Source organism: Lotus japonicus, chromosome 3 (genome assembly GCF_012489685.1).
Source record: "Lotus japonicus ecotype B-129 chromosome 3, LjGifu_v1.2".
In the NCBI taxonomy this organism is placed as follows: Eukaryota; Viridiplantae; Streptophyta; class Magnoliopsida; order Fabales; family Fabaceae; genus Lotus; species Lotus japonicus.
The window spans coordinates 80522616-80594704 of NC_080043.1; the positions used below are offsets into that span (position 1 = coordinate 80522616).

Genomic DNA, 72089 nt, shown 5'->3' on the forward strand with positions numbered 1-72089 from the left:
ACCAAACACAATGTGAATAGAACAAACAAAAGATTTTTCTAATTGAAGTTTTGAACAGAGTCCAACAAACTACGAGTCTCATCTTGTATTCCCTCTTCATGCTTAATAGCATAGAGTATGGAGTATGATTATTTATTAGGACCATGGACATATACAATATCTCACAACAGACCCTAGGCTGCATTTACAAAAATGAAGAAAATCATACCATCAGATCAAAGTATTACCTTATGAGGAAGAAGAAAATTGTTTGAGGAGAGAAACAATGGAACGTTGTTAATGAGAATAGGGCAACGAAGCGACACAAAACAAGAGCGGTAGCGGCGCGGCAGGGACAGAGGCGGAGGCGCCTGCGGCGGAAGGGACAGAGGCGGCGACGGGGGCAAGGACGGCGAAGGCACGAGGTGCCGCAAGCTTTGAGAGAAGTAGCAGAGGTCGAGAGTCGAGAGAGGTAGCAGAGGTTGTGAAAGTGTGGAACTGGTAAGGGTTTGCAGTTACGGCTGCAATTTTACAAAATCAATAAGGAAAACAATACTTATATGTAAAAATCGAATAAACTGACCAAAAGCGTATTGCAGCCCAGTGGAAAGGACTCGTTCTATTCTGTGCGGTACCCCGGGTTCGAATCTCACAGGAAACATTTTTTGAACCCATTATTAAAGAAATCATCTAAAACTAATATTAATACTATAAATTGTAGAAATCTATCATATAAAGAATCGAGTCTAGTGGAAAGACTCTTATGATTTTTTAAGGGATACGGAACCTAAATTCAGGATTTAATATTTGCGTGACTATTTACAGCGGTTAGTCTGATAAACGCTGTAAATAGTGGTACCTATTTTTTTTATAGCGGTTCAGTATATTAACCGCTCTAAAAGCCTATTACCGCTCCGTGTTTTTGTTTTTACAGCGGCCTCTGAGTGAACCATTGTTAATAGGCAATGCTTTTACAGCGGTTCATTATTCAACCGCTATTAAAGCCAATAAACCGCTCCGTGTTTTTATTTTTACAGCGGCTGCCACGTGAACCGCTGTAATAAGGGCGCTTTAAAAACCCTTTTCTGGTGTAGTGTATTGATGCATGATTGTTTTGATAGTGTCCATGTATATCGTTGTCATAATTGTTGAATTATGCTGAGAATTTATGATTGTATAGACCGTGAACACAGAGTGCTTACAAGTATAAGCAAGTATGGTCCGACAAGAGGTCTGAACTACTAATGAGGATCGAGACTTTCCTGGAAGATTACATTAGATTTTGGAAAGGAAGAAAAGACGTCAAGTTTGAGAATAAAACTTCATAATGAAACTAAATTAAGTTATAACGTTTTTAAAATCCAAAGAGAATTTTTCAATAGAAGACTTAGGATTTTGAAATGAGTTTCGAAAACGGAAAATGACGACGTTCCGAGTCTTGGAAAAAAGTAGAGAACCTGAGTTGAGGACATCTGATGGGCCGTCATGACGGGATAAGTCACTAGGGTGCGGGAGGCATTCCTTGCTGCTGAAGCAAGTTTGTCAAGGACCAATGTTTACCTTAGGGTACCGTAGAGACAATGTTTACTATCTAGACACGTGTATCCTTGTGAGGATGTTCGTTGTTTGGCTAACCTTAGTGCGGTCGTGCATTCATTTGTCGGAAAAGTACCAAGAGTACTTTTGGGCATGGCGGGGGGGGGGGGGGATGGTCAACCGGGAGGGTTGGATCGACCTGTCATGTCAGGCATAGTAAAGGGAAATTGTCAATCGGGGGTTGGATCGATTTTGCTATGTCATTAGAGTAAGCGATACCCGAGCGGAAATGGTTAAACACAAGGCATGTGTTGGGACTGACTCAATGGTGCCCAGCCTAAGTGGCAATTTTGCTGCCTTTCCAGATGATCCTTTTGAGCATACTATACAGCTAACATAATGTGTTGTTGTTGTGCCAATTGTGGCTTCTGGTATGATACCATAACTAGAATGGATAACTTGCCATGATATATCTTGATATTGTTTATGTTTAGCAATGTTATTTATTATTAATATATGACGTCATGCTTAGTATAATACATTATGCTGGGAAGTTGACCCTTGCATGCCTTTTTGTATTGCTTGTGTTTGGGCGGACGATAAACTACCAGACAGTGACATGTGACGATGTGAGCAGATGCTACACTACATGAAGGGTGTCGTTACGTAACAATTGTTGCATATTCCTCACAATAAGTTACATTTTTTCACAGTATTACGATAAAGTACGAGAAATTGTTACCAAATGGAATATGTAATGTTGAAACATAAAACCGTCGGAAAATGTTGCGTAAAGTTAAGAAAATATTTTTTCGTGTATATACTACACTTTTAAATTGTTGAAAAAGTGAAAGATATATTGTAGTGTAAATTTAGTTGTATCTATAACGTGTAATAACTAAGACAAACTATAATTGACGTAAATTCAAGAGTTATGATTCATCTACGCCTCTCACATTTTTTCCATCTTTATTTTCTATTTATTTCTCTCGAATAATTATATATCCCCACCTCATTTTTTAGGTGTGGAGAGGTGGAAGAAGAGAGAAATATGAAAGAAAGGAAAAAGAAAATAAATATTTGATAGGTAACTTGATTGATAGACAATAATGATATATACACGCCTCACTTTCAAAACACTTCATTTCCACATATTTTTATTTCTATCTCTCTCCTCTTATCATTTATCACATCTCATACTTTATCTCTCATACTTTTCCTTTCCTTCCTATCTCTCTCTTCATTTCATCTCATTCCACCTCCAAGAGGTAGAGTTGTGTATGTATCATAACTCATCTCTCTTCTCTATCAATCAAATTATATATCACATTTTTACTTTCTTTCTCTCTTCTTTCTATCTCTCTCATTCTTCATCTCTTTTCACCTCATCATTTAGGTGTGAACAAAAGATTATTTAAAATTCAAATGTGGAATTGGCACCAATTATCATATGCCAAATCTCACCAAGGAAATAGGTGATCCAATTCATTTTGTTCAAGATATGAAAAGATGCCACGTTTTAAATGGCATATGATTCACATAGATTCTGCTGCTGGTAAAAGTAAATTTATAGTACATGTCGAACCAGGAGTAGGCGGAACAAATTAAAAAAGAAAATCTTTTGATTAAAACGTTCGCAAATCGTTTTATAAATGGAACTAATCGTGTATTGAATTCTTACAGCAGACAAATTCAAGAGCGAACATCATTAAGCTAATGAGGAATCCAGATAACAATGATGCAAAATGAAAAGAAAAGTAACCTTATTTTCTTGCACAATCTGATTATAACCTTTTGATTTGATTACACTTCGCACTAGCTACCTATACTAATCCCATGCCGTTAAGTTTTCCCTTTCATTCACGGAAGTATTCCATTCTCTAAGCACATACTCGTGTTTCTATTTGTTCATATCGTCCATTATTCTTTCTAACCTAATCATATGTATAACACTCTCACCGAACGACTTAATTTTTTCGTTGATGAAGTTTCACATCACAAAGACTTTGCATTCGGTAATAAATAGGTGATTGAAGCAGGATGATAAAATGGAAAATACATGTCCCAATATCTATGATCTCAAAGCATAAAGTTAATTTTATGTTGGTGAGCTAGTCAATTCTAATTCTAAAGGCAGTTTCTAGTTTACCCCAAGTTGCCACATTACTATGTCGGCAAGTTTATCGAGAACAATTTTAAAGTTGCTAGATTAACCTAATGATTACAAATATACAATCTTTTGGGGTATTTCTTTTCTATTAATTAATTAATTAATTACTTAGTTTAAAGCTATTGATTCTACTTGGGCTGTCAAGGGTGAACCAGCCCGAATCGGACCCGGCTAAACTGAGCCAATTTTCATAAAATCAGGCCGGTTGTCGAGTCACTCGGTTTAAAGAAACCGGTTTATGGTGGTTTGGTTCGGTTGGTTTCGGTTTGGGCTCAAAATCGACCAAAGTAGTTTAAAAAAAATAATAAACTACAACCCAGTTTGAGTGAGAAGAGAGAGGTATGGAAGAAAAAAAAACTGAAGTCGTTTTAAACATAAAACCTCACCAGCTTTCATCCAACATAAACAAGCCCTAGCCTCCAATACTCTTCCTTTCCCATCTTCAGCAAACCCTAGCTGCCACTCTCCATTAGTCTGCCCTGCCCAGTTCCCACCATGAGCGAACCCTAGCTGCCACCACCCCACCACCACCGCCACCATGTCTCTTCTCTTCCCCTCTCATAGATAACCTCTCAGCCATTCTCTTCTCTTCTCTTCTCTTCTCCTCGTTGTTGACATAGCCACCATTGATCTTCTCTTCTTCTCGTCACAATAGATCTCATGAGGCCGATGAAGGTATGAAAAACGGTAGAAAGGGGGGGTTTGAATAACGTTTTCAGTATAAAACTTCCACCTTAAAGATTTTGACAAATCTTTCGAGAACTTAAGTGCTAAAGATAAGAGATAGAAAAGCACACAAGGATTTTATCCTGGTTCACTTGATAAATCACTCAAGCTACTCCAGTCCACCCGTTAAGGTGATTTCTTCCTTCTTAGAATGAAGGCAATCCACTAATCAGGTAAGAGTTACAACTGCACTTGAAACCTACAAGTGACTAACAATTACACTGACTTAGCTCACACTAAGATTCACTCTCTTAGTCTTCTCTAGGATCCGATCAGCCTTGATCTCCTAAAGGAACTAAACAAACTGTTTATCAAAGAATTGTTTACAAGAAATTTGCTTCTAAAAAGCTAATAGTAAACTTAATGAATTTTAGATGAAAGAAAGCTTAGAAGAATTTAAGTTTATCTTGCGCGTATGTGAATGCTTCTAGCTGTTTCTTTCAGTCTTCAGCCTCTTTATATACTCCAAGGATTAGGGTTGAGCGTTGCATGGGAAATGCTACCGTTGGAGGGCAGTTCTGGAAAATCCAGCTTCTGTTGTGTCTGAGACTGTTAGGTAGGTCGTCAGGAAGGTACAGTTGCTTTTGTACTTGGATAGCGACGCGACCTTTAAACCTAGGAGACTTCTGATAAGGGGAATGCTTTCTATTGGAACTTGTGAAGCCGGTTGATCAGAGTCAGAGGGAAAGCACAGATCCTCTGACCATTGTATCTTCTGATTCTGAACTCAGAGGGAAGAACATGGCCTTCAGAGTTTCTTGCTTCTGGACATCAGAACTTCACTAATCAGCTTCTGGATCTTCAGAGTCTTCTACACCATCAGAACATCTGAACCTTCAGTGTTTCTTGGTTATCAGAACTTCTGGATCTTCAGAGCTTCTAGTGACTGAGTCCACATCAGAGTTTGTATAACTTCAGAACTTCTGAAGCTTTTCCACTGTTCATACTGAACATGGTGAATGCGAAAGCGTTGCTTGGGTCACTCTTTAAGCACAGTGCTTCTGATTTGTGTGAGATTGAATAGAGGTCAGAGCCTGTAAATAGCACACTCAGAAAAACACGTTAGAGTACCACAATTGTTCATATCAAAAGGTTAACTTGTAATCATCAAAACATAGAGTTGTACTACTAGATCAAAACTTTGATCTTACAGCCGAATCTGGAGTTATGCGACCCCTCCATCTATAGCAGCGTTCAAATCTGTCTCATGAAGGTCAAAGGTGCTTAATCTGCAAGTGTGAACCCTTCCATGCGATTTTTATGTTGATTTTCCTCTTCAATATGTTGAATTTAGGTCGCTTTGGCTTTATTTTGCTTATATTGTATTGTAATGCGAAATATTAATGAAAAATTCATGTGCTTCTTCTCTGTTCCCTCTGTTCTATACTCTCTTTTTTTTGTCCTCTCTACACTCGAAACCCGACAAGACCGAACACGAGAAATCCTACCATATTGGCTGGCGGTGGCGGTTCGAAACTTACAATATTGGCCTGAACCTGCCTGTTGGACACCCCTAGATTCTACGACATTGAGACTTATTTCTTGGAAATAAAAGTACTTATCTTTCAGGAGCTGCATGAGGGAGAAGGTTCGATCTGATATATTAAAAAAGGGGGTAAGGTATGAATGGCGGTGTGGTGATGGGCGGAAACATTTTTGTTATATGGACCTAATTAGATTTTTCTTTAAAATCATGAATTATGTAATGCTTAAAATCAAAATAATAATTTTCTCCCTTCGCCACCTCATTCATTCTCTTTTATCTCTATTCGCTTTCTATCATATCAAACAATTTATCAAATCTATTTCATTTCTCACATATTTGATATTTCTATCCACTCATCTTCTCTCTTCTCTACTATCTTCTCTATCTTTCATTTCTCTACCAAACTAAAGGGTATTGGTCTATTTGGTTGCAGTTTTAATTTTTTGTATTTAAAAACTGTTTTTAGAAATTATGTTTGACAATAGTTTTCAAGAAGAAAAAAAAAATTGTTCGACTAAAATGTTTTCTAAAATTACGTTTCTAATTTTTTTTTTCAGTTTTTAAAATAGAAAACAATTCTAAAAATTATAATCAAAATAATACACATTTAACTGCAAAAGACTAATGCCCGAATTTCATTTTTAACTGCAAAAGACTAATGCCTAAATTGTTTTTACGGTATACTGCAAAAGACTAATACTACTCACATTAGACTTTCTTGTATATCAAAATAGACCCTCTAATACACATTTGACCCTTGGCCATCATTGAAGAGTTTATTAAAATAAATCTCATGTCTCTCTTTAATATCTTGACCTATAATCAAAACTCTTTCATCAATTCTCATAGGATAGCTCAAGTGGTAGGAGCTGGGAGGACATATGAGTTGGGTAGGGAGGTACAGCGATCGATTCCTAGCGGGTGCAATTTATCTTTGTAATATACCAAAAAAAAAATTGGATTGAAACAGAAACCCTGTCTTATACCCATTCAGCTTTCAATCTACCCTCATAGTCCGCAATAATGACTAATGAGTCACAAGAATAGCTAAAGGGGAAACAAAGGGTAAATAGCCAACTTGGTCCCTGAATGTGTCCACCGCCTTCAACTTCGTCCCTAAACTTTCAAAATGACGCCCGTGGTCCTAAATGTGTCAAATCTCACTCATCAGTGGTCCTTAGGTTAAAAAAAGCTGACGTCGTTAACGGAAGTGTGACTTGAATTTATTTTTTTTGTCAAAGTTGAAGCTTATGTGGCATTTGACTGGTGAGAAAGTTTTAAAAACTTCAATTTAGTCCTTGAATCTGAAAAATATTCATTCTTTCCCCCCATCTTTCTCTACCTCTCCCCACCACCATCACCCTCTCTCCATCTCCATCTTCTTCATCCTTCTTTTTCTACTTTCCACCCTCATCTCCTCCCTCATGATATGTGGAGAATTTTTGTTTTTTCATTGACTCACTCACTGGAACATACCACATGATATGCACAGACAAAAGACAGTAGGCACAAAAAAAAGAATAAGAACGTCCTTGAGAGGAGAGGGAGAAAAGCAAAATGCAAAACTGAGGAGCTTCCATTGCATCTGAAAAACAGCAATGTTGTGACCGCAATAAGTTTTATTTTTTCTATCTTCACAGAGCATCCCTTTTCCTCCACTTCCACCTCCCATTTCTCAAGTCTTTGCTCTAAAACTTCCTTTATTTCTGTACTGCTATATCATCTTAAACCAAACCCCAATTTTCACAAGGTCACATGGATTCAAGAGTATTTACACCGAAGACTAAGATTAAATTTTGCAAATCTTTATTACCACCCAAATCTTGGGTGGGTTTGTGTGTGTGTGTGACGGTCAGATGTGGGTGGGTTTTTTGGTTTTGTGATTTTGGGTTGAACGATTTTGGTTTTTGGAAGGGAAAAAGAGTTGAGGTGAGGGAGAGCGTCAGAGAGCATGAGAGGGAGGGTGATGGTGGTGGTGAGAAGTAGAGGAAGATGGGGGATATAATATTTTTTTTTTTCAGATTCATGGACTAAATTGAAGCTTTTAAAACTTTCCCACCAGTCAAATGCCACACAAGCTTCAACTTTAACAAAAAAAAAAAAAATAGTCACATTTATGTTAACGACGTCAGCTTTTTTTAACCCAAGGACTGCTGATGAGGGAGATTTGGCACATCCAGGGGCCACGAGCGTCATTTTGAAAGTTTAGGGATGAAGTTGAAGGCGGTGGACACTTTCAGGGACCAAGTTGACTATTTTCCCGGGAAACAAAGAAAGCACGAAACACAAGAAGCATGCCCTTTTTTTCTTTAGCAGAATTTGATTTTTGGTCACTTCCTTTTTGCAGCCAAGAGAAAGTAAAAACATGTCTTTTTTTTATTAGCTTGATTAATATAGTTACTGTGAGTGATATGCTAGTAATAAACTACTCCCCCTATTACCCCCTATTAATTTTAAGAAAAAAATATTTTGTTTTTGGTATAATTTAACATTTGCTCCCTCCCTATCTTTTACCTATGTGCAATTTGCCTCCCACAGGTTTTAATAGAGCACATTTACTCCCTCATATTTCAATATGTGAAAATTAATCCCTTTCATTAGTGAGTACTTTAAAGGTTGACATGACTTGCTATTTGCACTCCTTGTTTCACGCACCCCTCTTATTAACAGATTAACTTAAAAAAATTGAAAATGTAAATGAATCACGTAGTTAAAACATTTCAACCCTAATCCCAAATTAGATTCGATCAACCAAAATTAGAAAGCTTCATCGTGTTCTTTGTACGATTACCCCCTTGAAGTATTTCGTGAATCTTTGAAGGCCAATGATCTATTCTTCAATGTGGTTCCCTTGCACGGTTCTTCGTGGAGATTCTCTTCAATTGCTGGTGGTCCCGGGCGTGGAGGTAGAGGACGACTAGGAGGAAGGGAATCATGTTCTAGCATTAAATTAGTTCTCATGTTGAATTTCAAAATTGTCCTTAACTACATCAAAAGATAAGTCTTTAGTAATGGAAAAAGTGGAAATTAAGTAGTAATATTATAACTAGTGTTACACATTTACATTTTCAAAGTTGAATAATGACAATATTGTAAAAAATAGATAATATAGTAAAAAGTTCAATATGATTTTTATAAAATGGATCAAGGTGAACCCCTCATTTAATTCTTATAGTAATGATCGGAGAGAGTAAAATATAAAAAAAATCACAAAAAAGTTTTCTTTTATCAGTAAAAGAACAAGTGCATTGAAAGTAAGTAAGGAGAGTACTTCAATCCCAATTACAAATGAGAAGCAAAAACTAGAAAAGAAGAAAAGAAAAAGGAAAAAACATGGATACCAGTGCACACACAAAAAAATATTCACAAAAAAAATAGAATTACACTTTCATTCAATATGCCACTCGTATGATAACAAAGAACTGGCACGCTACAAGAAAATTGCAGATTCATAAGCAACCTCGTGGTGGGTTCTAGTTACCACCGTCACTTATTGGCTCATTAAAATTCAATGTGGACGAGACTTTTAAAGGCAATATGGGACCAAGTGGTATGTTAAGAAACAACGAAGGGTTGGTACTGGACTACTTCTCTAAATCGTTGTGAATATGTTGGGCATATTTTTTTTAAAAATAAAAAGGTAATTTGATTAATAAAGAATCATTCATGTGAATAACACCCACATCAATATGTTTTGCATATAAGTGGGTGGTTCTAACAATATTAAGGCTCGTTTGGTATGTCGTATTAGACATGATTGTATAAGTTTATACAATACATTATGGACTTATCCATTGTTTGGTGCTAACATTGTATTGTATAAGCTTATCCATCAACCCACCCTTATACATCAAAATGATGTATTATTTCATCCATCATGTAGGTGATGAATAAAGCTGATAAGATTTGACGTATAAGCCACCATCACCATCACTCTCCGCTGCTTCCACCATTCGCGCCCTCCACCACCACTACCATGATTGCCATTATCATCCACCACCACCACTAACACCACCACCCTACGACCACCACAACTACCGCCCTCCACCACCACCGACACCACCACCACCACCTTATCACCACCACGACCACTGTCCTCCACCACCACCACCCTCCACCGGTGACACCACCATTATCCATCCTCCACCACCACCACCATCACCACCACCTTCCATCGTCGCCACCACCAACAGCACCACCACCAGCACCACCACCCTATTGCCACCAAAAAGACCATTCTCCACCACCACCACCACCGCCATACCACCACCAACATCCTACTGCTACCACAACCAATGTCCTCCTCCACGACCACTACCATCACAACCACTGCCCTACTGTCGCCACCACCACCACGTCGCCAACACCACCACGACCATCGTTGCAACCATCGACACCAACACCCCAACCACTGCGCTACTGCTGACACCACCACCGAAACCACCTTCAACATCCTACCGCCATCACCATCCTCCACCACCAGTACTGCTACCACTATATATACTCGCAACCACCACCCTCCACTATCACCACCTTCTCCACTACCACCACCACCACCACCACCGCCGCCACTCTCCACCACCACTATCACCACTAAATTATACAGGGAAATTATTATTCAGATCCCCTCCCCCCACATCTTTTCATGCCCCTCATAATGTGTGAATTGTAAAAGATGCCCTTAATGAAAAAACAAATCAAAATACCACTCCCTCCCTCCCCACCTTCTTTCTCTTGGTTTCTTCTAACCCCCCACCCCCCCAATATAAACTTCCAAACCCATACCCATTATAGAAACCTCCAAACCCATCAACCTCTCCTCAGCTCCCACCGCCGGCCAGCACCACAGACACATCGTCTTCATCGTCGCCGTTCGCCAACACTGACGTCTTCGTCGTCACCGTCCGTCGTCGTCTCCTCTCTGCTACTGTTCGCCGTCGTCTGTAAAGGTAACTGCTGCATTTCCCGATTCAGATTTGTCGTATCTTAAACGTGCGTTACAAACGCTCGTTACAAGTGCGTTTGTAACGCTCTTGTTGAGTGCGTCATAAACACTCTCATTAAGAGTGTCTCCAACGCAGTTTGTAACTGCGCATTGCCGTTGATTTTTTGTTTTTTTTTTGTATTGACGCACCATCAAACAACGTCTACGTCGCACGCTTATAGTGCGACGTGGACGCATGTTCATAGTGCGATTATTTACAGTTCAGAACCAGTAAGACGTTTGTGTATCTGTTCATTTCAGAATGAGTTTCCCTTAATCATATGAAGTAGATATGCCTGGAGAAAAGGAACCTAAAAACAAAGTGGAAGAAAGACAGTTAGCCAACGTAAATGTCAGCGATGATGTGCCAATTTTCGCGGACTACATAGAGCAATTTACCACGGACACGGTATTTTCATATACCTTCACTAATGTGTATAGTTGAATTGTCCTGAATTTATATGTGATACCTATATGTTTGAATGTATGCATTTTTTTGCTACTCGGGATGAGCTTATGGATTGGGTTAAAGCTGTAGGAAAGCAATTAGGCTTTGCTACTCGGGATGGGTCGTGGGAGTAAAAATAGACAGTTGGTTATATTGGGGTGCGAGATGGGTAGCAAGTACAGATCTTACAAGCCTGAGTTGAAGTGGAAGGGGACAAGAACCAAGAAATGTGATTGTCCGTTCAGACTCAAGGTGAGACGCACATCAGAAGATGGTTTGTGGAGGTTGACTGTTGTATGTGGAGACCACAACCATAAGCCAGCTGAGAATCTGCATGGCCATGCCTATGTCGGTCGCCTTACAAGTGAAGAAAAAGGATATGGTGGTTAAAATGGTTGACAACAAAGTCAAGCCATGTAACATGCTGCTGGCATTGAAGAGTGTCAACCCTCAAAATCTGACTTCCACACGACAAGTGTACAATGAGCGGATGGCACACATGAGAGCCAAGAGGGGAACGTTGACAGAGATCCATCACTTGATGAGGTTGTTGGAGGAAGACAGGTACACACACTGTTCTAGATCTAAAGAGGGTTCCACTGTGATCCGCTCCTTATTTTGGGCACATCCAGTTTCCATCCAGTTGTTCAACCAATTTCCTACTGTTGTCTTGCTTGATAGCACATACAAGACAAACAAGTATAGGATACCGCTCTTGGAGATGGTTGGTATGACTTCCGTTGGATTCACATACACCATCGAGTTTGGCTACATGTGCAATGAGCGTGAACCTGAAGTTACATGGGCGCTTCAAAAGCTGAGGGGGTTGATACTTATAGAGGACATGCCTAAAGTCATCATTACTATCAGAGATCAAGCTTTGATGAACGCAGTTGAATCTACATTCCCTACAACTACTCACTTACTATGCCAATTCCATATTTCTAAGTGCGTGAAGGTAAAGTGCGAGCTTACTATCCTACTGAAGGAGAAGTGGGATGATGTCGGGGATGCATGGAATAAAGTCATGAATTTTGAATAGTAGAGGATTTTATTGCTAGTATGAACTTCTTCCGTGCGCTAACTGGAGAGAACTCTGAGTTCATGCAATACGTGAATGATACTTGGTTGCCGGTTAAGTATAAGTTTGTGAAGTATGCTATTGACCGTTATATGCACAAGGGTAACGCAACTACAAACAGGTACATTCTTATACACTGATTTTTCATTTCCTATTATTCATTAAGTACGTATTAATGTTATTCTTTTACATAGGGTGGAAGGTGCACATGCAAAACTCAAAGCGTGCATCAAAGATAGCAAAAGTGACATGTGTGCGACTTGGACGGCTATACATAGGTGCACACTTCTCCATCATACAAAGATCAATGCTGCTTTTCAGGCAAGTATATTCATCAGGGAGCAGACATTCAAGGAGAAGTTGTATGATAACTTGTGTGGTCTAATGTCAAGATATGCATTTATCCTGATCGCAAAGTAGCAAGCGCGTGTGGGAAAATGCGATTGTGCTATCAGGAGGACGCACGACCTCCCTTGTTCATGTCAGCTTGCGATCATGGATTCTATTCCATTGACGGCAGTTGACCAACATTGGAGGATGCTTACAACAACAGCTACACCTGATGAATCTCAACCTGTTATGAGATTGAGCATTGCAACAAAGTTGGAGGTCTTTGCGAAGATGTTTGAAGAGGCTAATGTTCCGATGAGACAAGCTATCAAAGAGAGGCTTCGGGAGATTGCATACCCAAATCAGACTTCTTTGTGTCCTCCTCCAAACAAATTGCCTACAAAGGGCCGGCCTGGTGAATTTAAGGGTTCAACTAGACGTCTTCCTTCAAAGTGGGAGAATGTTGATAATCTAGTAAAGTCACTACAAGCTAGCAACTCACCTGGGCTTCCTAGCAGTAAGGTCACTAAGGTGCCTAAAATTCGCTCAACAAAGTGGAAGAGCTTAACACCGAAACAATCAGCACCAAAGAAGAAAGGCAAGAGGATGGCAATCAAGTTACCTGGGCTCCCCCCACAGTCCCCTAAACCCAAAGTTTACTCAACCAACTACATTCATGAGGTGTCTGAATTCCTCCGTGAACATGTAATTGACATTGTGAATTGTGGATATAGATGCATTGCTTCTTTGATGGGCAAGGGGGAAAATAACTGGCATGAAGTTCGGCACGAAATGATAAGGGAGCTTACATCACGCAAGACAATTTACCTTGATTTGTATACCACAAACAAACATTACGATCAGGTACTGCAAGCCTTGCATCTTGCTCCGAGGGAGATTGCAACAATGGACAAGTGGTTAAACATGCCTGATATGGGTCACATTGTTGCTACATTGTACCAAATTATGTTTGTGACCTTGTCAGCTAAGGGGTGCTCCACCTACCTTCCTCTCACCGGTCCAGTGCCACATCCGTTAGAGCACCAGATTGTATGTTTGTTCCTTGTCAACAACAACCATTGGGTGAAGGTACTTTTCATTATTATATTTAGTATACATTCACATTACATAACATTATAAGGTAATTAACAATATAAATCACCATTTTATAGGCGCATATATCAAGTGACTTTCCTTTGCCGGTGATTAATCCACAATGGCGCTATCATTGTACCGTTGAAGCTCGTGGTTGGGAGCGACCATACCTGGATCGCATGACCAGATTTGTGGAGAACATACCTGGATGGCAGAGCGATGAAATCATAGATCTCGTTGATGACTAGTTTATTTATGTTGTAATGTTGTAATAGTGGATTTGCAAATTGCAGTCGTTGTTGTAGTGTAACAATGTAACATTATTATAAGAATGTAAGATTGCCATTATGTGTTTCATTTCCTGCAACATTGTCATTATCTATTTTTGTTTTGAGGTTGTGTGTGTGTTTCTGTTTTAGTTTCTGTTTCTGTTACTGTCTGTCAAGTTTCTGTCATATGTCGCCAGGGCCGTCTCAACCAATATTGAGGCCTAAAGCGAACTCTAAGAATTGGACTTTTATAAAATTAATTTTTTTATATAAATAATTTAAATAAAATTTATTTTTCGGGCTTTTTGAGATGCAAAATCGTTTAGTAAATTATCATAATTGATTTCTTTTAAAACTTCTTTTTCAATAGAGAAATAATTGGAGAGAATAAAAGAAGAAGAATTTAGAGAGACCAAATAAAAAGTCACACTTTTCCTCTGCTTTTTATCAATTCAAAATACACAATAAATTGAATTTAATTAAAAATAAATGTTGCACTTAAAAGATCCATTCTTTTAGGCACTCAATATGTTATTTAATTAGTCTATTCTTGGATAATTTCCTTTAAAATATATACTAGTTTAAGATAAACAAAAAATTTGGGGCCTAAAATATTTTGGGGTCTAAAGCAAGGTCTTTATTGGCCTAGAGGTTGAGACGACCCTGTATGTCGCGTATTGAAAGTGCGTCTCAACCGCACTTTGACCATGTGTTACAGACGCAATCATAACGTGCGATAAAACCTTATGGTATTAATTTATTGCATCTTCTACGAGCATCAACGACGCTTGTTCATGGTGCGTCTTCATCGCCCTTGAAAAAGTAAGACAACACGTTGTCCTAAAGTACGTTCGAAAGAGGTATTTTTGAGAATCTAGTATTTCTTTGGGTCTGAATAGATGTAGGAGGGTCTGATTAACTATTCTCATTATACAGTGCATGACCAAACGTTGTATAATATTAAAATTTTATCAGGTCTTATCCTATTAGACCTAATACAATCAAGTCTTATACTATCTGCAGGTTTTATATTATACATCATACTAAACGGACCCCGTCAAGCTCAAATTATGCAAAGAATTTCACTATAAGAATGTTTTTATTGAGAGCTATTAGCCTGTTATAAGTTAGCAGTTGGTTGGGTAAATCAGATTAAGTATATACCCTGAAATTACTGAACTCATTTAATCAACTCTCGTTGTGAATTCAACGGTATGGGTGTGTTGCACATCTGCAGGGTAAAAAAAGGCAAAATCAACTTATGCTAACATTGTGTAATTTTATTTGGATGTATTTCTTAAATGAGAGGCATGTTCTCATTATCTTTTTAATTTAATAATCAGTTTTAGTTTCTGGTGTTTAAAAAACTTATTTGCTTCTTTTGTAAAAAAAAATGTTTCTCTTTACGCGACCTGGTTCTTTATTTTATATATATATTTAAATAGAGAGACTCTGTTGAATCTGTACTTTTTAGCAGATGTATTGAGACTGCAAAGTATACATGTCATGTCAAAATAAGAAGGTTATTATATCAAGTTATCAACAGAAAAAATACACTATTGAAGATTGAAAAAAATAATAAAAAAACTATTATCAGGAGTTAAGGAGTTGTAGAGGGTAGGGGAACAAAGATTAGGGATAAGTCTGGTGATGATTGGGTCGTTGTCAAATGACCGGAAAGGCTCCTCCTTGTAGTGTGGTTGGTGACATGGCCTTAAATTCCGCTGCTAATTCAATTGTTAATTTATTGCATGCTTACCTTTCTTCTCATTGTTCTTCTGAAAAATTTAAGATCAAACCACTTGGCCTTTGTCGTTAAGCGAGTTCTCAAAAATTAATGGGTCCTGTTATTATTTCAGTGTTCTAATAATGGAATTGTGAGTGTTTACTAAATCCGCTCTCTTTAACATTAATACCTATTTTCATTATTAATTATTCAGAAATACGGGTATTTTTTTTTTTTGTCTTTTGACCACAAGTCTTCACGGGAAAATGAGTCTCACGTGACTAATCTAACTCGGTATACCTTAGTTTGTTTTTTTATAAGTCTCGGATACGGTAGTGATGTTCTTGACAACAAATATATTATTTTTTACCTCAGAAGAGTCGAACCCGGATCAGGAGCCTAGACAAAATCCCTTAAGGAAATGACCATTCAATACTTGTGCCAACCCTTGTGGTTAATTATTTAGAAATACTCCTTTAAAATATTATTTATTGACTTTATAAAAAATGCAACTAATTTTTGTTGACTTTTAATTTATCCTTTAAAATATATTTTATATCTCATTATATATTCTTCTCATAAGGAAATTATTTAGAAAAATATTAATTGATATTATCTCATTATTTATTCTTCTCATAAGCTTGATAAAGAAAATGAATCACATTAGAATGGAGAAACTTTTAGACGCGACATGAGATGCATTCCTATAAAGCTAAAATGAATTGTATGAGTACATGAGGAATGCATGTGTTTAAATAAAATAATTTAATTTAAAAGAAGAGGGAAATATAATTGCATAACTATATATGTTTGGTTTTTGTTTGAAAACCATTCGAGAATTCGTGTAAACAACCCAAGTGAAAATCAAACATATGCACTAGATACTACTCCAGGTGGGATTCTTTGTAAAAAAAATTGATTACCCACACTTCATTTCCTCCTGATTAATTTTATTTTTATCTTTCTTCTCATTTCTATTATATCACATATCAAATCTTTTATATATATGTATATGTATGTATGTTCAATATCTCTCCTGGTGGTGTATCTTTAAGAGAATTGTATCCTTGGGGCGCTTAGCTAGACTCTATTTTAACCTTCCCATCCACAATATCACAAAAAATTTATACTACACCTGCAATATATGCTCTGTAGTCTGTATGACTGATTAATTAAAGAAAGAAAATTTGGATGCAGATAACGATATGGATTGCAAATATCAGCCGCACGCGCCCCTGGTGGTAATTAATGATCATGCAATTAATAGATTCACCAAAAACTTTAATAGAACCATGTGTAAATTCCATTTTCCTTTTCCTTAATTAGCCTGGCAGGGGAAATTTTCATCAGCATCAGATAATAACACATTAATGTGAAAGAGATCGAGAAAGAGAAACAGAAAGCAAGTGGACCAAAATCCAAACGAGACGCTTACGTTTGATCATAATTTGAAAAACTGAGCCCTAACAAGGCAAAAAAAATGAAAAAGGAAGTTATCTATGTGCCGTAGCGTCAAGCGTGCACCATAGTTGAAGAAGAAGCACTCTTGTACTTATTGGAGTATGTTGGGCATTTTCTGCATGAATTTGAAGTACGGCTAATGGAAACAAATTAACTAACAACAAGACCCATTTTTATTTCAAAAATAAATTTGTTCTTTAGCTTACAAGAGTCAATTTGTACGTAGCTGTTAAAAAATGTCACAACTTATAATTGTAATGATTTCTAGTGTATGAAGTCTGACACTATTATGCGTACATGAATAAACATGATTAGAAAATGTCACTTTCTTTTTACCTTGATTAGTGACGAAATCAAGATGCAAAGCTTACGTAATAATGAACAAGCCCTTTAAGATTCCCATTTGACTTGCCTAAAGCTGATGAGGCTTTATTAGCCGTCACTCTATTTTTATCTCTCTTTCTAGGTCGTTGGATTTGAAAGTGTGTCATGTGTTCAGTTTGTACTCATGCTCCATGCATGTCTCAGCGGAGCCCATAGTAGACTAGAGAGAGTGCTGGTGCAACAGGACAAGCCGAGCCATGTATGGCCTCTGCACCTTCCTCTAACAATCCGACAAACCACGTGACATAAAGACCAAAGTCATATGATAATTAGAAACATGACCTTACTCATCATCATGATTTTACAAGATGAGATAAAGTGATGAGGCCCATGTAATTGCTGTTATAAAAGTGAAGGAAAAAAAAAAAACGAATATATTATCAAAGTCTCCATTCGACACATATGAGATTTCAATTCAACTAGACACCACCAAAAAAATATATGTAAAGGTTAAAAATTGTGAATAATGGTAGACATCGTGATTAAGTAAAGACCCATAGTTGACAATGCCATTCCATCTAATAACTTGAATTACTCCCACACATTTTCTTCTTTTTATCCTCTTTTTGGTTGCATCATGGTATTTCCATAGCCGCAGTTATGAAGTAATTAATCTCATCAAAACACTGTGAATACATTAAATTAGGTAGATTTCTCTTAACAAATTACTCTTATACACAATGTCTAGATGTTAAACTCGACTAAATACTTAAAAGTTAAGCTCAACTACATATCAACTGTGCTGACACTTGTCGTGTCATTTTATCCCTCTAACTACACATTCCCACTAAATAGTAAATACACTAAAGTACTACATGCATATATTGAAGTTATATAATTGACACATTTTAAGGTTGGGTTGTCTAAATGACTCATGATAAAGTTTGGGTTAAATAACACATCATCCAATCACATTGGAGATAAATGCGTTGAAAATAAATTAATAAATAAAATATAGAAATTTCAACTCACTTATCTCCAATGTGATTGGATGATGAGTTATTTAACCCAAACTTTATCATGAGTCATTTAGACAAACAACCCCTTTAAGGTTAGAAAAATGTTAGCTTGACACTTCTTCACCTTCATTTACTGAGAGACAAGAAAGAAAGAAAATGAATTAAAATATATGATACACGATGTAATAGTTAGAAAATGAAAATGAATATATTGAAGTGTGAATATATCATAACTCTTATAAAGGTTATGAACCGACGGACATCATATATAAATTTTTAAAAAAGAGCTTATTAGTGAAGGATTTACAAAAGGAAATAACATTTAAATTTGATCAAAGCTAATTTAAGTAATGTGTATATTGAGAACATGATCACATTTAATGACAACCCCTGATTTGATTAAAAAAAAACTAAGAAACATGATATGTGATCAAAGGCCTAATTATTTCCCTATTTGACAAAGGAACATGGGAGGAGAAAAAGAAGAAGGAGGGATTTGATTTGATTTGGTTTAATTATTATTCCGCTACACTGACGTGTTGGACACGTGGCAGAGCGGCTCAGAGGAAGTGGAACGAGCAAAGTTCCACAGGTCAATCTCGCTGGTGGTGGTGTAGTGATGATCCTGTGCAGGAGTCATGTATGCAGCTGCAGGAACAGGACCAGCCCTGGCAGCATGTGATGATGTTGATGAAGATGATGATGATGATCGGAGAGTGGGGAGTTGCAGATCATGGTGGTCACTGCCAGTGCAGAACACCATGGTGGGATCATTGAAGCATGGCTGGCCATTCAGCTGAGAAGCAACAAGCCTATCCAACGCTGCCCAGTTGGTTAGACCTCCTGATGTTACCACCATTGATGATGGTGATGCCTCCAATGGATGGTGGATTGTGAATGACCCTTCATTATTCTCTGTTGCCATCTCCACCGGAATAACCGGATGGTACCCGTTATTGTTGTTATCATTGTTGTCATTGGTGTCCATGCTTGCGGATTTTGGACTCTCCAAGCTTGGGAGTTTCAAGAACCTGTTGTCATGGTAGCCGCCACCTCCACCACCGCCATTGTTGTCGAAAGGCCTCACAAACCTTCCGTAGTTATTGTAGTTGGCTTGATCGTAGTTGTTCTCTTCCTTGCATGATGATCCCCTTCCCATTTGCTGAAGTATTTGCTCCAGAGCTCCCTCATCACAAGCGTCAAACAAGTGGCTTCTTCTTCCGCCTTCGCCGGAGATGGAGGAGGCCAAGGGGCTGTCTAGGGTTTTCAGATGGTTCTTCTTCTTGAATATCCTGCACACCACCCATCCTTCTTCCTGGCTACCATCTCCAATCACATTAGCCACCTAACAAAAATTATTGCAGAAAAAATGTATCAGAGTCTTTATCATAAAAAGTTTCAGAGTTTGATCTTTCTTCCTGGCTATAGTACATCTTCCATCACATTGACTCTATATTATTCTAATAAAAAAAAGGCTGAGTCCATGCTCCCAGCGGAAGATAGATTGACCCGTTCTTTGTTCATACTTCAAACACAATGAACTCTTGTGTAAAGAAACGTGCTATAATATGATGGTAAAATTATTGAAGTGAACAATATTTGTATGAAAAAATAGCTCTTCTTTAGGTGCTTTCTTTCACTAACAGCTTTAAGGCTCTTTGGATGGTTGATGGATGATACTTACAATATTGGTCTCGTTGCTGGTGTTGTTGTCGTCTAGTCTGTATTCATGCATGATCCAGTCAGATTTTTGGCCATGAGGAGCTCGGCCTTTGTAGAAAACCAGAGTCTTCCTCATTCCAATCCTCTTGCCGTTGCTGTAAATCACCTTGTCACGGCCAGTGGCCTTCCAGAACCCTGCAGCGGTGGCGCGATTGGTGCGTGTTCCGGTCGGATACTTCTTGTCTTTGTGGCTGAAGAAGTACCAGTCATTTTGTGGAGTGGTTCCTATTTTGCATTTCTCTGCACAACATCAAATTAAACCACACTCAACATCATGACATGGTTCATATACACACACCAGAAATAGAAGTAAATGAATACATAAAGATAGCTGGATATAGTTAAATATGTCACCTTGTATGTCCCATGGCTCAAGCTTGTTGAGATCAACATCACGAATGACATCAAGGTCAATCTTCTCATAAGAGACCTTCTTTCTCAAGTAGTACTGCAGAAGCTCCTCTTCTGTTGGGTGAAACCTGAAGCCAGGAGGGACTTGAGATTGTCCATTCACAGAAATACTCATATTGTTTTCCGGCATTCAGGGTGAGTTGGAGAGTGATGATAGCAAGAAGAGAGAAGCTACCTAGTTGTTATCAGAGAGAACACATTCAAAACAGCTACAAGAAAGGAAAAGGAAAGATAATGTGTTGGTCTGTGTACTGCAATATTGAGTATGTAAAAGATCCAAGACTATATATATGTGCAGTGGGACAGAAAGAACCAAGGGATACAGTATCAAACATATAATATAATATTATTTATATGTCAATTACCTAATATATTTGGTTCAACAAATATTATACTAAAGCCACTATAACTAATTAGTGTACTAAAATTCAAACTTTCTGGTCCATTAATTTAATATAAAGTTGAATTTCAGAGCATAATAGCCGAATCTGTCATGAATGCACTGCTTTATACACCCTTACAGCTTAATTGAGACCTTTCTTGACAGATGCGTTACAAATACTACATGTGTTCTTATTTAACTGTATAGAAAGAGAAAAAAAAACACACATTTTAAGGAGCACAATTAATGTTGTTAATTTAAGAAAAATATTACTATTATTTTTTCATATTTTACCTTTTGAAATGTATTTTAATTTTCTTTTATTACTCTCACAATGGCATTATTTGAAAAAAGATCATTTAATATTCTCTTAAATGGCATTATCGTGAACAATTAATAAAGAATGAGAGTAGTATTATAAAACCATTACTAATATGTTATTTAGCCAACTGTTTAAGCTTATGCGATTATTGGTTTATGGTATTATTTTCTAAAAAAATGTGAATAGTAGACAAATAAAAATGGTATTTTATATTTTGTTTGAATGGTTGAAGGGATGACACCAGACACCAATGACCAATTGGGTAAATGGGTTATAATATGATCAAATGTGGATTAATAAAAAAAATGATGAAATGTGGGGTTAGTTTTACTATTCTGGGAGAGAAGTGCCACCTACCAAGAAAGATGGAGAAAGAGAGGTAACTGTTGGTGAAAAAATGTATTGTGGGGGCCACGTGTATGCGGGTATCACTTAGGGACCCCACAAGGGTGGACGTCTTGGAAGAGTAAGGGCGCACGCTCACATCCACAACTACGACCCCTGACCTTAAAATCTCCATGGAAAAGCACCTCTCAAACAACCATGGACCATGGCCAAAATTAACCTCTCTCTCTTTCTCTACATACTATACATACACAGCTCTATCTTTAACTTACTTTTATTAATGACCCCTTTCACTTTCATGTTTGGCTTGGCAACCACCGCAACAAGAATGAGAAAACAAAAAAAGAATAACAGGGTAGGACCCTGTAATTAGATGAAAATAAGAAAAATGTGATGAATAGTACTAGTAACAAGTTGCAAAAAAGTAGAATGATTTATGGTTTTAAGTTTGTAATTAATAATTATCATGTTTAGTTTCATACACACATGGTAATTTTTCCCCTCTTGTAATCTTGTTCACTCTGCTTCTGGCTCTGTTTCTGCATTCTGCAAATTAGTCATATTATACGGATTAAAAAAGAGTATGCAGCACAAACCTCTAAATAGGATTATCGGAGGGTGATTGAGTAATTTTACTTATAGACTACTAAACTTTTTAGTATTACATTAATTATCATTACTGGTGATATATATATATATATAGAACAATTTAAATTTGTTCCGTAATATAATACATATATTACTTAGATAATTTTTCCTATTTAAAAAAAAACAAAGTAGTTTAAAATATCTAAATTTTGGGTCCTAAGTGGATATCTCATGTATGCACCTTGTGGCACAAGACTAATCCTGGATTCCCCGTTCAAATACTAACTTAATCTGATTACTTAGTCCGGATTCAAGTCATAGTTAAATTTCAACATCGAATACACGTAGTCATTGAACTATAATATATTCCTAAGGGAACTTCTTTGTTGAATTTTTACCACATGTTACGTACGTGAGTTACAACCAAACTCTATCATTGTTATTTTACTATCAGCATCAATCGCACTATTACACCACAAATGCATAATATATCATCACCGTTAGTTGACTGTTGCATCAGCAGCCACCCTCCTTTCTTCTTTATCACCCATATACAATAACTGTTCTTTGTATATCACGACTCGAAATCTTTCTACTTGTTTTAGCCAGAGTAGAGTGTAACAAAGCTACCTGTATTCACTCTGATATCTATCTACTAATAGCATGCTTTGGCCAAGTATTGTTGCACCTTTTTCTTTTTCAATTTTAACCTTCACTCGATCGCAAGGACGGATACAGGTTGAAGTATATGAGGGCAAGTGCCCTCACTTGACTTTAGATCAAAAACATTAGAAAAAAAATTAATGTTGTAAAAGTATGTGACCTTTTATGGCCTATTTGGTAAAAAATGTCTTCATTTGTGTCCCACATTTCTAAATGTTCTCACTTGAGTAGTAAAAGTATGTGGTTTTTGATGGTCCATTTGATAAATTCGTACCTCACCTTTTTAGGGAATGTTTTCAAATTTCCTACTGTGATGGAGAAATTCGTACCTCACCTTAACAATGCAAACGCTCTGTCTCTCTTTCTTGGATAGCCCCTACACTTCATTGGCGTCTTGAATGGAACAACCTTTTTAGCCTACAATAGAGCTTTAAACCCGAATGATAATGGCGTGGGAGGGGTGCTTAGAAGCAGTGAAGGCCAAATATTGGACTGTTTCTTGTTGTCGTTGGGGAAGAAGTGGACGTTCGAAGCGGAAGTAGAAGTCAATCTTGACACGTTGAAATTCTGTAAAGAGTTCAACGTCAAAAATCTTATAATTGAGAGCGACTCAACGACGGTGGTGGGTTGGGCAATCAACTTAGCTCCAAGACCATGGAAGCTTATAAATGGATTGAATCTTACTGATATGTTATGTCAAGAGGTGAATTACGTATGCATATTTCATATTTTGAGAGAGGCAAATGTTTTTGCCGATGTTTTGGCAAAACATGGATGTACTCGTGAGAACCCTCTTTGGGCTTTTATTTCATTTTGCCTACTTTGTATCTGGAGTACTATTTTCATCAATAATTTTTTGGTTTTTAAAAGAAAAACCTACAACAAAACTTTTAGGGGTCAACGCTACACGTCACCTCAAGCCCACGACTACAACTACGTGAGCTAGCGGATCCAGGACTTGTGATGGAGCAAGAACTATCACTCTCATTGGACCAGATACTTTACTAACCTTCTCTCCCTTATCTAGGATATGGGCTCATTTCACATCTGACCCATATCAAAAAACATCAATGAGAATGTTTGGCCCTTGCCCTTTTTGTCTATGTGTGTTACGGCGTCGTTGCTAATTCTCAATCAGCATCAAAGATTGGACTCTATTCCTCCTCTACCTATGGCCAAAACTAAAATATTTTCTCAATCGTAACTTGATCAAGAGGAGGCAGAATAAGAGGAATCAGCTTCAATCGGTAAACACGACACGCCAGGTGTCCCGGTGAGTCTCCTTTCCCCAAATAGCTTAGTTGACGATGCGAGATCTTGTCCTGATCCACCTCAACAAGGCCCTTCGCCGATTCTCGGAAGGGCTCATCGTGCGTTTTCAGGAGAAACTTTTGTGGGGTGATTTTTAAATGCTCTGAGGAACAAGCAATTTAGGGGTTCACTAGACAAATTCTTTCTCATAGAACTAGATCATAGTCTTAATGGGGAGAATCTGGGTTTTCAGGAATGTTAGGGGTTTTGGATTCTCAACAAAGATAAGGGTCACTAAAGGGACTAGATTGAATTATTTGCTTTGGGGGGCTTTTTGATAGGTTAGGCTTCCTTTTGATGTTTTGAGTTCTTGTTTATTCCTGAAATTTGTTGTCATTGGTTCATTAGGTTTCTCTGCATATGATTTGGGTTGTTGATGTTGTGGTTGGGGATTTCGAATAGTTTATGGGACTTTGGAAGATTTTTCAAGCAATCTTTTCTCTGCTTGTTTCTTTTCAGACTTCTCCACTCCTGCGCTCTTCTACTTCTTTGAGTCTATGGTTCCTTTTGCTGCCCTATATTTAAGTTTTAAAAACATGTTTCTATTATGTATTTCATCTTTTGGTGGTTTTTGGACTGATCTTATGTGACTTTGTTTGGTTCACTTGGTAGAGCCTTGTCCCCAAGTTAATTATTTATAATATATATTATATTCTTCTTTCTAAAAAAAAGGCTTCCTAAAATATTTTAGAGAGCGTTATGATGGATACTGAGCTTATAAATACAAATATAGTCAATCATTCATTTAAGTATGCATTATTCATTATGCAAAGTTAGAGTTGTTCTTACACACTAAGGTCCTCTCTTTGTTCTCTTACTGATTTGAGCAGCAGAGTGTCTTTTAAAGGTACACCTCCTGGATTGTCAATTGAGCTCTATCATGCCAGCAAAGTCATTCTAGGTAATGCAACACCATCGGCGGAGACAAAAAAATTCATGCAATCTCATTTCTGGAAGAACATATGACGTCATTTGTGGGAGAATTCGAACAGATTTCCAACCTAGAGTGAAGCGCGAAAATTAAAAAGTGATCACGTCATTTGTTGGAAGTGTGTGTACTCATTAATTGCAACGTTCAGAATCCATATTAGCGGAAGGATTTAAAAGATTCCAGAAGTTGAAAGTCTGAACAAAAGACTAAGTAATCCTCACACGATCGGAAATAATAAAAATATATCGTCTCAATTAAGGAAAATTATGAGCAGATAAGACTCAGGAAAGTTCGAAACCAATTATGTAAGAAAATCTAGAAGTTTCTTTAAAATGATAAAATGAAAATTTTCCTCCAAAAAGGGAAAGCAAAATTCAAATAAAATAGGATAAAAAGGGGGAGCATTAAATTTGAGGACACAATCACCACCAAAGACACAATTATTTGGAAATGTATCTTGTCATTATTTAAAACGTTCGGAATTCAGATTGGTCGAGTGAATTCTAAAAACTTTGAAAATTAAAAATCCGAATAAAAGACTAAATGATTTGCAGCCGATCGGAAAGGATCTGTAAGAAATTAAATCTTTTCATCTAAAGGAAACATCGATCAGATACTGTTTGACATAGTTTGATTAGCTTGACATTGCACAAGTTCAATGCCAAGCTGGAGGGCTCTATTTTGGTCGACCTAAAAGGTCCAACAATATCTCATTCAACCCCAAGGTCTAGCAAACACCATAACGGTGGATGAGATGACTTAGTTGAGGAACACATCATTCCAGTTATGGCAAGTGGCGTTCTAACCTACTTATTACACTACTACATAAATGACTTTTCGCCACGCCCCAATTGCCACGGTTATAGGCGGAACCGTGGCTAAAGGTCAGTTGCCACGGTTATACACGGAACCGTGGCAAAATGGGGAAATATTTTATTATTATTTTTAGGAACCGTGGCAATAGGCTATGTTTTTTAGAAACCCCAGCAAATTAACAATCTGGCTCTAGTACTCCAAATTTTTTCCCTCCCCACACGCACTCTCCACCCCAACAGAACCCTAACCCTCAGTTCCCTCTTCTCCTCAGTTAGAAACCCCAGCAAAGACTCACATGAACACGATTTCCCTCTTCTCCTCCGCCTCGACTCAGTTCAAGAACACGTATGAGAACACGATTTCCCTCTCTTCCTCTCCCTCTCATTCTCAATGATCTCCCTCTTGCTTCGTCGTTCACAGTAGCTGCTCGCTGTCAGATACCGTAGCTGTTCAATTTCACAGTAGCTGTTCGTTGTCGTTCGCAGTAGTTGTTCGATTTCTGTCTTCTCCTCCGCCGTCTCCATACTCTTTCACTGTTCTCACTGCAAGTACCATCCACAGGTATCGTTCTCACTCCGTACTCTTTGTTTTGGGTATGTGGTTGTAGGGTTTTAAAATTTTCCTTTGTGGATTGTGGTTTTTGAGGGGTTTGTTTGTTTTTTGTGCAGATGTGATTGATAGACTAAATGCATTGAGAGGTAGAGGCATGGCTTCCTTGTATTCATGGTCTTGTAAGAGGTGAGCAAGTTTTTAACACTTTCTATGTCATTATGTCCTGTTGTTTAATTTGTGTTGAGAAAAAAGAAAGAAAGGGGGAAATCAGGAAACTTGGTGCATGTTTGGATACACAGTAGATTTTCACCTAGGAATGAAGAATTGATTCTATAAGAAGCTAATCCTAGTTGCTTTTGTGGGAGTGCAATTAATTCTGGAAGGTTTTACGAGAATCCAAACATGCTCTTGATAGGCTTCTTCTTTGCCCCTTGATTTCCTTTTGAATAATAATTTAGTAATTACTGCATACAATTTTAATCATTGATATTAGTTTTTCTTGTAATTCAGAAGCTACAAGAGTGGATTTGTGTGGCATGATCTTTCTGAAGATGATTTAATTTTACCAGCCCATGGAAATGAGTATGTCATCAAAGGCTCTGAGCTCTTTGATGAATCCAGTTCAGGTAAAGAAGATATTTTGTTTATTCGTCTTCAAATTATAGTCATTTGGTAGGTTCTGAATGATATAGAATGCGTGTACCCTTAGCCTTTGTGGCTTTTGCTTTGCAGATAATTTCAGTCCCATTAGCAACGTCAAAATGCAGAACGTGAAGCTGCTGCCGGGGCCAGCTTCTTCTAGAAGTCATGATGAAGCCTCTTCCTCATCTAACATGAATGGGAAAGAGACAAGAACCTCCCAAGAGGACGAGCTTTCTCAAGAACCGCATACGGGCTCCTCGGATGTTTCCCCGGAGTCTAGGGATGAAAAGAGCGACTCTCTGAGCTTGGCATTGACACAGTACAAAATTTACAAGACTGATGGATTGGCAGATGCTTCCACTCAAACAGAAGAACAAGTTAGCAGAACCGGAGCTCGGAAAACTTGTACAAGGGGTGTATCAACAGAGGATAGATCATTAGAACCTGAATGCCATGAAATATGTCAAGCTGAAGTTCCAGAAGTGAAAGATAATCCGAAAATGTGCAAGGATACCATTTATCCTTCTCCTTCAACTTCAAGCCCCCTATCTTTTGGGAGTAAGGCTGAAACTTTGGAATCTTTGATTAGAGCTGATGCTAGCAAACTGAGCAGCTTTAGGACCTAGGAAGAGGAGGGCGCTCGGGTGCCGCCAACCAACACGAGGCTGAAGGCCTCAAATTTGCTGATGCAACTGATCTCATGTGGCTTGATATCAGTGAAAAACCACAGTTTTGGCCTTATTCCTTCCTATAAGCATAGGTTTTCTGATTCAAAATTCCCTTCTCCGCTGTTCTCCACTTCTTTTATGTTAGGGGAATTTGATTGCTTAGCAGAGAATCTAAAGCTGATGAATCTTAGGTTGGAAGACAAAGAATACTTTAGTGGGAGCTTAATTGAGACTAAACTGAAGAAAGGAGAGGCACATAAAGTTCTGAAACGTTCTTCTTCCTACAATGATGAAAGGTAAGTCTTGCTTTCAAATATTCTCTTGCAGCATTACAAATTCGCACGTGGAAGAGTTATGCATGCTGGTGTTTTCTTAATTTTGTAAGAAATGGACTAGTCATAATCAAATAGTTATTCAATGTTGAGGAAATAGTATATGGATTGCTTAAGGTCTGATGTAGCAACAGGATTGATATCTAGAATGTAGTAATTCTTTAAGTTTTGAATTGTGAATAATGCCAGATTAGGAAGAAAACCAGTGATTTGTGCAAGTGGTCTATAGGTGATAATGCTAACTGCTTGAATCTGTTCATAGAAGGCTAATTGAGTTTCTCTCAGATCTGAAAATATTTTTCCAGCTTGAGTTATATTCTCCAACATTAAATGAATGATTTCAAAAGGAACATAACATCCACTAAGCTGTGAATTGTTACAAATCAAAGTCCACACATTGACATTTTGCAAATGCTTTCACTATTTCCCCCATATCACTTAGCATTTTTAGGTTTTTATTAAAAGAAATCACTTGAACATCTTCTGTCCCTCTGATCATGGTTAAAAAGCCTATGTTTTTGTATTTCTTTTGTCAATGGGCTGTTAAAGCTAACAGAAATTCATGAAATATAAGTACTTTCACATGCTTGTTTATATGTTTATTTCTTAAAGGTTACAAAGAATTGCTGTTTTGTGAACATAACATGCTGATTAAAAAAAAGAATACTTGAAATATCTAATATCAGACCACCTCCCTTTTCTCAACAAAAGGTAAAGTAAAGGACAAAAAGTGGTGGAGTGATAATCTGAAAAATAATAAATAGAGGCACATATATCATATGTTATTATGAGCATCATTTCTGTTTTATTTCTTTCTTTTAATATGAGCTCTTTACATGGAGGCTAATCTATATAACATGCCACTGGGGTCAATGATTAATGTGGTTGGCTTTTTGGATTCATGATTTACAGTTTTGTCTTTGGTTATGATTGGATTCTGAATGGAACATGATAGTTATTATTACATTACATCCTAGCCAATGTGTCATCTATAACATAACCAATGCACAAATGTGCAGGACATATAAAGACCAGAAACCACAAGAAGACAAAGAGGAAACATCCTCAGGACATTCAAAATGCATTCCACGATCAATCAAGGCTTCATTGACCAAGCATCCACGAAGCGAATCCATGAAATCCCCCATTTCTGATGGGCCAAGAAACTCATCGGACAGATTTGATGGATCAGGCATATCCTCAGTAACATCTAACGGTAGCAGCAAAAGAATCTCCGAACCTTCATCAGGGAAGAAGCAGTCAAAGAGGATAGATTCGTTTAGGGAAGAAGAGGTGATCAAAATAGAAGAAAGTTAAGTATTGACTCTATCTTTTCCCTTCTAAGATTCTTAATTTTACTTTTACCATCATTTTGCAGTACTTCTCTGATTGTCAATTTGGCTTCTACGATGAGTATCAACTAAATGAAATTAAAGAAGAGTGGGCTACTTATGTGTTAAAGAATTTTGCCTAGTGTAGACTGCCAAGCTTTGGTGATTTCAAGTAGTGGCCGGGGGTTTGTCAAGCTGCTGTTTTTTCATCAATAAAAGAGGCTGATGATGAGTCAACCTCATTGCTGTTTGTTGTTGTTCCAGCTGCATGTTTTGTCATTATTAATTCATGCTTTTAACTGATGTAGCTTATTTGGTTTAAGTTCTTGAGAGAGTGTGTTCTCAACAACAATTAGTATTTTTAGACAAATTTGTTAAGTGACATGGGTTTTAGTATTGTTTTGTTGTTGGCACATTTGAGTAATTATCTTCTAGAATATGTTAATGTTATTCTGAACATGAGATTTTATGTAATTTATTTCTTAAAAAATGTACTGCAATTTATGCATAGAACAGGTCAAATAAAAAAAAAATCTGGATGTTGCAATTTCCCAGACCAGGTGAACCACATATTGCCACGGTTATAACTGTGGCAATAGAGTCTACATATTGCCACGGTTAGGCACTGGACCGTGGCAATAAGGTCTCTATTGCCACGGTTAAGCGCGTAGGCGTGGCCATATGTGTACCCTATTGCCACGGTTACACTTGATGACCTGTGGCAATAGGCTAACCAATTGACACGGTTCAACCTTGAACCGTGGCAATAGAGCAATTGCCACGCTCGCTATCGTCACGGTTAAACCGTGGCTAAAGGGCGTGCGGAACCGTGGCAAAAAGCCTTTTCTGTAGTAGTGTTAACAACCAAGTGAGAGGCCCAGAGGCAATCAAGATCTCGGAAAACCTCCTTAAAAATTTCCTAAATACTTCAAGTTATTGCTGGGGTGTATACCACGCGAGCAGATAAATAAATGTGTATGTGTTTATTTATGTACGATTTACTCATTATGAAAACTTAATTTCTTCTTAAACTCTTAGATCCGCTCTTTACTCTCTTATTACTTACTTGAGCATCAGAGCCTCTTTTTGCAGGTACACCCCTACCATGTCAACGCAGCTCTGATGTGCCCGCAAAGCCATTATAGGTCATGCATCATGTTATTAATAATAATAATAATAATTATTATTATTATATAAAAATATTAATGTGCACTTACCAATAATTTAAGCTTTTGGAATAGTTTGTTCATTAACATGGTATCAGAGCTCTGTGACCAAGCAGTCTAAAGTTCAATCTTTGTCAGCCTCAATTTTCCTAATAAAAAAATTAAACACATAGTAGGTGAGTGTGTGCATTCTCCACGCATTTCAAGCCTAAACGATCACGTCCAAAGGATATCTTACGTGTTAAACTTTTGGAACAGTCCGTTTTTTACCGGACCACTACTAAAGACGAAGGGATTCAGACGATCTTCAGAAGAACAATTTCAAAATCTAACGCATTTGATAACGAAAGCAATACATATGATCTGAGTCATAATGAGTAGCTGATGAGTATTAAGTAATGACGATGATCAATCTGCTTGTTCTTCCGATGATATTTCAACATAACTTGATAACAACTAATCAATATTGATTAATAAATTGTGTAGCCTTGCTGAAAATTGTGAATTTTTAATGATTGCTTATGGTAGATAGTTTCATTTGCAACAGAAGTTGATCTTATTGTTGACAGGATATCCTATTCATATCCATTTTTGGCAAAAAGTTTGTGAAATAATGATAAGAAATCAAACCCCTTCATTCAGTAATTAAAGTTTTCCTTTTCTATCTTCCTAGAGTTCTCTTGCTTTATTTCAAAAGACCTAATAATTGACCTTTTTATTTTCGAGAGATGTTCTAAATCACAATCTTTTAAGTAAATATTACATGAGCTTCTTTTTTTCTTTCTGAAATCCACTCTATTTGTGAAGAGTGGTCTTGTGTATAGATAAAGAATCGTAATTCATTCGCATATCCATTTCTTTCTCTCTTTTAAAAATTTCATTCCCAAATGATTAAATTAGAGTTCTTTGATTGCTACAATTAATTATTTTGATATACTAAATCATAGTTTTTTTCCCTTTCTGAACATGGTTAATTGAAGAATGACATGTAGATAATGTTTCATAATCGAATCATCAAATAGGATAGCATAGAATAAAACAGAATATAGTAGAATGGCACAAGATAATGCTTTATATATTGTGTTTGATAACTCTAGATCATAAAACATAATCATTGCATGTTTAATATTGATTTCGCATAAATAATAACTTAATAATATATATAGATGTATGTATATTTTTATTTTGAAAGATAAAATATATAGATATATAGAATGTTGAGATACAACCTCGCTCAACAAGTATATAAAAACATGCCAATAAAAACATATCCACAACAGTCAAGAACCCAAAAACACCTCGTTGGAAACACTGCAAGCATAACACCGACAAAAAAACATACCAAAACAAGAAGCAACTACAATCCTATGCCTCAACAACGAAAAAAAAACCGACGAGATCAACCAAAACGGGATCCAACACCATCGGCGTAGTACGAACTAAGGTGACAGGGAGCAACTAAAAATCTAAGAGAAGAAATGCCAAACCAAGGAGCAGTGCGTAGCGAGGACGAGAGAGAGGCAGAGAAAAAGAGGAGCTACGAAGAATCAGGAACAACCCAGAAACGGTAAACTATGGCGCCAAGCAAGAGACAAACAACCCAGAAACGGTAAACTATGGCGCCACAGGCTCAATAGCGGATTGGGACTACCTTGCATCACCTAACCATGAGCTTTAAGAGAAGAAAAGAGCACATCTGAAACCAAACGAACAAACGCAAAAACACAAGGAGTCTCCAACCCTACGTGATCTAGCGAATCTGACACCCACTCCACGGATCTACCCTGCCTGATCACCAAGGCTACGAAATAACCTCTGCCCCTAAGAAGTGGTATGGAGTAGGAAGACCATCCAGGTTCCACCCACAAACCCCATGCAACCCACACTGCCAAGACGCAGAAAACGTGCGTACAACGAAGGAAGGAACAAGACCACCCCATATGATCCCAACCACCATTGAACGGAGAAGCGATGCCGACCACATATGTCGTTATCACTAAAAAAATGTCGACCACCACATCCTTTTTTACTCCTCTACCTCCGGCCGTCCTCGCCAAAGACATATCGACCACCACATCTTAACTACTTATACAATAGAAAATTTACTTACTTGTTAAAATGATGCTCATAAAAAAAATAAAAAAAACTTGTTAAAATGATATTGCATCATATAGTAGTGGAGTGCCTTTATTTAGATAGCGTAAAATAAATGGAGTGCCTTTAATTAGATAGATGAAATCAAGTAGTAGTGTTATAATTGCAGGATTGAGTTTGCTTCTTCTAGCCGATGTCTTAGGCATCTCCTCTTTGAGGCCTTAGTTCGGGTTCTTTACCCATTTTTTCTTTTTCTTTATGAGCTGTACCAAAAAAAAAAGAAGTAATAGTGTTATAATATAATGGTTGATATTTATTTCTCAAGTAATTGAGTATCTTGAACTGTAAATGGTTCTAATTATGCCTCCATACTCCTATACAAGGACACGTTATGCACTAGTTGTAATTCACTTTCTTAAAAACGTCATCAATTGTGAAAGAAATGCATTTAGTTAGGAAAAGTCCACAGGTCACAGCACTAATCATTTTCATCCTTCTCTAAATTCCCTCACCCTAATCATTGATTTTAGCTGATAGACATGGAGCAACCACTTTTAGTTACTAACCGGCACTTACACATATTCTGGTCATGATATTTTATGTCTATGTCTTTTTACATTTTCTTCTGTGTATATTTTTTTGCTTTCTTTTATGCATCAATAGACTTTTATATATGCACTAATTTAATAATATTGGTGCCTATAAAAAAACCTAATATAATATGGAGTATTTTATTTGCTAGTTATCATGGGAATTCTTTTTTTTGAACTCAATCATGGGCATTCTATTTCTTGGAAACTTAACTTGATATAACGGAAAAAAAGAGAGCATATAGATCGAACTGACGCCATAAGTACAACATGGTAAATAATCAAATGTTGACTATAGTCGTTGAAGTTATGAGCATTAAGAATTTAACGGGCTAAAAAGCATTTTTGGCCCCTGATATTTCAAGTTTGTGCAAATTCTGCCCCAATCTATTTTTGTCTATGTTTCTACCCCTCATGTTTTTAAACAGTTCACTGTATACACCTCCGTCAGGGGTAGACGATGTACTGTTTGAAAACATAAGGGGTAGACGATGCACTGTTTGAAAACATGAGGGGTAGAAACATCGACAAAAATAGAGTAGAGGTAGAATTTGCACAAACTTGAAACATCATGGGCCAAAAGTGCTTTTTAGCCAATTTAATATGCAATTAACCTTATCTTTTTCTTAGTCCATCTAATGGCAATTTTTTTAACCATGTACGTATTTTTTTTTAAATAAAAGAATTCATTGAAAGATAATGATCGATAGTACAAATATCACATAATAATGTGAGCAAAAGTCTCCTAAATGCTACAAAGCAAACCTAAAAACGAGTTCTTCCCATAAAATATTACAATGCAACACACTAACATAGAGCCGCAACCATAAGGGTCTAACCCCTAATCAAGCATTAAATGACCAACGAGAGGAGACATATGACGGGGACCTAGATGCAATGAGAGAAAGCCTCGCAAACCCAACAATAATAGAATCTCATCTCGGCATTAGGGGACACGAATTATCAGAAGACATCGACCAAAGGCAAACAAAACCGAACCATACTCCCATAACCACCAATGACAAGCCCAGAACACACCAAAAAACCCCGAACAAGAGCTAGTTCCCAAAACATAGCAAAGAACCACCAATGCAAAGGGATCATCATCATAGTCATTCAAACACTGGCTCTACAACCTGGCACAAGAACACCTCGGCACAAACAAAGCATCGATGCATATCGGCAGAGAAGGAGAGATTGGCAAGAGTCCTCTTTAAATAACACTTTCTCACTCTCCCTCGCACGCAGTAGAAAATCCCAACATGTTCTTTGACAAATCTAGATAAGAAAAGGGAAATGAAAGAAAGCTTTTTCCAGAGAATTGAAATAGACTCAAATCATACCCCAACAACTATGCTGCCACCAAGACTCATTATTCATTTGTTGGGACCAGTCAGTAGAATGAAGCTCCTCAAATAGTTCCTCAGTTGCTGGACCTTGCTCAAACGTGCCACTATTAGATGAATCAATCCCCGTGTTCAGAAATTGATCAGCAGTTGCTCCCTCCAACTCATTCTCACTAAATAAATTCTTTTGAACAGGCACAACAAATGCCTGGTTGCTATCAACGTCGTCATCGACATTGATTCCATTAATATTAGTTTCCTTGAATAAGTCATCCTGCCGTGGGCGAGGAACAAAAAAGAGAATATTACCCCTTTGCCAGTCATGACGTATCATCTTTGCGGCAGTCATCAGGACATGCTCACCTCCCTTCAAAAATTCTTCACAAATACAACGGGGTGGTGTGCTATCTCAGATCTTGATACCGTGCATTCTTTGACAAATCCAAAGAGTACAAAACCAAAGTGTTTTCCCTATTCGTTGTGTTTTATCAGCATGAATTCAATAAAAAACATGAGACAAAAGCCAAAACTAGAGGCGGCGAGTCCTCTTCTAGCATGACGAAACAAATACACATAAATGGACAATTTTTCTTTGTTGGAATCTGAAAGCATTCATTGATAATAGAAACTCATGAGAACAACCTCCTCTACTCTCAAGTATGTAGAAATATGGGTGACTTATCAATTACAATTCCCATAGAATGTTTTGCATATTACACTCTCTTGTACAATAAAATCAACAAAGCAATTTGCTTCTCAAAATTTATATATGAACTACATCTAAACAATTTGTCTCCTTCCTAAGATAATCAATAAGATTCAACTCATTTAAGAGTTTAATGGTGGATTGCCAACTAATGGCCAATGTGAAATCACTATCAATGAATTTTTTGAAAACTGAATAATTGATTGAATAGAAGAATGAATCAGTTTGTAACCGTTTCATTTTATAGTAGGAATCAATTATTACGTGACAATTATTATGAGAAATTGTTATCAAATAAAATAAATAACGCAGGAACTTTAAATTATTGAGAAAATTTGCATAAAGTTAATAAAATTGTTTTCGTGTTTATAAGTACTGATTTTAGTATAATATTTTTCATGTTTATAACTACACTTTTTAAACCGTTGAAAAAAAATATATTATACTTGTCCACGATAAATGAAACCTCTTATATAAATTTGTCAAATTACATTACAGAAACATGAATCCAACTAGTAATTCGAGTTTGAATTACGTAGTATAATACTACCTCCGGTCCTATTTATAAGTATGAAAGAGAATAAAATTTTTGGTCTTTTTTATAAGAACCAAATGAAAGTTTGAGTTATATTAATTTTTTTTTTCCATAATGCCCTTATTAATTCTAACTTGTTAAATGTGTCTCATTAATTATTTTCTCTCTTTCCCACTTTCCAACACTAATAACAAAGGGTAATTTTGGAAGTTTATTTTGATTCAAGACATATTTAATGCATTTTATCTAATTTAACTACATTTCTTAAATTATGTGAATTTTTTATTATTATTTATAAATATGACCGTATGTAGTATAATTATTACATTAAAAAAAAATCCACTAGGCACTAGCTATGATCAGCTGCATAACAACAATATGTATGACAGATTACCAATATTCATAGAACCTGGAATTTCTCTGCATTAATCGGTAGCTAGCTAGGAATAAAATTCAATTTCTAGAGCTACTGCTCCCTTATGTAATGATATTTTAATGCTTTCACGAAATCCATGTGTTTGTACTTTTTAGTTCTTTTCATTTGATCAGCACACATTTATGTAGCATAATATCTTTTCGATGACTTAAAGTCTATTTTGTTTTCTTTTGCGCAATAGGACCAAGAAACCATTATAATGTTTAAGAATATAGCGGACCATATTTTAATTAGGTGGTGTCTGAAACTCTTTTATTTAATTTATAAGATTGAAATCAATCAATTTTCGGAAAAGTTGTCAACCTATAATTTTACCTTTCCTCGTTCATTATTTAAAAATTACAAAGAAGGGGACATCATTGATCTCTCCGACAACCTAGAAGTTGAAACTAGACGACAAAAACAACAACTTGAAGTTGTTACTGTACCGATATGCGTAAATCATAAGTGGCTATTTCTACTTAATAATATATTTTATCATTGATAGTTATGAAATTAATCTCTTTAAAATTTAAAAGTCATATTAATTGATAGGTCTCATGCCAACAAATGAATTTTCATACGCGTGAGGAATTAAACTCTCAACTAAATATTAGTTTAAGACTCTATCTATCTACCAAATGTGATGAACTTTATTTAGTATAACTATTTGTGATACTATCATTTTGAAGAAGAATATACCAGTCATGCCGCCAGCACTAATTGCACTTTCGACTCTGAAAAAAAATTATTACTACAATTGACAAAATGAAACCTTTGTTGTTAGGGTTGTTAGTAATGTGACACAGTGCCCAAATGACAGGGAAAGAATCAGAGAGAGAGATCGTGAGTTTGTTAGAGTTTAATTCTTTCACATTATCATATAATGCACCTAAACAGCTAGAATTGAATAGGCTTCACTAAAGCGAATTAAACATTAACATCCCAAAAAATATTAAAATATCAAAGTCACCTTAATTATTTGCATTTTCAATATAATTCTAGTGGCAAGTTCGAAATATATTTATATATATATATATATATATATATATATATATATATATATAATTCTAGTGGCGAGTATTATATTAGCTATCTTTGTTCTGGAATTTACTGGCGTTTGGTGGGAAATAGTTCTATAAAATAAAGGAGAATTTGATTTGATCTTTTTTTTAAAATAAAAGTCATAGTACTATTTATCTCTAGCATTAATGAAATGAGGAAAATTAGTCTCACAATTCTATTTGTGACGATTAAACTGCCACTAAAATCTAAATCATTTGTGGCGGTTACAAATAGCTGCTAATTATACAAAAAACCGTCAAAAACTATAATAGATATTAACTTCACATATTTCAACAATGTAAAGAAATCAGGAAAATTAATCTCTCAGTTCATTTTGTGGCGATTAAACTACTACTAAAATCTAAATCATTTGTGGTGGTTAAAAATAACTGTTAATACATAAAAAACCGTCACAAAAAATACGACATGACTTAAACTAACTTCACTTATTACAATAATGTAAGAGATTAAAAGCTATGCAACTTTTTTAGTTGGACCAGATCCAATTCTTTCCTATTTTTCGGGGACTAAAAACATATTTGCCCTCTATAATTAAAAACTGAAAACGATTTCCTTTATATAGTGATAAAAACCCAGCTCATGTATGGTGTGTGTGTGTGTGTATAGTGATTTCTGCAAATATATATGGTCAATTGGGTAGTAGGGGAATGGGTGGTAGCTTGGTGTATATATTTTGCATGGGAAGCAACGTTTCATATTGGTGCTTCTTTTATGGTTGTTCAAGGTGAGACGTCAACATATATGTAGTCACAGAGAGCTAGGTTCGTTTTAGAACTAGTGTTGAACACAGATTGCATACTATGTATGGCTGTGTTGACGCACAAGTGGAAAATCGCCCAGACTGCGTATATCCCACTATCCCTGACTATAGAATATGCACTTACCTTAAATCTATATTTTTGGAATAGAATATATTATTGCCTCAAATATATACTTTCCTAGCTTTCAAAGAATATATTATTACCTTAAATATATACTTATATAATACTTTTTGTTTGTGCATTAAATACTGAATTTGAAGGTTGACTTTAACTTTTGCATTCCTCTTATTAGTGTTTAGGGTACTTTTTGACACTTAACAAAGTTATGATCAAAAATAAGGATTGTGGTTTTGAATGAATGTGTACCTGAGAATAGTCAATCTTTGACATATTTTTATAGATGAGTTTGTTTATTTATAAGGTAACACTATCTTATTACTTAACATCATTTGTCTTTTTTTTCTTGTTGCAAAGGAAAGAAAAACATCATTTGGTCATTACATGGATCAAAAACCATAATTTTTTATTTAGTCTATTTTGTTTTATAAACAAAATTTAGTTGATCAATATAACAATTCAACAAGAAAACCAAGAATCGTATTAGACAAGAATATGTATTCAATTAGTAACTAGAAAGAAAAAAAAATTAAATTTTGCATCTACAAAATTATTCATTTTAACTTTTTTTTTGACATTTTCCTCCACTTTCCCTTTTTTCTTACATATTTTTTAGCTACTTACTTGATGTTGTTTTTCTTGGGTGAAAACTACTTACTTGGGTTAAGAAAACGTATTTAGGAGAAAAGAGTTGATGGATTCCAAAAAAGATCCAGAGCCTTTTGCCAAAGGCTTCACCCAGTTGCCGGACCCAAGGATCAACAAGATGGCCCATACATTTTATCAGCTTCTTAAAACCCAAACGAAAATGATATAGGTAGTGTTTGACCCGATTTATTTTTTACTTTTAAGTTACTTTTAAGAAAAGTTTGGTCAAACGTATTTGATATAAGCTCTTAAAAAATAAGCTAAACAAGCTACTTATATTTTTACAAAGAAAATATAAAAAAGTGACTTTTAAGTAAAAAGTTAAATAAGAGAGTTTTTTTCAAGTAAGTTGTAGAGACATCACCTCTACCCTCCACCACCACCACTTTTACCATCACCTCCACCATCGTCGCCACCACCACCACCACCTCCACTATTACTGCCACCCTCCACCACCACAACAACCTCTACCATCACCTCCACCACCACCATTGTTGCAACCTCACGACCACTGCCACCACCCCCATTGCCACTACCACGAACCACATTTATTGCACCACCACCACCCCTACTGTTACCGCCAACCTCCCCTCTACCACCATCACCACCTCTACCATCACTTCCACCACAACTGTTCACCACCTCCACCAACACCATTGTCACCTCTTCATTTCCACCACCACTGCTACTGTCACCCTTTACCACCACCACCATCACCTCCACCACTATAGTTCACCACCACCATTGCCACCGCCACGACTACCATCACCACCACCTCCATTGCACCACCACCATCACGTCCATTGCAACCACCACCCTCCACCTTCCACCACCACCACCTTTACCATCACTCCACCACGTACAACCGTTCACCGCCACCATCATTGCTACCGCCACTATCATTGTCGCCTCCGAAACCACCACCATTGCCATTGCCGCCAACTCTTCCTTCATAACCCTCACCATCACCACCACCACCACTCCCACCACCGGTAACAACCACCGCCACCGCAACCACTGTCAATAGGTAACACCAACCTCCAGCACCAGTGCTACCTGACCCTCCACCATCATGTCGCTTCAACCACCAAGTGTTGTGAATTTACTAACTAACAAATAACATTTAAATTAGAAGTAGCTTTTAAGTTGTAAAAAATAAAAACTGACAAACAACTTTTACTTTTTTCTAAAAGATCTTATTTTTCACTTTTACTTAAAAGTGACTTTTAAGACACAAAAAAGGCGGGCCAAACACTACCTTAGTATATGTTTATGAGAATCATGAATATTCTCCAATAGGTGACAGACTAATTGCACCACATGCTCATCTGGTTGGAGTTTTGGGCTGGTCAATCTTGATGCGTGGTTATGATCTCAGCTGAGTGAACATTTCCTTAACAGTTCAATATACATAATAATGACTGAATGTTGCAGGTGAAAAGCTTTCACCTTTTAGTAGGGCGCATGCGCTCAACAACAATTGCAAAAGTTGGCGAAAAGCTCTCAACTTTTCATCAGAAAGCTCTCACATTTGTCGGGGTCGTCAAATCATTGACTTGATGGTCGTTGATAGGGTTTCCTTTTACCAGGAAGATTCAAATTACATAGGAGAGGGGAGAATTTGGTGGGCTCGTCAAGGATTAACTAATAATTATTAATAATTTCATTGGGCTGATTTAGAATTACCTTACCTACTTAACAAAATAATACTTAGAAGTGTAAATATTTATCTGATATTTCCTCTATGTTAGAGATGTAATCCCCCACGCCCTCAGACCCCCCTTCGTTCTTAGATGCGGGTCCTTCTAGCAGGTACTTTACTAGAGCTAAGAAAGCATGGCTTCTTGGAAAAACCTTAGGTCTTGTTTATGTCGGGAGTGATTTAGAAGCTATTCTTGGTTTGGAGAAAGAACTTAGTGAGATGTTCCCTTATTAGCGTCTTGGTGGTGGTTCTAGTTGCTTATTTCCGGGTTTTGAGGCTTTGTTTTACTGTTGTTGCTTTGTTAGGTTTTTTTCTGCGACTATTATATTTTAGTTTTGGTTGTTGGGCTTTTTTATTTATGCCCCTAGGAGGTGATGTACTCCAATGTTTGATTGAGTTTGCCTCCTATCTTATCCTCTATAAAGGATTTTCCAGTTATTCTTGACGATATATATTTATAAGCTTTTTAATTCAAAAAAAAAGTGTAACAGTGTGATTCTTGTACCATGCTGATAAAAAAAAATTCATGTGCCAGATAATTCCCCTTAAACTAATTGTTGATGCTAATTAATATATCAGATAGCCAAGTGAGAAATTAGTATTATTTATCCAATTTTTCGTTCTTAATATATTGTTGTTCATCACTTGATTCATCTGCAAAGAACATCTTGACATCATAATATTGAGATCTAGACTTAGAATTTGATGGTGGTGACCACAATGGGGCTCCTGACCACATGCTTCACATCCGTCCAAGTGAGGTATCCAAAAGACACTTTCTTATCTCTTGTCTTTCTTGGACCTTCAATCTTCAACTTGTAATTTAGCTTCTGGTTCTTTTCCTTGAACACCAATTTTTTAGGGATAACGCTGACACGATACCCTTCAATGGGAGTAACACTAGCCACATAAATTGCTAATCCTTCTTCACCAACATTTGTCACAGTTCTTTTAAATTCTCGTGATGTCCTTGAAGACGAGTCGTTGGCACCAAAGAAAGCAATGAAAGAAGGGTAGTTGAGATCCAAGGAAGGGTTAGAGCAATCATTGTGGGAGGATCTCGTGATGGCCGTGATGTTCTTCTGGCTGAACTTCAAAGCACATAGAAGATTGACATAATCTTGAACACAGGCATCGTAAACTAGTCCCGGGTCAAGTGCTCGGTTGGGGTTGACATGACCAGCTCCTAAAGCCAGAGGAGAAGCCGGTTTGTAACCATGGCCGATGTCTTTGATGAGTCCCGCGGTGTTGTCGAAGATGTCCGAGGTTGTCATGATGGCCGACCGAATAGCAGCAGGACTCCAATCCGGACGTGCTTCTTTTAAAAGAGCTGCCACACCGGCAACGTGAGGGCACGCCATGGATGTGCCGCTTATCAAATTGAAATTGTTGAAGAGTTTATCAGAACCAAACTCCACCACAGGAATCTTGTCAGGCCATGCAGCTAAGACTAATGTACCAGGAGCTGTAATATCAGGCTTCAACACAAATGGACAACTACTTGATGGTCCTCTAGAGCTGTAACTATCCACACTAGGAGCTGGTCTAGTTCCCAAAATTGTCATCTTAAAAGACATGCTTGCTTTTGATTTTGAATTTGAATTAGAATTACTACTACCCTTCTTGATGTAAGCTTTCACAATCTCTCCATTTATTGGGTTAAGAATAATAGAAGCAAACCTGTTCTGTAAGTAGAACATACTGTCAGAGCTGTTTGTTATGAAAACTGCCCCAACAACCTTCGCGGCATCGACGTTAAACACTTGATCGGAAAGTGTTTGATTGGTGTCTTCACACACCACAATCTTGCTCCTCACTTTGGTAAGTTTCTTCACGCTGTCACACAAGCCCATGAAAACAATTGGGATAGGGTGGGAAGAGAAGTTTCCAGCATAGAGAGACAAGCCGGTGATTGGGACTCCATTTCCAAGCTTGAGAATGCCGTGGAATTCTCGATCTATTGTTCCGGCCGCCACAGTAATCACCCATGGAGTTCCGTTATGGAGTGTTTTAAGGAAGGGACCATCGTTCCCGGCCGACGTGGACACGAAAACGCCTTTCTCCATGGCTGCAAATGTGGCTATGGCAATAGGGTCTTGGTACAAGGGGATATCATTGAAGCCGAATGACAATGAAAGAACATCTACACCGTCCGATATTGCACTGTCAATTGCAGCTATTATGTCTGATGAGTATGCACCTTCATCCCAAAACGGCTTGTACATGGCTACCCTGGCTCGTGAGGCTATTCCAGTGGCTGAGCCAGCTGCGTAACCAAAGTAGGACGCACCGTCAACTCGGCTCCCGGCAGCAGTGCTTGAAGTGTGAGTCCCGTGACCGTCCATGTCACGGGTGGAGTTCAAAGCTGTGGTGATGTTGGGGTTTTTTGACAGCAATCCTCGGCTAAAGAACCGAGCTCCAATGAGTTTCTTGTTGCAATGGATGCTGTTTTCACAATGGCCTTTCCAGCGTGAAGGAATTTTTGTCATCCCATTATCTTTAAAGCTTTCACTTTCAGGCCAAATTCCACTATCCACCATACCGACTATGATATCTCTGCTAAACTCACCGGCAGGCCACGCGCCAACGTGGGGATTGAGACCGAGGAACTGCGGTGAGTGTGTGGTGTCGAGCTTCACCGGTATATCTTGTATGGACGAAATGTAACCTGGAGTGGTTTTGAGAGCTTCTAGCTCTGCAAGTGATAAACTTGCACTAAAACCATTCATGACATTGGTGTATGTGTAAATAATCTTGGAAGAGGCAAAGTTAAATTGTGTATTGTCCAATGCAGAGGAAAGAGTGGATAGATACCAACTATGATGGTTGGTGAATGGTTTAGGCATGGCTGATAAGTCCATGTGGATGATATAGTTATCAGAGCTAGCCAATGTGGAAACAATAATATGAAGGAGTGTAATAATGCAGGAGATATACAGACTTAGACAAATTTGGGTAGCCATGATTGAATATGGTGTTTTGAATGTGAATGGCTATTAGCCTATTATAGAGGGACAATGTTAAATAGAGAACAAGGGAAGTTCCTAGCTATCCACAAGACGAATATTCACCCTTAAATTTTAGAAAGTTGTCCCGGAGGAATCTTCTAAAGGGGACCCCAATCGCACCTATGCATATATGCATGCCCTTGGTGCGGACACCTTTGTTTGCAAGGCATGTACAGTAATCATCCAATTAATTTCGATTTTATATTGCTTGTTTGGTCCATCCGATTCCGACCCCATACTTTATGGATAGTGTCCCTGAGAAATGTATTTGATTCCTTTCCTACGGGGAATTTACTGAAATGACAAAGTAAACATAGGTAGCGTTTGGTAGAGAGGTGGGAAGGGAACGGAACAGGGCACATGGGTTCCGTTCTGTGTTTGTCGTGTTTTTAAGATAGAACGGAACGGGACAAAAGACTCCAGGAACGGGACACTTTGGTTCCTTAGAAAATGGTGGAATGGAAGGGAACGGAACAGAACAGAACACTCTCTTAAAACTTTTGCAAGTTCAAAAATACCCTTAATTTATATTTGAAATTTTATGGATCTAAAGTGTTTAAAATCACTTATAAAATTGAAAACACTTATTATATTTGTAGACAAAGTTAAATAAAAATCTAATTTTTCAAAAAATCACTTAAAATAAAATCAATTATTTTTTTCAAAAGTAAAATCACTTTTTGTAAGCAATGATAAACAAGCCAATTAGAGTGCGTTTGATTCAATTTATTTTGGAAAAATCACTTTTTAATCAAAAAATCACTTTTAAAATAAAGGCTTAATTTCAGTTTGGGCTCCTGATGTTTCACAAATGTGCGGTCTACACCCCCTGTGTTTAAAACGTGCGTTCAAGTTCCCTCATCTATCTAAAACGTGATAACGATGCCCTTCTGTTAACTTCCACTAGGTTTCGTTAGTTGACCAAACGGAAATGCTGACGTGTCACTTATTTAATTAATAAAATATAGGCTACTAATTGGTGACGGAAATAATCCGTCTTAAAACTCTTTAGCCAACACACTCTCTCAACAAACCATATCCCTTCAAATCGTGCTCTTTCTTCCTGAAATTCAACAGAGGAATTTCATTGCAAAAGAACTATATGCACAACAAATCAGTATAAAGCAATGCAAAGTCAGATGAATCAGTAATCAACATGTTTCCATCAAATAGAAAACTCAGATTACTAAACTAAACCAAAATATTCCAAAATCAATACAAACTAAGAAAAAAGAAAGCAAGATAGTACAGGGAAATACAAAGATAGTACAGGGAAATACAAACAGAGGAGACAGGGAAAAAACTACACAACTCCTCTGCATCAGGGAACAAAAACCAGAATCTGTCATCCACTCCATCACCCCTTGAGAACAAAATCAGATCAAGCAAGAAATCACCCAAAGCGCAAACTCCGTCAAAACATAATCCCACGCCTCCACTCAATTACAAGCACCAACATAAAACAAAAATACAGCTAGCCACAATAGCCATTACAAGCATTCCAGGCAGATACGTGGATTAGTAATCCAATCATAAGTAGAGAATTTGAAGGTTTTATTTCTTACCTGCAACCAGTTCCATGCCCTTAATTGGTAAAGTTCCAAAAATTTCTCTGGTTCCATGTGGCCATTCTTAAAGATGACGTTATTACGGTGTAACCACAGCGATAGTGTGACTGCGAACGATGCTCGCCGGTGGCGGCGCCGTCGGCGGTCGCCGGAGTGACGGCGGCCGATCATCAAATTGGTTAAGGGGTTTTGAAGCTGGCTTCAAGGGGAGTCAAATCGTGGTGTTGATTTTGTCATTGGAGGTCGAACGGCGCCGGAATCGGGACGAGAAGGTGGCGGCGGCGGCTAGGGTTTCATCTCCTCTGTTTTGTGTCGATTTTCTTTGAATCGGGAGGTGGTGTTGGAGCGCCGGTGTTCGCTGGGACAGGGGTAGGAGCACACGATTGACAGGTGGTGGTCGCGACTCCGGTGGTGGTCGTTGGACCATTTGCAGGGGGCAAAGCTTCATGGTTGTGGTCAACTGTGGTTGTTGCGTGCGTGGAGGTGGTGGTTCAGCCAAGGAAGGAAGGAGAAGTAGTATGATAAGGGTGATGAATAGAGGAGAAGGGTGCTGCCATGGTGTGTTGGGTTGCAGAGGAAAGGGTAAAGAAAAATGAAGAAGATGATGTTGTGAGGGAGAGGAGAAAAACACGAGAGTGAGAGGGAGAGATGTGAGTGAACGGGTGAGAGAGTGTGTTGGCTGAAGGGTTTTGTGACGGATTATTTCCGTCACTAATTAGTAGCTTATTTTTTATGAATTAAATAAGTGACACGTCAACATTTTCGTTTGGTCAACTGACGGAACCTAGCGGAAGTTAACAGAAGGGCATCATTATCATGTTTTAGATAGATGAGGGACCTTGACCGCACGTTTTAAACACAGGGGGTGTAGATCGCACATTTGTGAAACATCAGGGGCCCAAACTGGAATTAAGCCTAAAATAAAAAAAATCACTTTTAAAATAAAAAAAACACTTTTTTAATTAAATATAACTTTTTATGTTTGTTTCAGCTGAAGCTGAAAACAGATTATTTGATTATTTGAAACAGTTATTTTAGCTTATCATGAAAACCTATGATGATAGATGAGAGGAGATAAAAAAAGTGATTTTAATTAGAGTAATCAAACACGAATCAACTTAATTAAAATAAAATTAATTATTTTTTCAAAAGTAAAATCAGTTTTTGTAAGCAATGATAAACGAGCCAATTAGAATGCGTTTAATTCAACTTATTTTGGAAAAATCACTTTTTAATCAAAAAATCACTTTTTGTGTTTGTTTCAGCTGAAGCTGAAAACAAATTATTTGAAACAGTTACTTTAGCTTATAATGGAAATCTATGATGATAGATGAGGGGAGATAAAAAAAGTGATTTTAATTAGAGTTGTCGAACAGGAATCAATTTATGCTTTTCTCAAAATCTCTTAAAAAAATTATAGTTAAAAATCAATATTTTTAATCTAAATAAACGCACTTAAAATAGCTTAAATAGATAATTAGGTTTCTTCTTTTTTCAATAGCATACTGAAACAACTTAAACAATATATAAGTGATTATTTTAAAGAAATAAGTGATTATTTCATGAAGTAAGCAATAACAAACGGTTTCTATGCAAAATGTTCAATTGAGTTCAATTTGTTTTCCTCAATCAAATATTAAACATGCAGGGTTATATATGTAATTAAAATCATGGTTCAGTTCTATTGACTTGGAGTTACCAAACACAACACATAGAACATTATTGTCCTATTCCATCCTGTTTTGTTTCGTTCCGTTCTGTTCTGTCCTGTTCCGTTCCGTCGCCTAACGCTACCATAGTGTATGACCTCCATGCTGAATTGCTGATATGATCGAATCAGATTAATTAAGAACTTGATCATTGATATATATATATATATATATATATATATATATATATATATATATATATATATATATCGATTTTCAAATATGATCCCAGATTCCTAGTGTCCACATGTACTTATCTAATTGATAAAGGTTTTTTCTTCATTGTTTGTACTGCTTTTGGCGTAAACCTTTATGATTCAATCATAGTAAAGTAGATACGGGTTTATCGTCCTCAGGGATTGTGTGAACATTAGTTCCACCAGTTAAACATTGATTCAAGCAGATGAAAATATGTTTGATAAGTTGTTTTTGTAGTTTTTATATATAAAAGAAAACATCAAAAGAAGGTTTACTGAGGTAACGCAGAAGAAAACGTATTTAGAAATGTCATCACCTAGTCCTTTGATTGTTTTCAACTCAAACACTTATGTAATGGTTCATTTCACTTATGATGTTGAGAGCTATCCACCTAACTATCCCTAGCCTAGGTGAATCTATCAGTTGGAATTCCTAGACGTAATCTCTTACCATCTAGAAAACCCAAAAGGAATAATATAGCTCAAGTTCTCTCTCAAAGACATTCCCAATGACCAACCTATCCTAAGACAAGGTATCTTAGGCTTGCGAATCTCCGTTCTCACCCGGAAACTCCTGTTAGAACTCATAACTTCCACCTGTCACGTAGAAATTCACTATTGTTCCTACCCAAGATATTCTCACCCTAAGACAATTGATACACTAAGAAGTTTCTCTCTTGGACCGGACCCACACCAATCTCTCGATCTAATGCTAGTCCCCTGAAATCTAACATGGATCAATCGATACTTGAAGCACAGAAAGCAGAACTTTAACAACGGTGTTGTAACCTAAGACATAGGTGTCTACTTTCATTGAACTAAGCATACACAAACTCACAATAATCTTCCGATCTATTTATGAATTAGTGAAACTCTTTTGATTATCAATTGATTGGTTAGAAGCATGAAGTGCAAAGAAAAACACAATACATGAAAGATTATCATTTACATTGATGAAAGAGCTTACAACAATCAAAGCATCAAGTTATAACATCCTAAATACAAAAATAGAAACAAAAAGTACAAGGGAAAGGGAAGAAAGAACCGAAACCCAAGAGGAGACGACGTAACCACGACCATGGAAGCTTTCACAAGCTTTCCATGGCTTCCGGGAGGTTGTCACCATCTTGAAGCTTCAATCCATCCAATCCTAGCCCAAGGACCCCTCCTCCATGAAGCCCAGCTCCCTTGCTTTCTTATGGTGCCAAAATTAGGAGAAAATCGAAGAGAATGGGAGAGCTTGGTCAAAAAACGAGTTTCAATCCATCCAATCCTAGCCCAAGGACCCCTCCTCCATGAAGCCCAGCTCCCTTGCTTTGTTATGGTGCCAAAATTAGGAGAAAATCAAAGAGAATGGGAGAGATTGGTCAAAAAACGAGTTTCTGCCCTTTAATAAGTGTTTAGGGCGGTCACAGGGTGCTGGGCGCTCATCAGAGGCCGCCGAGCGCTCTGCTTCCTTCAGCATTGGGTTTCTTCGGCTACTTGGGCGCTCAACGCCCCTTTTTGGGTGCTCAGCGCTCTGCAACTCTAAAAAATCAAATTTTCACTTTAAACTTGGATTCTTCATGAATTTCTTCCCTGCATCAAAAGTCCAAGTTAAGCTCATGAAATATATAATATTTATACTATTTCTAAGTTAAAACTAAATACTTACTAAATCAATTACTTTGGGGATAAAATGATAAAAAATGCAAGTATACAAGTCAAATAAGTGCTTAAAATGATATTCAAATATACGTAAAATGAGCACTTATCACTAATCCACCCTCTATATAATTTCGGTAAATATCGATGGGAATTCACAAGAGTTGGACACCAGATATACATTTATGTAGTGATTTCTAACGGTCATAATCAAGTTAATTAAAAGATCGTGAAATGTAGTTTGTGATGTGATGGAAAATTCAACACAATAGCAAGAACATCTCAAACAGAGCAATACACAACGAACAATATTTCTTGAACTTGGGAGAATATGTGACGAGCAATAATAAATAAATGCGGAAATTAAAAATCACAAACAAAAAGAGACACCAAAATTTTAAGATAATTAACCGTGTGAGAAGTAAAAAACCACTAACACAAATCAGTCAATTAAACTCACTATAATCAAAATAAAGATAAAAAGAAAGTCTCAAATCACAGCATAAAATCGTGCTCAACAATTAAATAAATAACAAAGCAACAAGCTTGAAATAAAGAACTAAAAATATTAAATAAACAGAAATTATTGTTGTTGTTTGAGTCCATTTTCTCCCATCTCAAACAACTCCATCCAAATGTTCAAATTGAAGAACCAAATGTTGTGAACCCGCTGGCCAAATTTCAGCCTGATTTGATGGTAAACGAAGACTCGATGACAAATCTACGATGGATGCTCTGGGTTTGTACAAAATATTCTCTTCTTTCCCGCTTTTCTATTCCTCTTTTGCCAAAATTAACCCTCTCTCTTGCCTTGATCTAAATCATTCCACTAGAATAATTGAGACAAGTGGTCTTACACATATTTGGTATTTCTCTATATATAAAATGGAGAGTGATTGATAATCTAGAGGATAATAAAACTTAGGTACTATTCCTCGGTGTTACTTATGTCGCTCACTAATAAAAAAACTCACTTACTCATTAACTTATTGTGATAATTTTGTGAAGGGTTAATGACCATATTAGTTCTTGATTTTGTAATGAAGTTTGATTTTAGTCTTTCATTAGAAAAAAATGACGATTAGTGGCAGTAAAAATTGCTAGAAATTATAAATAAATAAAATAATCACTAAACATCATTTTTTCACTTAGTGACTAAAACCAAACTCGTTTACAAAATCAGATTAATTTGAACATTAATCTTTTGAACTACTTTTTTTCCAGCTCGTGTGTCATAATTTTATTGGAAAACGGTAAAAAATGCATATATTGACGGTAGGCTGTAGCTCACTTTTATCTTTTTATAAATTCAAATACAGTTTCTTTTCTTTTGAAAAAAAAAAAAACAGCTTGTTTGACTAAATAGGCAAAAACAAAATATGTCTTCATTTTCATGAATTGCTGTTTTATTTTCCAAACTCGTGATGGGTGTAATTAATTAATATGGTCTGTTTGCATCATTGTCGTCTCTCTCGCCAGTCACCCTCGCTACCTGTCGTCGTTCTTTAATTGTTTTTGGCATTCCTTGTCTACTTTCTCTCTTATCTTCTTTGTCTTCTTACAAAGTATACAAACTGCTTCATTTCTAATTGAAATTCATGCCCATATATTTGGACAATGATTAATCTTACTACTCAAGCCAATGTATAAACTTCAATTGGAAATTAAACATGACACTTTTGTTTCCGGAATTCCTATATATATTTTGTTACGGTATAACCTCAGATTAATGAAGGACTCTCTCTGCCTATTACTAGGCTCATTCTAGCAAATTAAACCCTCACTCCCAGAGCTTATCATATAGAAAGAAAAAAAAAGTTTCCAAATTGAACTGTATGTATGTATATGAGGCAGATTTTTTGAAGATTGAAGGTGATGTGAGGTGACTGCTTAACGGACACATAGCTAATTAGTTAGTGGCAATTTTGATATACATGGATCACCCGTTTGCCTTATATAGAATTAGCAGAAAACCAAGTAAACCGATATCCAATTAGTTCCTGTGTCTTTCTAGGTTCTAATCAACGGGCCTGCAGGTTGGAAAACATGGCAGAATATGGACACTTGCAATTAATGTTTTAACCCCAGTGGTGCATGATTAGAAGTAAGTTGTGTGTTCTTGCGGGTAAAGCTCTCTTGAATTTGGAAGCATGCCGAAAGTAACTCTGATGAATGTGAATGGGTGATCTCTGGAGATTTTGGAAGGGCCTCTGCAGTGGCATGGACCTTCTTTTCTAGTGGGCGAATATATATGGATGTAACTGTTGTGGTCTTTGGGGGGGGGGTCTTATTTTAGCGTTGAAGCAAAGTAATCATTTGTATTCTTTGTGTCATTTTGATTTAATTTTTACGAAATTTAGGGTAAGAAGATGGTGCTTCAATTTAGGGAAAATTTGTTGGACTTAAAGAACACTTAAATTTTTTTTACATTAATCTTATCTCAATTCGAACCTACAAGTACAAGATTATATATTTTGCTCGACTTGACCAACATTAGGGCGGCGGTATCAATACCGTTCCGAATTTGAGAATAATATTGCTATTCAAGCACATATTATAATTTCACTAGCGTTTACTAACTTGGCTAGTAGTCTTAGCATCTACTCTAATCGACACTAATTGAGGATATATAAGCGAATTTCACTAGTGTTTGTTAAGTCAACGATGTTGTTAAGTGGTCTTTTTACACTTTGCATTGATTAAACTAATGCCAATGAGTGAAAATTAGCTTTGGCGCCAAGGCCAATGCTAATTTTTAACTCTAAAATGTCAATTTCTTGTGTGGACCATCATGGTTATTGTAGTCCGCCATTTTGAAGCCCAAATATGATTTTTATTCAAGAAGAGGTTGAAGGTCTTTGTGAGGAGTCGAGCAGAAGAGTTTTGAGGAGTGTATTCAAGGCCATAAAAAATCATAATACGAGTTATCCGGATGGAGAGCCATGATAGAGAATTAGAGACTACATAATATCTATCTCTCTCTCTCTCTCTCTCTCTCTCTCTCTCTCTCTCTCTCTCTCTCTCTCTCTCTCTCTCTCTCTCTCTCTCTCTCTCTCTCTCTCTCTCTCTCTCTCTCTCTCTCCATTAACTCTCGCTTTTATATTGTACATACTCTTGATACGGTATTAATTTGTAAAACTTAGAGATAATCATATATTAGCAGTGTTATTATTATCATACTCCTGGCGAGGGTATTGAATTATGTTAAACTCGGGGGATAAAACTCAACATTGAGCTTTAAAGAGCAAACCATAAGTGGTCAGACACCACATCTTTCACTCAAAATCTTAAGGAAATGGGCGTACGAGTTCTCACGCTTAGAAACCACTCAAACTTATCATTATCTTCCAATGTGGGACTTACTCACATTTAATACACAACAATTCCCCCCTCAAGTGTGATTCCATCTCAAAGGAAAGTTGGGCTTGCACTGAAACGGAACCTCAGAGATCGTCATTCTGGGCTTGTGCTTATGAGTCTCAAAAGCTCATGGCCCATGGTCAAGCATCCATCGGCTCTGATACCACTGTTGGGAACCAGAGTGGCGCAGCGAAAAGCTTAGAAGCCCAAAAACTCCTCTTCACTTGTGAGAACCTAGACAAAATAACTTCCGAGCAAATCCAACTGTTAACGGTGACAATAATAGATGAAAATAAAATAAAATAAAGACACAAGAAATTTTTTAGCGTGCAAAACTTCCATCAAATCGAGAGAATAACAACTACGGGCACGAGCAAAAAATTAATCCACTATAGAAAAATAATGGTTTCAAAATAATGTCTCGCGACATCAAAAGATTCCCCCAATAACGTGGAAATAGACCCCCAAACAAAAAGGGAAAAACTAAACCAAGTGAAGGTGGAAATATGAGACAGCAAAAGAACCCACAACAAAAGGGGAAATCACCCAAACAATAGAGAAGATAAATCTCAAATAAACAAGGTTAAAATAAAGAGCTCAAAGACAGAGAGAACATACTAAAACTTTTACTAAAACGGAGAACAAACGATGTACCAAAAAATCTATCTAGGAACCAAAATTCTTCTCAAAAATTTGTTGCCACCAAATACGTGAATAATTCACGTTGCTGCTCACTTGAGAAATAAGGGTTTGACTCCCTTATAAAGCAAATCATGATGAAAGATGTGGTGTCTTCTCCACTTATGGTTTGCTCTTTAGCCCAATGTGGAGTTTTATTCCCCGAGTTTTAAACCATCTCGTTTGTTTGGCCCTTTCTTTGGCCCAACACCAGTTAGTATAGTACTCCCTTCGGTCCTACACCAATAAGCATGAAAGAGAAGAAAAACCTTGGTCCTTTTCATAAGAACCAAATGAAAGTTTGAGCTATATTAATTTTTTTTCTTCCAATGATGCCCTTATTAATTCTAACTTGTAAAATGTGTCTCATTAATTATTCTCTCTCTTTCTCACTTTCCAACACTAATAACAAAGGGTAATTTTGGAAGTTTATTTTGATTCAAGACATATTTAATGCATTTTATCTAGTTTAACTACATTTCTTAAACTATGTGAATTTTTTTTTTGTTGCTTATAAATAGGACCGGAGGAAGTATAATTTAGATTGTGAAAAATCCACTAGGAAGCTTCTCAAGGCTTCACACCATTTTTACTTTTTTTTTTTTGTTAGAGGAAAAACACCATTTTTACTTTAACACACCTATAAAATGGCATTTTGCAAAAGCAATTTATAATATATGCATAAGAAATAGAATTTTGAAAAAATTATTTGAGTTCTGATTCATTGGCACTAAAACCAAAAGAAAATTTCCCCTGAATTATAGCGAAATTTTGGTTTCAGTCTCTCAATTAAATTTATGATGGTTTCTATCCCTTTACTTAGTAAACCGTCTGTTTTCCATCCTTTGACTATTTTGACCGCTGGCATGTCAGTTATTTAGCTGGTTTTGAATTGTTTTTATTACACGTGGAATATGCAGAGGGACTAAAACCAAAAAATCATTTTAACCTATCATCTTTATCCCCAATCATCTTCAAATTCCAGAAAAACCCAACAAGTTTATGTTGTTCATCTTCATCTTCATCATTATTCATAAAAAACCCAGGAAATAAAAATAAATTCATCACCAAAAACAACAACAACCAATCTAAAAATATGAAACCCAACAACAAGAACTAACTTTTTTTTTTAAGATAAGATAAAAACTACTATGCCGGAAACTACCGCCGGTGTTGAGCTTGAAATACAAAATATAAGGGTGGCATGGGTTTCCTTGTGCTGTGCTTCTTGGAGATCGGAGCGGTGGAGCAGAGGAAGCGTGTGTGAGACGCTAAGGGTGGGTCAGGTTCAATTTTGTTTACACAGTGCTGACTATCATCAAATTCTCAACCGATTCTCGAACATTTTACGGTAAGCTGGAAGTTTCAATCTCAATATCAATCTGTGCTATGTTCCCCCCTCGTGATTGATACATGTTCCTGCTTGGATAGGATGATTTGATGATTTCAATACTAGTTGGGACTGGGATCTGCTGTTAGAAACCTGTTTTGCTCCTATCATTAGCATTCATATGGTATATAAAACTATATATTCTGGATGCCTATATTCATATATCATCTTCACTTTAATTATCTGAGTTTTTGTTTTCTACTTAGATATATTTTCTGGTTTTTAATTACAAAGTTTCTTTGATCTATCCTCAAATCTAGTGTTGATGCTATCTGATCTGTTTAAAGTTATATATTTGTTATTCAGTATGTCTTCCATTTGTTTATTTCTTCATTATGCATGCTACATCAGTTACACTTGTTTATGTTAGTGGAGATAATTAGTGTTTAGTGGAGTGTTTAAGCGACTAGTTTTGTGACTCTTTGAGATTGTAATTATGCGATGCAGAAATTAACAGAGAGAAATACAAAAGAAGTTAGCCGCTGAACACTTCTAAAATACCACAAGCATGTAAGTTTTGATAGAAATGACTATTATTTGCGATAGAAAAATTGGGTTTTTAACCATATATTTTGTTTACTTTGTGCACATGGAAAACACTTCTCTGTCATAATACACAAATCTAGGATTCTAATTTGAGGGTGGTTGCCACAATAGGGCTCCTAACCACATGCTTCATGTCCCTCCAAGTGAGATACCCAAAAGCTACTTCATTCTCCCTTGTCATTCTTGCGTCCTCGATCCTCAACTTGTAGCTTAGCTTCTCGTTCTTCTCTTTGAACACCAACTTGTTGGGGATGACACTAACACGGAATCCTTTGATGGGAGTCACTCTAGCAACATAAGTTGTCTGTCCCACCCCAACATTGGTCACTGTTCTCTGAAATTCTTGCACCCTCCTAGAAGAAGAATCATTGGCATGGAAATAAGCAATGAAAGAAGGGTAGTTAAGATCCAAGGAAGGGCTGGAACAATTAAAGGAGGAGAATCTCGTGATGGCCGTGATGTTCTTTTGGGTGAAGTTCAATGCACAGAGAAGATTCACATAATCTTGCACACCAGCATCATAAACAAGTCCCGGAAAAAGGGCTCTGTTGGGGTTGACATGGCCCGCTCCCAAGGCCAGAGGAGTAGCCCTTTTGTAACCTTCGCCAACGTCTTTGATAAATCTCCCGGTGTTGTCGAATATGTCCGAGGTTGTCATGATGGCTGACCGAATAGCAGCCGGGCTCCAATCAGGACGTGCTCCTTTTAAAAGAGCTCCCACACCGGCAATGTGAGGGCATGCCATGGATGTGCCACTTACGATATTGAAGCTGTTGAAGAGAGTAACGTTGCCATAGTTATCCACATCCACTTGAAGCTTTTCAGGCCAAGCAGCTAAGATTAATGTTCCAGGAGCAGTGATGTCAGGTTTCAACACAAATGGACAGGTCTTAGATGGCCCTCTGGAACTGTAACTGTCTACACTCGGTGCAGGTTTAGTGCCTAAAGCTGTTGTCTTAAAAGACATGCTTGCTGTTGAATCAGAGTTCTTTTTTATGTAAGCTTTGACAATATCCCCATTCATTGAATCAATGATGATGGAAGGAAACATATGCCCAAATGAACTATCAGAGTCGTTTGATATGAAAACTGCCCCAACAGCTTCTGCCTCTTGAATTAAAATTGATGAATAAATAAAATTTTCACATACCACAATCTTGCCCTTCGCTTTGGTGGTCAGTTCAGTGTCATTGTTACACAGACCCATAAAAGTAATTGGAAAATGGGAAGAAGAGAAGTTTCCCAGATAAACAGACAAACCAGTGATTGAGACTCCATTGCCAAGTTTAAGAGTGCCGCGTAATTCTCGATCCAATGTGCCAGCAGCCACAGTTGTCACCCATGGGGTTCCGTTATGCAGGGGTTTGTCAGGCCCATCGTTCCCTGCTGATGTAGACACAAAAATGCCTTTCTCCATGGCAGCAAATGTGGCTAATGCAACAGGGTCTTCGTATAGAGGTACATTGTCATAGCCAAGTGATAATGAAAGAACATCTACACCATCTGATATTGCGCTGTCAATTGCAGCTATTACATCTGATGCCACAGCGTGGTCATACCACACGGCCTTATACATGGCTACCCTGGCTCGTGGAGCTACTCCTGTTGCTGATCCGGGGGCATAGCCAAAGAAAGATACACCGTCAACTCGGCTCCCAGCAGCGGTGCTTGAAGTGTGAGTTCCGTGACCATCTGTATCATCTCGGGCTGAGTTTACAATGGTGATGTTGGGGTTTTCAGCACGATACCCTTTGTTAAAGAACCGAGCTCCAATGAGTTTCTTGTTGCATAACGATGAGTTGAATCCGATGCTGTTTACACATTGGCCTTTCCATCGTGAAGGAATTTCTGTCATCCCATCATCTTTAAAGCTTTTACTTTCTGGCCAAAGTCCAGTGTCCACCACACCAATGATAACATCTTGGCCAAACTTAGCGGCAGGCCATGCACCGGTTCGATGATTGAGTCCGAGGAATTGGGGTGAGTGTGTTGTGTCGAGCTTAATAGGTAAATCGGGCATGGATGAAATGTATCCTGCAGAGGATTTGAGAGCTTCAAGTTCCGCAAGTGATAAACTTGCACTGAAACCATTCATGACATTGGTGTATGTGTAAATTAGCCTAGAAGAGGCAGAGTTCAAATTATTAGTATCAAGATCTGTATTGTCCAAAGCGGAGGAAAGAGTGGACAGGTACCAACTATGATAGTTGGTGAATGGTTTAGGCATGGCTGATAAGTCCATGTGGATGATATAATTATCAGACTTAGCCAGTGAGGAAACCAGGTGAAGAATTGTGACATAGGAGAACCATAGACAATAACAAATGGTGGAAGCCATGGTTGAATGGTGTTTCAAATGAGGATGGCTATAAAGCACAAATGTATAAACAGGGTGATAAACTGAGAACCGAGAGAGCTATTCAAGATCTATACCTGACTCAATTTTCTTCAACCTCTGGATATACACATCTCTGGGAGATTAGCTGTTCCAACAAGAGTTTAGTCCTCTTGAATGTGAATTTAGAGAGCAAACGTGTATGCAGTACAAAATAAAATGGTTTCACAAAGTTTTTTTTTTTCATTTAATATTAATAAAAAATAGATAAATGGATGTATTTAGAATGTTATTATTTTATTTTATTATTAGATACTTAATTTAGTGACTATTTTTGGTAACATAATTAAGTGGCTCATAAAAAACAATCTCTTTTTGTGACTAATTAAAAACAATCTTAAAATACTAAATATGATATTATGTGTAAATTAAAATTTTTTTGAAGGTAAATTAACATTAAAATCATTTCTAAAATGCATATAAACTCTTATGTAATTTAATTTATTTTTTATCATTTAATTAAATAATTTTTTTAAAAGAAATTAAATAAATTGTTGATTGAAAAGTAAAATTGAATCCGAAAACGATTAAATAATTATTATATAAGCTGTATCCACATTCTTGAGGTTTTTTTTCTTTTGTGCTTTTTTTTGTTACAAGGGAAAATTTTCTTTTGTACTTTTACAATCTTTTGACTTTAACTTTTCTTACAAAAATATGAAGAAAAAAATTAATAAATAATTACTTAAAAGAATAAATTTCTTTGAATAATATTATTTTAAGATTATCATTAAAACGTTCTTATTATCATGATAAAAAAACGACATCTGTTTCCCTAGAAAAGATAAAATAGGTTTACCAAAAAAAAAAGATAAAATAGAAATAGAAAGATAATAAATAATTTTAAAACATTAATTTCATAATCCTTTCAATTATTTTGAAAAAGAAATGCGGAAGACTTTTTAGTTTTGTTTTCTTTTTAAAGAGGAAACATTCATTTGAATCATGGAAAAGTTGACCCGACGCAATCAAAAGACATGAAGGATTCAATAAAATTAATTATTCTTCATTAATATTGAATGGTTAAATTAGTGATAATTTTTTTCTGGAAGTTAAATTAGTGTTAATTGCTTATAATTAAAAAAGATTTAGTTGATATTATTTTTGTGGAAAATGATTTTCGGACTCGGAACAGTTTTGACTTTTGACATCTTTCGCATATACAGATTTTAAAGTGGTTTTTTACCTCTACAAAAGTACAAATTGTGAAGCCTTAAAAAAAACATAAAACATGAGATTGTATAAATTTCACGTTGTTTTCAATTTTTTATACATGAAATTTATTGGGACTTTCAACCCCCAAAAATTGTGTTTCATTTTATTTTATTTACTTCACGGTTTTTTTGGTACATTTACTTTACCGCTTGTAGGGGTTAAAAATGCCACAAATGGTTTTTTTGCTACCACAAACAGTACATACATGAGTGAACTAAAAGAATTAAATTCGTGAAAAAAAATATAAAGAATTAAGGAAGTGTGTACTGCAAACAAATTTTACACATCCATCTAATTAAAATCCGGTACATAAAGAAATATATATTTGTTTTAATTAAAAATTAAAACGAAGTTATTATTATTCCTTAATTAAAAATTAAGGAAATGTACTGTAAAACTATTTTATACTAATAGTGCATATCCATTAAATTCTACCGATTTAATTTGTATGCACCAAAAGTGTAAAGTGTTTTACACATGCGTTTTTCTATTCCACATTTTTTAATATCTCCCTAGCTTTTTTATATAAGAATCATAGCACTTTTCTGTCGGGCATCTGATATCTCTTTAGATCTCAAGATCTCATTGGACAACTTAGTGAGTCAACTCATACCTTAGTTTGTTACACATTTGCAAACCTCAATAAGGATATCATCAAGACCCATTGTGTTACCATTATTCGTGTACTTAAGAGCTTTATGAACTTCTCCGACTTAAATTCTACTTTAATAAGTCATGTTTCGCTTATCCTCTCTTACTTCTAAGCTTTCCATATTAAGGATTGACCCTTGGCCATCATTGAAGAGTTTCTTAAAATAAATCTTTTGTCTCCTTAATATCTTGACCTATAATCAGAACCCTTCCATCAGTCCCCGTAGGATAGGTCAAGTGGTAGGAGTTGGGGACATATATATGGGTTTGGTAGAGAGAGGTCTAGGGGTCAATTTTCAGCGAATATAATTTATCTTTCTAATGTACCAAAAAAAATTATGAGCTAAAGAATGCAAGACTCAGATCAACATCAATGATAAAAAGTTGAAGAATGTTAGCAACACGTACTTTAACATATTCTTTTTAACATTCTTTTATTGATTAGTTGAAATTCACTAAGATGCTATTAAATTGGAAGTGGATCCTGTATGAATTTCAACCAATTGATCAATAATTTTTTTTAGTAACATGGAGGGGCATGACCCCGGAAGTGAAACAACGCTAAACAACAGGAGCGTGAAGGGGGGATAAGGCCTCTTAGCGTCCTGATACAAAAGATGACGACATTCTGCTAACGGAAGCTGCAACATCTGAATTCTAAACCCAAAGACATGAGCAGTATTCGCTACAGAATTGACCTCTCTGCGAGTATGATGAAACCGAACCACCACTAAACGCGAGATTACACAGTGGATAGCCGGAACCAACTCCAAGTAAGGATTAATCAGTAACTTTTTTTGAAAATGAGTTTTACTCGCATTTTTCTAAAAATTTAATCAATTGATTCAACTTTTTTTGTCATTATATATTGGTGCTTGCTGTGGTACCTTTGTGGTACCCGCAATTTTTTTTGGGTGTGATACCCACATTAGGTGATTCAGTAGACTAATGATATGTTGTAATTAAATTTATAATTCTCAATGTTATAATTCTAGTCCCAATAGTAATCTAATTCATTGGGCAACTCAACTGTTCCCCGACGACCTTTGTTGATGTCCACCACGACCTTACAGAGGTTGCAGTGAATCTCGACCTTAACATTGAGTCTGAGCGACATGATTTTGATCAAGTGAGAGGCTTAACACCCATCTAATCGACGTCATTAATCTTAAGGTACATTATTGAAAAAATACAATTGCTAACTCATGTGATACATAAGTCTTTATACCTTGACCTGAAGTAAGGTACCACAGCAAGCACCAATATATAAGGTGAATTCTTATATATTTTATATCATATATAAATGATGCAAATGTTTAATAAAATTTTAAAAAGAGTAAAATCATTTTTATCTAATTTAACATAAAACAATCAACGCCAACACTCTTGAAAACAATAAAGTTTTTTATATATAACTAGTACTTTTTACCCGTGCACGCACGAGGACATTCTTTATTATTCTTTATTGTGTTTTTTATGTTTTTTTAATTATTTATTCATATGAAAAGGAGAAAAAAACAATATTTTTTTGGTGACAATTAGGTTTTTTTAAGTGTTAATTTATGTTTTTAAAATTGATTTTTTTTGTCGTAGATTTTCTTATGAGTGTACTTGTATTTTTTATTTGTGTTGTTTGTCCTTGTTAATCTAATTGATGTTTTGGATTTATTCTTTTGATATAACAATTTTATTGTACTTTACAGATAGAAGTGATATTTTTTTGTAAGATCTTATTTAATATTAAGTTTGTCTTTTTGAGGTTTATAACTCATGAAATAAATAATAATAAATTTATTAATAATAATTTGAAGTTTATAGTATAAGTTCATAGAATGACAATAATAAAGGAAGATCAAGAGGAAGGGTTAGGGGAGTTTTTTATTGAATGACCTTAACTTTTAAGGTTTTTTATTTATAATAATTATTAGTTGATTAATATTTCAACAAATCTAAACTTGTCTTATGAAATTCCCTATATATATTTTTTTAGTGATATCATATTTAATATTAATTTTGTCCAATGACATTCCATAACTCAAATGAATTAAATAATAATAAATTCATGAAAATAAATTTGAGGTTAATAGTAGAAAGTTATTAGACTAACATTGATGAAGGAAGTAAAGAGATAGAGATGGTTTTCCTTTCCTCTTGCATCACATGTCCCGACACTGTGCTCTTCTCTTCACCCTCTCCTCAACCTTAGCAGTCGCTACTTCCTTCTCTCTTCTTCTCAACGCAACCGCCACTTTCCACCCACCACGCTCCTCTTCTCTCCACTCAAGCTGCCACCTCCCCCTCTCTCTGCTCGTTGTTGTTACCTCCTCCTCTTTATCCTCGAGCGGCCACCACCTCCTCCCGTGCTCGCCCGCGACCGCCACCTCCTCCTCTGCTCGCGCGCAGACACCAGATGGAACTGGCAATGACCCAAACGCCCAGTTCTGCTTCTGATCTGACGGAGTAAGTGCCTACAACCTTAGCTGACCACGACGGGGAGTCGTCCAAAGGAGTTTCCCCTCAGATCTATCGCCCACCGCCCCTACGACCATCTCCCATTCCCGATCTATTCATCGCCACCGCGCTGCTTTGCGGCTGCGCCGCCACCACCATCTCGTTCCTCTGACTTCCGAGCACCACCGCCATTCTCTTTCCCAGCACCAAGGCTGGTCTCGATTTGATTCATCATGCATCTGTCCCTGGTTTCTTTTTTCCTCTCTTTATTATTCTCACTCTCATAAAGATCAAACTCACAAAAAGTTTGGTTTCTGTTTGAAAAGTGTTTACTTTTCTTGAATTTGATCATGTCTGTTGTAGGGTAGTTCATGAGTCAAATGATGAGTTTCTGGCCTTTGATTTCTTCTGTTGCAGGGTAGTTCATGAGTCAAATTTGACGGAAAATTACACTTAAAACGGGTGTTTGAATTCAAGGTTCCAGGTCTGGGTTTGTAGGGGTTGTTGATGACGATGGATGAAGACATGAATTGATGTAGATGATGATGTTGGGAGATGATGATGAATTGATCAAGATGATGAATTGTTTAATGGGTGAGAACACCGGGTGTTTTATGGATCAAGATGTTGGGAGATGATGATGAATTGATCAAGATGTTGGGAGATGATGATGAATTGTTCAAGATGATGAATTAATCAAGATGTTGGGAGATGATGATGAATTGATAAATATGATGAATTGTTTAATGGATGAAAATTACACTTAAAACGGGTGTTTTAATTACTGAATTTTTTTATTTAATTTGTTTTATTTTTTATTTTCATTTTTTATTTTTTATTTATTTGATGAGGAATCTAAATAAGAATATTCCGTTTAAAATTGAACGGAAGCTAACGGCAGACCTGATTTTCACAAATTGAAACAAAGGGGACTAAAATTGCGCAATTAGAACAAAGGGGATTAAAATTACACAAAGGTCAACACATCAGGGATCAAAAGTGCAATTAAGCCTATATTAAATTGTACAAAATTATATTTTGCTTTAGGAATAGTGTCACGTGTAGCCTCTTCAATTCTTGTGATGCTCATTCAAGTAATCATGTATTTGTGCTTTGTGACTCTATATTTTCTAGCAGGTGCTTGAACCATTAACTTATGAATCGCATAAACTTGTCTTGCACATAGTGCGTCACTAAACTGTGGCATTTAAAAAACTACAATTTTAAAAATTCACTTTGCTATGGTAACAATAAATAGTTTGAATTAGGTACCATGAAAGTGGGGATAACAAAGAAATTGAATACATTTTCAACGGTTAAGAGAAATCAAGTTGAAGATTATCATGAAATAAAAATCATGTTAGAACACATGTTAACATTCTAGGTTAGCACATCAATAGTTAGTCGTTGGATATATGTACCCGGAAAAATGTCTTGAAGCTTGAGCCTTTGAAAAAATAAAAACAAATGCTTCAACAAAATTTATGTGAAGTGCACATGTTGAATGAGTATTAACACTTATTAATTTATATAGTTGTAGAGAAAATGGTTAGTGATAGTCTTTGTTTTCTTTTTGATAAGATCTTATTTAGCATTAAGCGTACTTTTTTGAATTTCATAACTCATATAAAATAAATAATAATAAATTGATTTAAAGTAATTTTTAATTAATAGTAGATGTCTAGAATGACATTGATGAAGGAAGTTTAAGAGGAAGTGATAGTGGAGTTTTTTTTATTGGGTGACCTTTAACTTTTAAGGATTATTATTAATATTAATTATTAGTTGATTAATACTTCAACAAAACTAAACTCTTCAACAAACATACACTAATAATATGTGTCTTATAGAATTCATAACTAATATCATATTTAATATTAATTTTGATCTATGACATTCCATAACTCATAAATTAAATAATAATAAATTCATTTAAAATAATTTTGAGCTTAATAGTAGAAACTTATATACTAACATTGATGGAGGAAATTGAAGGGAAATATCGAACGGCTGAGATTAAAAGTTTGCTGTATATTGAAAGGTTCTGAAAAATCACATATGAAATAATATGCATAATTGCTTAAAAGCTCATAGATAAAAATAAATATATGAAACATTGTTTATTGATTGACTATTTTATCCTCGAGGTTACTAAACTTCTCAATATATAAGTAAATATAAATATGTTTTTGAATTTCATAACTCAAATGAAATAAATAATAATAAATTTATTTATTTCAATTAATAGCACGTAGAAGTCTATAGAATGACATTGATGAAGGAAGTTCAAGAGGGAGGGATATGGAAGTTTTTTATTATTTAGTGACCTTTAACATTTTAGGTTTATTATTAATATTAAATATTAATTGATTAATACTTCAAGAAACCTAAACTAATGATATGTGTCTTATGAAATTCATAACTAATATCATATTTGATATTAATGTTGACCTAAGACATTCCATAACTCATATAAATTAAATAATAATAAATTGATTTAAAATAATTTTGATCTTAATAGTAGAAAATTATATACTAATTGATGGAGGAAGTTCAAGGGGAATATCGAACGACTGAGATTTAAAGTCTGCTGAATATCGAACGGGTTCAAAAAAATTACATATAAAATAATATTTATAATTAATTACTCAAAACCTTAGGTAAAAACAACTATATGGAACTTTTTTTAAAAAATTAAGGATTTACTTCCAATAGAAAAATAAAAAAAGAAGAAACAAAACTCTCCAAATAGAGTTGATAGATAAAAGGAATAAGAAGGAAAAACAAAACCGAAAACTGAAAAAATAGTGTAAAATTAGTGACCACATTCATAGTGTAAATATCACCTAAAAATGACATAAATTTAATGAAACTTAAGGTAGACGATGAAGATGAAAACACCATACCAAGTTGTAAAATAAAATAAAGGTGACTCTCATTTAGTCGACTAAGTTTATAATGAAACAATAAAAATTACGAAAAATGCAAGAAACTTACATGTTTTCAAGATGTAACATTGGAAGAATGGAAAACAACAATGGGAAAATCTAAAAAACAGAAACAAATTGAAACTAAATCAATGAAATATAAAAGAGAAAAAGAGGCTTCATTGTAACATATTAGAAGAAAAGATTATCATTTGGTCAACTAAGTTGATAATAAATTAATCAAAAAAATAAAAGCAAGAAACTTACATTGGTTGAAGATTAAACTGTAAAATAATGGAAGCAAACATCATAAAATTGTGCAAGAAAAATAATGAAACATAATTAGAAATAACCAAGGAGATGACCTTAATATTTATGGAGAAAAATATTTTTGAAATGAAATAGAAGTTACAAACAGATCATAATAATATTGATAATCAACATCAAAGAACAAAACATGCATAAATTATAAAAGTAAAATAAAATTTGTAACTTTCATCTATTGAATAAGCGATAACAACGTGCATATTGCGAATAAAGACTGAATCTTACAGGAGTGGGAGATGAAGAATGAGAAGAAAGAATGAGAAAAAAAAAAGATCGTTTGGGAAGAACCTAACATGAGAGCAAAATCTGAAGAAGAAGAAATGGAGAAATCAGCACAAATAAATCAAAAGGATAAATAAGGCGAAAAAAGAAGAGCTCTTACCGGATGGAAGATGATGATGGAGAAAAACGTCAATGCTTGAGAATGAAAAGTCATGAAGAAGAAGTGATTGGTGGAGAAGAAAAGACATAGAAGAAAATTTTCTAACTTGATGGAAGATCTTCTTGTGCTGGAATGATGCTGTTGGAGAATCCAAATCGAAGAGATATAACCTGCACATGAATGGATATGCTCAAGGTCAAAATGAGAGAGATGAAAATAAGTTGAAAGGGAAATGGAAAAATGTTTTATATATAGGAGAAGAAGGAAGAAACTCTTGGTGACTTTGTAACCATAATCCATAATCAGGAGTTACAAAAGCAACAAATAAAACGGCTAAGAATATGAAAAGGTTGTACAAAGGGTTTCATAAGAAAATGATCAACGGTTAGGGTTGGAAGCAATGAATGGTCAGGATTGATTTCATATTGAATTACTTACAAATTTACGTATATGACCATGGAAAAATTTCCACCCATGTGTATTAAAGTATTAAATTACAGTTTTACCCCAAAGGTTGCAAAAACTCTCCCTTTATATATAGTATAGATAGATAGATAGATAAAGAACTTAAGAACATGGTAAATATTTACCATTCTTTTAAACTACACGGTATAAATTGTATTTTATATTACTTGATTACTTCGTAATTATTTTACTATTTCCTTTTTCAAATTAAAAAATGTCTTCGTTTAACACACACAAGTCCGGCACACGCCATAGCTAAGTATTCGGGGCTCGTTTGGTGGTCAGGATAGGATATGATAGGATATGATATGTGAACAAGATATCAACAGGATAGGATAAAAGCAGGATAGACTCTTATCATATCCTGTGTTTGAGGTGCACATGATAAGGACAGGATATGATAAGGAAAAATGTATCAGATTTATATTTGAATAAAAAATACATTTAAAATTCATCATTATATTAAATTTAATTTCTTTACATTTTCATGAATGAGTCTATATTTTAAAATAAATAAAATTAATATAAATTTTATTAATTAGCCTATTTTATTGTTTTGAAGATACCCTATATTTTAAATAAAATTATGTAGTTAACCGATTGGTTTTCACTTAGTTGTGACACGTGATAATTAACAATGAAAGTTAACTAAATTAAGAATATTATTATTTCAAAAGTACTTTATATTTGAATTATAAATTATTATATATAGATAAGTAGTTTTAAATAATAGGAGATGAAAATAAAAAATTAATCTATTACTATTAAAAAATCAATATTTGTAATCAATGTTTTTGTGACACGTGATAAACAATAAAAATTAACTAAATTAAAAATATTATTATTTAAAAAATACTTTATATTTAAATTATTATATAAGTAGATAAATAATTTTTAAATAATAGGAGATGAAAATACTAAATTAGTCTATTATTATTAATAAATCAATATTTGTAAGTGAGTAGTCTATTTTACTATTTATGAATAATAATTGTATTTATTTTTTATTTTAGTTAAATTAATATTTTTATATTTATTAATTAATATTATTATAAATTATAAATTATATAATATTAAAATAAATTAATTTGGAGTTAGGATACTGAAAGAAAATATATAACTGGTATCCTATCCTGCTCTATCCTAGCTCCCCCCTCAGGATAACTTTTACACATGATTGACAGGATAGGATAGGAGACAGGACAGTGTTATCATATCCTGCTGGCGCAACAAACAGCAGATAACAACAGGATATGATTATTATCATGTCCTATCCTATTCTGTCATGGTCACCAAACGGGCCCTCAGGGTCTTTGGGTGATATGTTTGGGTTGAGAATTATCCTATATGTTTTAACTCTTGTATCCGGTTAGATATTTCACATTTCATTTTCAATGATAAATCTTCTTTCCATAAAAAAAAATTTCAATTTCAGGAAATGTTGATAGTAATTACACATTCTTAAAAATAATAAAATGTGTAAGTACTAAGTAGTACTATAAAATGCACCGTTTTGTCACTTTTTGGGAAAGAGATGATCTCTGTAATTTTCTACTCCCGTTGCTTAAAAGCTTCCTCCATCGATCACCTCTCACCTCTCCTCGCCGTTCGGGCGTCGCCGGAGCGTGGTCAGCTTCCACATCGGCACCTACTCTCCGCCGCTAACCACCATATCGGTAACCCTAACTCAGTCGCGGCTTGATCTTCAACGAGTTCCGATCCTACAACTCTTATTTCAACCATATTGTCAATGGTGCGATTACTTCTTCCAACCATTCTTCAATTTCTGGCAGTGTTCGTACTAATTTGCTCTTTGCTTCCTATCTGTTTTGATTTTGCGATTATGGTGTGTGTTTAATTGCTTAAGGTGATTCTTGCTATGTGCTTAGGCTTTGTTTGGGAAAACAACTTAATTAAGCGTTTACGATCATAAGCGCTATGACATAAATTAAAAATAAGTTATATATAAGCATAAGCTATCCTGAGTAGCTTATGAAAGTAAGCTGAAAACAACTTATGGTAGGTTATACCATAAGCTGTTTGGATAAGCTCTCTCAAACACTTACGCAAGCGTTTATGCTATCAGATAAGCTGAAATAAACTCTTCCAAACGGGACCTTAGTTGCATAAGGTGACACATCTCTCTTAGTTGCTTATACTTTTATATTTTTTTGTTTAGTAGAATGTTGGTTTATTTTTTAAGTTTGATTTTAGAATCTTGTGGTGATTTTGTATCTTATGTATCATTTAAGCACCAGGAGATAATTGCATGTTATTTTATCTAAAATTAGGATTATTGTAAGGAACATTTGTCAATACTATTCCTAAGTTCAAGCCTAAATAATAACCTTGATGATTTAACTAGTTTCATTTGTCAATACATGACTTTGAGCTATTGTGTCAATTACGACTACATTAGTTCTATTGATAATCAAAAAGATGTGACAGCCACTTTCACTTCAATTCCAGTCATTTTGAGTTGAATGCGAATCAATTTAACATAATGGTTACTATTATGAGTTGGGAGAAATGACTATTATTTGCTATAGAAAAAATGGTTTTAAAACCATTTATTTTTTACTCTATGCATATGGATAGGAAAACACTTCTCCGTCATAATATCTGATCTTGGATTTGAGTGCCACAATAGGGCTCCTGACCACATGCTTCATGTCCCTCCAAGTTAGATACCCAAAAGCTACTTCATTCTCTCTTATTATGCTTTCGTCCTCGATCCTCAACGTGTAGTTTAGCATCTCGTTCTTCTCTTTGAACACCAACTTGTTGGGGATGACACTAACACGAAATCCTTTGATGGGAGTGACTCTAGCAACATAAGTTGACTTTCCCACCCCAACATTGGTCACTGTTCTCTGAAATTCTTGCATCCTCCTAGAAGAAAAATCATTGGCATGAAAATAAGCAATGAAAGAAGGGCAGTTAAGATCCAAGGAAGGGCTGGAGCAATTATAGGAGGAGGATCTCGTGATGGCCATGATGTTCTTTTGGGTGTAGTTTAGTGCACAGAGAAGATTCACATAATCTTGCACACCCGCGTCATAAACAAGTCCTGGGTGAAGGGCTCTGTTGGGGTTGACATGGCCCGCGCCCAAGGCCAGAGGAGAAGCCCTTTCGTAACCTTCGCCGAGGTCTTTGATGAATTCCGCGGTGTTGTCGAATATGTCTGATGTTGTCATGATGGCTGACCGAATAGCAGCAGGGCTCCAATCTGGACGTGCTCCTTTCAAAAGAGCTGCCACACCGGCAATGTGAGGACATGCCATGGATGTGCCACTAATCAAATTGAAGCTGTTGAAGAGACTAATGTTGCTAAACTGATCCACATCCACAGGAACCTTTTCAGGCCATGCAGCTAAGATTAATGTTCCAGGAGCTGTGATGTCAGGTTTCAACACAAATGGACAGGTCTTAGATGGCCCTCTGGAACTATAACTATCTACACTCGGTGCAGGTTTAGTACCTAAAACTGTTTTCTTAAAAGACATGCTTGCTGTTGAATTAGAGCTACTCTTGATGTAAGCTTTGACAATATCCCCATTCATCGAATCAATGATGATGGATGGAGTAAACCCCAAATAATTATCAGTGAAGTCTGCTATGAAAACTGAACCAGCAACTTTGGCTTTTTGAAGTAGAATTGGTGTATATTTATTTTCACATACCACAATCATACCCTGCGCTTTGGTCAGTTCATTGACATTGTCACACGGACCCATAAAAGTAATAGGAAAATGGGAAGAAGAGAAGTTTCCCAGATTAAGAGACAAACCAGTCATTGAGACTCCATTGCCAAGCGTAAGAGTACCTTGAAATTTCCGATCAAAGGTGCCAGCAGCCACAGTTATCATCCATGGGGTTCCATTATGCAGAGGTTTAATATTAGGCCCATCGTTCCCTGCAGATGCAGACACAAAAATGCCTCTCTCCATGGCTGCAAATGTGGCTATTGCAACAGGGTCTTCGTATAGATGAAAATATTCAAATCCAAGTGATAGTGACAGAACATCTACACCATCTGAGATTGCACTGTCAATTGCAGCTATTACATCTGATGTCGCACCGTAGTCTTGCCACAAGGCCTTGTACATGGCTACCCTGGCTCGTGGAGCTACTCCTCTTGTTGATCCAGCGGCATAGCCAAAGAAAGACACACCGTCAACTCGGCTCCCAGCAGCGGTGCTCGAAGTGTGAGTCCCGTGACCATCTGTGTCTCGGGCTGAGTTTACAATGGTGATGTTGGGGTTTGCGGCACGATACCCTTTGTTAAAGAACCGAGCTCCGATGAGTTTCTTGTTGCACAGCGATGAGTTGAATCCGATGCTGTTCACACATTGGCCTTTCCATCGTGAAGGAATTTCTGTCATCCCGTCATCTTTAAAGCTTTCACTTTCGGGCCAAATTCCACTGTCCACCAAACCAATGATAACATCTTGGCCAAACATAGCGGCAGGCCATGCACCGGTTTGATGATTGAGTCCGAGGAATTGGGGTGAGTGTGTTGTGTCGAGCTTAATAGGTAAATCGGGCATGGATGAAATGTATCCTGCAGAGGATTTGAGAGCTTCAAGTTCCGCAAGTGATAAACTTGCACTGAAACCATTCATGACATTGGTGTATGTGTAAATTAGCCTAGAAGAGGCAGAGTTCAAATTATTAGTATCAAGATCTGTATTGTCCAAAGCGGAGGAAAGAGTGGACAGGTACCAACTATGATAGTTGGTGAATGGTTTAGGCATGGCTGATAAGTCCATGTGGATGATATAATTATCAGACTTAGCCAGTGAGGAAACCAGGTGAAGAATTGTGACATAGGAGAACCATAGACAATAACAAATGGTGGAAGCCATGATTGAATGGTGTTTCAAATGAGAATGGCTATAAAGCACAAATGTTTAAGGAAGGTTATAAACTTAGAACTGAGACAGGTATTCAAAATCTGTACCTGATTCAATTTTCTTCACCCTCTGAACATTGAGATTTGCTCTTCTAACAAGAGTTTAGTCCTACCCACAAAATAAAATGGTTGGAGAGAGCAAACATGTCTGCAACACAAAATAAAATGGTTTCACGAAGTTTTTTCCTATTAAATATTAAACAAAAAACTGATAAATGAATGTATTTAGAATACTATTTATTTTATTTTATTTTTAGATACTTAATTAAATGACTTTTTTTGGTTACGTATTTAAGTCGCTAATTAAAATAATCTTAAAATACTAATTATGATATTATGTTTAAATTAAACTTTTTTATGGTAAATTAAGATTTAATATATATTATATTCAACTTATTTTTAAAATGTATATGAAATCTTATTAATTTTAATTTATTTTTATCACTCAATTTAATAAATTGTTGACTAAAAAGTAAAATTGAATCCAAAAATTATGAGTTTTCTATTGAGTTTAATGGATATGCATTGCCAGTGTAAACAATTTCACATTATCAACCAATCAAGTGTATGAGAATTAATGACTTTCATTTTAAATTTTAATTGAATTTTTTTTTTTGATGTGGTGGAATTCTATTGGATAATTATGTAAACAAAATTGGTTTTTTTCTTTGCAATTATACAATCTTTTGACTTTAATTTATTATAAAAATATATAAAAAAATTAATAAATAATTCCTTAAAAGAATAACTTTCTTTGAATAATAATATTTTTAAGATTATTTTTTTGGGTACAATATTTTTAAGATTATCATTAAAATGTTCTTATCATCATAATAAAAATATATTTTTTCCTTGAAAAGATAAAATAGAAATAGAAAATATTAGTTTTTAAAAAATATTAACTTAATAAACCTTTCAATTATTTTGAAAAAAAATACCGTTCTAAATGCTTAGACTTTCTTGTTTTGTTTCCTTTTTAAAGAGTAAACATTCATTTGAAATTTTGAATCATGGAAAAGTTGACCTGGCTCAATCAAAAGACATGAAAATTAAGGATTTTTTTTATGAAAATTAAGGATTCAATCGAATTAGTTATTCTTCGTTTATATTGAATAATTAAATTAGTGTTCACTTTCAAAATAAAAATTAGTGTTAATTGCTTATAATTAAAAATATAGTTTTTTTGGTACATTTAAAAAGAATTAGTTGATTTCATTTTTGTGGAAAATGATTTTTGAACTTGAAACAATTTTAACATCCTGTTCCAAAAAAAACAAAATTAACATCTTTAAATCACAGATTTTAAGGCGGTTTTTTACCTGTAAAGTCGATTAGAAGGCCTACACGACATTCTAGCTCCGGCTTGACTGACACTAACGACTTTCCCTTCAGTTATTAACATCTTTTCAATTATTAACATCTTTCGACGCAACTTGCTGGAGACA

General features: G+C 35.9%; 5 protein-coding genes and 1 pseudogene across 5 annotated transcripts; 2 read left to right on the plus strand and 4 right to left on the minus strand.

Annotated features, from left to right (window-relative positions):
- The first annotated feature begins 12905 nt into the window (after positions 1 to 12905).
- Positions 12906 to 14083, plus strand: LOC130744813 (uncharacterized). The gene is made up of 2 exons (XM_057596964.1): positions 12906 to 13829; positions 13913 to 14083. The coding sequence occupies exons 1-2, from the start codon at positions 12906 to 12908 to the stop codon at positions 14081 to 14083; spliced, it is 1095 nt and encodes a 364-aa protein (XP_057452947.1).
- A 4853-nt stretch (positions 14084 to 18936) lies between these two features.
- On the minus strand, positions 18937 to 21036 carry LOC130746335 (NAC domain-containing protein 43). The gene is made up of 3 exons (XM_057598928.1): positions 20711 to 21036; positions 20319 to 20596; positions 18937 to 19979 (listed from the first exon to the last, which is right to left on the minus strand). Exons 1-3 carry the CDS (start codon positions 20895 to 20897, stop codon positions 19161 to 19163), a joined length of 1284 nt encoding a protein of 427 aa, XP_057454911.1. The 5' UTR covers positions 20898 to 21036; the 3' UTR covers positions 18937 to 19160.
- Positions 21037 to 27288: 6252 nt separating this feature from the next.
- LOC130744814 (protein SOSEKI 3-like) lies at positions 27289 to 30133 on the plus strand (annotated as a pseudogene).
- An 11263-nt stretch (positions 30134 to 41396) lies between these two features.
- LOC130746336 (subtilisin-like protease SBT3) lies at positions 41397 to 44055 on the minus strand. The gene has a single exon (XM_057598929.1). The coding sequence runs from the start codon at positions 43777 to 43779 to the stop codon at positions 41512 to 41514; it is 2268 nt and encodes a 755-aa protein (XP_057454912.1). The 5' UTR covers positions 43780 to 44055; the 3' UTR covers positions 41397 to 41511.
- A 10937-nt stretch (positions 44056 to 54992) lies between these two features.
- LOC130744815 (subtilisin-like protease SBT3) lies at positions 54993 to 57468 on the minus strand. Its single transcript, XM_057596965.1, has one exon. It carries the CDS (start codon positions 57252 to 57254, stop codon positions 54993 to 54995), a length of 2262 nt encoding a protein of 753 aa, XP_057452948.1. The 5' UTR covers positions 57255 to 57468.
- Positions 57469 to 68311: 10843 nt separating this feature from the next.
- LOC130744816 (subtilisin-like protease SBT3) lies at positions 68312 to 70641 on the minus strand. Its single transcript, XM_057596966.1, has one exon. The coding sequence runs from the start codon at positions 70595 to 70597 to the stop codon at positions 68312 to 68314; it is 2286 nt and encodes a 761-aa protein (XP_057452949.1). The 5' UTR covers positions 70598 to 70641.
- Positions 70642 to 72089: the final 1448 nt, after the last annotated feature.

Coding starts and splice junctions, on each gene's coding strand:
- LOC130744813 (XM_057596964.1), top strand. CDS start 12,906: ATGGATTCTATTCCATTGACGGCAGTTGACCAACATTGGAGGATGCTT. Junction 13,830..13,912: donor ACAACAACCATTGGGTGAAG/GTACTTTTCATT, acceptor ACCATTTTATAG/GCGCATATATCAAGTGACTT.
- LOC130746335 (XM_057598928.1), bottom strand. CDS start 20,897: ATGCCGGAAAACAATATGAGTATTTCTGTGAATGGACAATCTCAAGTC. Junction 20,597..20,710: donor TGAGCCATGGGACATACAAG/GTGACATATTTA, acceptor GATGTTGTGCAG/AGAAATGCAAAATAGGAACC. Junction 19,980..20,318: donor CCAGCAACGAGACCAATATT/GTAAGTATCATC, acceptor AATTTTTGTTAG/GTGGCTAATGTGATTGGAGA.
- LOC130746336 (XM_057598929.1), bottom strand. CDS start 43,779: ATGGCTACCCAAATTTGTCTAAGTCTGTATATCTCCTGCATTATTACA.
- LOC130744815 (XM_057596965.1), bottom strand. CDS start 57,254: ATGGCTTCCACCATTTGTTATTGTCTATGGTTCTCCTATGTCACAATT.
- LOC130744816 (XM_057596966.1), bottom strand. CDS start 70,597: ATGGCTTCCACCATTTGTTATTGTCTATGGTTCTCCTATGTCACAATT.